At 38.4% G+C, this 72089-nt stretch overlaps 1 protein-coding gene across 1 annotated transcript; it reads left to right on the top strand.

Annotated features, from left to right (window-relative positions):
• The first annotated feature begins 26943 nt into the window (after window positions 1–26943).
• On the top strand, window positions 26944–68765 carry PKP2 (plakophilin 2). Its single transcript, XM_052669400.1, is given in 14 exon segments — window positions 26944–27228; window positions 27230–27644; window positions 34511–34623; window positions 36726–37420; window positions 41401–41539; window positions 44133–44340; window positions 50126–50303; window positions 57644–57761; window positions 59474–59635; window positions 61137–61310; window positions 61900–62053; window positions 64254–64443; window positions 65416–65503; window positions 67884–68765. Coding segments are annotated over 14 exon segments (2958 nt in total). The 5' UTR covers window positions 26944–26973; the 3' UTR covers window positions 67953–68765.
• The last annotated feature ends 3324 nt before the right edge of the window (window positions 68766–72089 follow it).

Here is a 72089-nt window from a genome sequence, read left to right as displayed (position 1 = left end):
CAATTAATTTCAGTTGAAGCCAGAACATAATGAGACTGCTTCAGAAACTCATTTTCCGTCACTGTAAAAGCATAATGCTTCAGTTTTCCTAAAAAGGTGTTAAAAACGATAGTAAATTTGTTTAGTTTTGAGGTGTAAATTGGATCCTTCAGCGTTTTTCTTTCAAGCAGACTGTCTTTCCGTTTGCAATAAATCTCCTTCAGGAGCATGATTGGTTCTTTGCTTTATTCTTATAAACTCATTTAAAGGTCTCTCCTAAAGTTACCATAACATCATGAATGTTATAAAACAAGCTAGGGGATTATGTATGGCAAAAACTGATAATAGCGGATACAATACTATGAAACTCTGTCCCATTCAAATTTTCAGTTTGCAACAACAACAACAACAAAAAGAGTTCAGACAACAACAGATATATATGGAAAAGGATTGCTTAATTTATCGGTCAGGAAGTGTGGAAGGTTATTTCACAGTAACACTAAAGAAGTAAAGATAGGAGAACAGGAGTAGTTGATAATATTAAATCAGGGTACAATAAGATGCCACTTAATCAAGATATTTTTATCCTGCAAAACTGTGACTTAGTTCTTCCCCTGAAATACAACCTGCTGTTTTGTCATATATCTCACTATTACTTTCAGCCCAGGAAATTAGTAGAACTTGGCTAAACCAAGTTTCATCTCATTTTTTAAGTATTTCTTTATATCTGAATATCAATAATTTCCAAAACCTCTCTTTTAGGGAGACAGTCTCTCGATTCTGTATCTATTCATCATAAAGGTTGCATGTGAAAATAAAGAGTAAATGAGGAGCAAATAGCTTGATCTGGCTTTTTGAAGGTTTACTTGAAGTTCTGTTACTTTGTAACATTTACTTCCTCCTCCCCTTTGCATGTGTGTCAGAAACAAATTTTGCTTTAACTTTTATATTATTCTATTATTAAATTTATCATAGATTTAGAATAAAAATTTAACTTTCCAAACTTCACTTCAACTTTCTGAAAGAATATCTTTATGATCAGTATGAGAACCAGTTGGATCAGAGGTTTCAAAATGGACTTCCACATAAAGGTCTAACTATTCCTATAACAGTGGTCTTCCACACAAAGATCTAATTTTTCCAATAAGATTTTAGAGCTAGAAATCTCCTACAGAAATTGATTTAGGGCTCTCTCTACAAGTTCCCTCTTTCTTGAACTAGGGAGCCCAGAACTGGACACAGCACTTTAGATGTGACCTCAGCAGGGCAGAGCAGAGGGGTACGACCACTTCCCTCAACCTACTGTCCACACTCTTTTTAGTGCATCCCAGATCATAAAGCTAAATGCAGCATCTGAAGAATAAAATAAAGCATATCTATTTGCAGTAGTTTTTGAAGCTGCCTTCCTCGTTCTTCATGCAGGTGATATTTCAAAGCAGAGCTGGCAAATAACGATGTATAATTACACCTCTGTTATTACAGCATAGGTTAAACACTTCCTTAAAGCACTGAGAAAAAAGAGAAGAGAAGAGAAGAGAAGAGAAGAGAAGAGAAGAGAAGAGAAGAGAAGAGAAGAGAAGAGAAGAGAAGAGAAGAGAAGAGAAGAGAAGAGAAGAGAAGAGAAGAGAAGAGAAGAGAAGAGAAGAGAAGAAAAAAGAAAAGAAAAGAAAAGAAAAGAAAAGAAAAGAAAAGAAAAGAAAAGAAAAGAAAAGAAAAGAAAAGAAAAGAAAAGAAAAGAAAAGAAAAGAAAAGAAAAGAAAAGAAAAGAAAAGAAAAGAAAAGAAAAGAAAAGAAAAGAAAAGAAAAGAAAAGAAAAGAAAAGAAAAGAAAAGAAAAGAAAAGAAAAGAGAATGTAAATCTGACTCTGAATTAAAGCTTTTAAGACATAAATAACATTTCCGCCTTTGCTGGAAAGGAACTGTATTCTACAAAGGCCAGAAGCCCAGGAGAGCAGTTCACAGCTCATATCCTCCAAACAAGTGTAGTCCATCTGAGCTATTAGGAATAATAAAAGTTGATCCACCTTACACTGACAATCAACTGTCTGTCTGTACTTCCATTGTTCAAATAAAGATCTGTGCCTACTTTCTGTTAAAAGTATTCTAAATATTGCTTTACAACATTTATTTTGGGAAAATACTTTCATCCATAGCACTCATTTTCTTTATAATGCATCCAATTGTTTCCTGGCTTCTTTACATCTCAGTATTTTATGGCTAATGTTCCAGCATTTCTTTCTAATAATTCTTACAAATTGACATTTGGGTCAGAAGGCTAACCAGAGCTAAAAAGGGAACATACGTATCATTTAGTTCCCTTTAGACTCTCATGATCAGATGTTAATAGGATTAAGTATAGAAAAATCGTGTTTAATTCTGAGTAAATTAAATAAAATTGAGATTCCACTGCAGTAAGAGAGACAATACTGAGTAAAGTCAGAACAATTCTGAAGTGGACAAGACCAAGTACAGCCAACCTCAAATCACTACTGTGGCTGTGATACCATGATGCTAAGAATAAGTATAATGATTTTCTCCTATTTCAAAAAAAAAACAACAAAAAGATTCTTCAAGGATTCCAAGTATTCTTCACTGAACCAGAGCATTTCCTATTTATTTTTATTTTAACTTAGGCTATGTGCCAACAACATACCTTCACAAAATGGGCCACTAAACTATTTTTTTATGTAGCTTGCATAAAACAATATTTAACACAAAATACATATTTTTGTTGTTTTAAGAATGAAAAGGAAATAATAGAAAGGAAAAGTAACATGCCCTATTGTGTTCTTGGATATTGTTGCCTAATGTATATGCTCTAAAGCATCTGCTGTTCAATTTCTGAGTGGGTTTAACATATAAAAATGTAAGGAATTAAATCCGTCTTCTACACACAGCCCTCCTGGGAAATTTCCCATGAGAAATAAATAGCATTTGATTGCTGTCTGCTTCCTATGTTATACAGTCTTCTCCGCATTATTAAATGGATCCTGACTCTAAGATTGCCATAAAACAATTATTGTGTCAGTGGTTCTAAGAAAAAAAGAAGACGAAATAGCATTTAAAAATTTTATTGTTGAAGCTGAAAAACATCTCATAAAATACGCATGTAGTAGCATCTGTTTCACTTTCAATATTTAGATGGCTTCTGAAAGATCATATTAAATCTTCAGAAGACTTGTGAGATAGTGGTTTAGGCTGAAATCGCTTAAAGGAATGTGCACTCTTGTCCACATTTCAGCTGTTTCGTCATCTCTGTCATAGCACTTAACCTCTTTGAACATTTTCCCCTCATCTGTGAGGCAAAGAAAAAGACATATGTTAAATTCCAGACGGGAAAGGATATCAAAGTTTTTTTCTAGACTGTTCTTTGTTAAGGTGAAGATTCTCTTCACTACTGGGGAAATCTGAGTGCTCTGGACACAAAAGCAATTTGTTATTCCGTAGAGAATGCAGGAAAGCAGCTCTGGGTTCCACAGCAGCTCACAGGTTCTTATACTACACTTCTTTGGCTCTAATCCACAGCACAGATTTTTGTAAAAGGATCCAACCACATCAGAGGGAGACACAAGCTGCTATGGTGCTCTTTTTCATTTGTTCCCTTGATGTCCAACCTATCCAAACCGGATGCTATCTCATTGAGTCTATTAACATAGCACTAATGAGTAAATGGTCCTTAGCCAAAGAGTGTTGCTCAGTACTGGTGATTCTAAGTATTACTCCAATTTTTTCCTTGTGACGGTTTCCCTCTTTTGTCACAGCTTCCATTTTGGGGTGTTGTGTACTGACACCAGATCAGGCTCTCCAGAACACATCCAGTCAAAACATTTGGAACAATTAAGATTATTTCGGATCTGATCTGCATTTACTGGTTTATCTTAAATGGTTTATGTATACCAAACCTTACTGGGACTCAAAAAAATAAAGCAGGAGTAAAAGAAAAGGGAAAATTGCCCACACAAATAATGTGACATTTCTCTTATCATTTATCAGATATTAGGTCTTCTCCCTTAGGGATTTCTTCTTCAGTCAAGCATTTTAAGTAATCCCTTTGAAGATAGCCTGTGTTAGTGCATTTCAGCTGGGAAGGAGCTGTTATCCCATTAAAATCTACAGATATCTGTAAGATTTATAAAGTTTCCAGAGTATCATACTTCTATAAATGTGTCTGTGTGCATAATTTAGACAATTTTAATCTGCAAATGGAAATATCACTTCAAAATCTTTCTTTCAACCTGTTCGTAAACTTCTGAGAGACACTTCCTTTTCAATTTAGTTTTTAATAGTAAATTTTCTTACAAAGTAAGCATTAAATAAGTATTTTCCAGTCTTATTTTTGTTTTTGATGTTACCACAATAATAAATGTTAGTATTCTTTCTTCACTGGAGCTGAGCCTACTTTCTGTGTCTGCCTCAGCCTATGATTCATGCCTGTTTCTGGTTAAAAAGCATGTTACACATGGTCTGAATGGATCCATTCCCTGACAGCCCTCAGAGTTCCAGAATGACTCAGCAAGCTGTGATGATCCCAACTACCTTTGAAGTACTAATATCAAGTCAATCCCTAAAGGTATGCCATTTTGCAGTTAGCTCAGCATCACACTACAGTACCATGACATGCTAGAAAGAGAGTGTGCAGCTAGGTCACACAGTAATCCAGGATTATTCTGGTAAAAGGTGAGTCAGGGAAAGAGGTACCTCCCAAAGCTTGGATTAGCCTAATGCTTCTGATGTTCCTGTCAGGTGGAGAAAAAATGCTGTTTGTTGACCCTGTTCATACTGTTGGAGAAGATATGGGCTCATCAACTATTGTTTGTGAATCATTCAGTCAGAGATTGCTTGTTCTTTCATACGTAACTTCTTAGACCCATTCAGGTGGGAATCAGGAGAGGATACAAAACCTATTTATCATGCTGTGTGGATAGTTGTGCTGAGATTACCTGCATGCAAACAGCAGGTCCTGGGATATGCAATATCAAAAACAGAAAGGGAGAAACAGCCGAGGACAACAGTTTTGACAATCTACTCTTAAACACCTATAACAAATGTTTCAGATTCCTGAAGCACCCACAAGAGGTAGTCCAGATAATCCAGAATAACTGTGTGCTGCATTTAAACCTCTCTAGGGGTGTGTTGGTGATGGACATGCAACACACAGATATGTTTGAAAAAATATCCCTATACAAGAAATGAAATGCCAAAGTTGGAGTTTCTGGAATTAGATATTTAAATTCCAATGTCATGTCCTGTGTCTGTGAGGGGAACTGCTGCTACCCACCCTAATTAAGATTTAATTTTATCTTCTCCTTGTTTACACACACAGACAACACACACACACACACACACACATCACACTTCTTGAAGTTTATTTTCTTACTTCAGAACAGTCTGCAGGACAGGAAGACCATTTAGTTTCATCCTTCCAAATGCACATGAGGTTTTCAGGATTACTACAGTGTGCCAATTTATAATAAGCATGTACTGTGTTCTTGCTTATCACTTCACTCAGATAGTAATATTTTAACCTTTACAGCTACAAATCTGCTCTTTCTGGCAAGGCTGGTTAATGTAGGAAAAAACTATTCTGTAATTGCCACGCATGAAGAATTTCAAAGTTCCTTCCATTTTGCAGTTACAGAAGAGCTTCTTCCTTCAGAACAAGTATATTTTAAACCTATTTCTTCATTATCAAACTATCAGTTTATCAAATAAAAGTTCTCAGTACAAAATTGATGGGGAAAAATTTTTGATGCTCATTTTGAAAATTGCTTCTGTATTCTGTTATAGACACTTCACTGGCTGAAGAAATTTAAATTCCAAAGACTTCTTTATTATTAAAAAGAAGGAAGGGGATGTTTTTGTTTGCTTATTATTTGCTTGTTTTATGTAAGTTACTTCAGTGGGCTTTAGCATTCTGTACAGGGCAGGTCTTTTGTAACAATTTCATAAGAGAAGATCCAGTACTGCAGTCTTTCTCCTCTAAGCTCAGTGGGAGAGAGGCTCCCTCCTGTGGAATGTGAGGTGTCTGTAACTTTTCACAGACGTACTAAAAAGCAAAAGCTGCAGAAGGAAAATATCTTTTATTTAGTCACAGATTAGTAGCTTTTTTCCTTTTTTCTTTTTTTTCTTTTTTTTTTTTTTTTGAGGTAATCAGGAAAGTAGGATAGTTAGGTAAAAGGACATTATTTTCAATGTCTTTGAGATTAGAGAATCTGGACACTAAACTCCAGTGAAATCTCAGCAGAATAGGTTATTAAACCTATTTCTATACAACATTTTTATTTGAAAAAAAAAAATGGGTACAGAAATCTTACTGAAAAGTGTGGTTTTCAAATTTTCTAATAGAAAGTGAAATAGATTTGAAGACACTCACAAAACAGCAGTCTGAAGCAGGCATTTCCAATTCACAATATTTCCCTTTGAAGATGGTACCGTTCAGCAACTGTGAAACCAAATAACTCAGGAAGAAAATTGTCAGCAAGCTCCTCTGATAGCATCTTGTCTTTGTTCCACCTTCTTATTAAAAATAAATAAATAAAAAGTTTTGCACATCTCCACAGATGAGCAAAAAATGTTTCATATCATTAAAAAGAAATTAGTTGAATTTTTTTCCTGGTTTTTTTCAGGGAAAAAGATATGAACCATTTAGTTAAAAGTCGTAGTTCACAGGTATATATCTAAAGCATTATATTAAATATTGTTTAACTTATTATCAAAATTCCATAGATCAAAGAGCAAATTCAGTGTACCATCAGGATTTTCTCCAGTTATGTCCACGAGCTTTAGAAATGCTTGAAGCATTCTTATTCTTATTTAAGTAGGCTATTCATCAAAGAAAAGAAAATGATGTTGATCTAATACCATTTTAAAAATGTTAACCACTTCTGTGTTTTTAATTACTTTTTGCTTCTAGGTCCTTTTTAATGAATGGTATATATGTAATATCGCTGCTCCATTTCCAATGCTCCATTTCTTGCTGTGCATTCCATTTTTCAGAGCCTGGTGTGTTCTGGTTGTATAAGATAATCAGAAAATTCAATCAAGGAGAAATATTTGTCTGAGTTTTTGATTAGTCTCTTGTTAGATTATTTTAACTTGCATTGCAACATTACCTAGAGATTAAAATATACAAATCCAAACAAACAAACAACATGTTGCATCCATTATATTGTTTCATTTTTTAATGACCTATTTCATCTTACATGAGCAAATTGCTGTGCAATTTACTCCTATATCCTAGAGATGTAAGAGCTATTGCAAGGATGAGAAGCAAAACAGTCCTTTATTTTTGCACGCATATTTATTAGACTTGAAGGAATATATTTTATAAATAATTATAGACAATGGGTATTTCAGTTGCAGAGCTCTCATAAAGTACTAGTTTACCAATTTGAAATTAACATACTATGCTGGATTTTGCTTTTGAAACTTGAACATTTGCTTCCATTCTCTGGCCAAATACAGTCACTGAATATGTTGGTTTTATTCATTTATCATTGGTTTATAACACTATTGCAGATAACAAAGATTCATTTCTGGTATCAGTGGCTTATGTCCCACTAATTTCATTGCTGGTGTACAGTAGTCAAAGGACAATTCGTTCTTTAAATTATTATATTATCTCTTAACTAAGTATTCATACTCTATATTCTGCCTATTAACTGGAGTCAGTGGAAAATATACAAAGAGAGACTGGCAGCCTGAATTCTGCTCTTCCCCTGAGTGTTTCTGTGCTGCGAGACCCTGACAAATGCCCTGTTTCTCAAATAAACAGATATTTCTATGTGTATCCAGCATAAGCCAATGGTGCACACATAAGTCTATACCACTTAATACTATTCAGAGGAAGGACATTAACATGGACATTAACATGGGCTGTGTGTACATTTACAAGGCAGCTAGCTCCTCAGCTTAAATTTCATCTTGCCATGATAAAGTGACAAATAATCTCCCTCCTGACCAAAATGGCTCTCAGAAGTCTCACTGATTATACACAACACTAGTAATTTCATTTTTGAAACTACCTAAGAAGGAGTATGAGCATCCACATATTAAAATGCAATATGACAAAATCAGATGCAGATATAAAATTAGTGCTCAAGTAAATACCTGTTAAGAGCAAATCTTATTGCAAGTATAATTACTCCTCTTGTAGTTAATTTTAATTAGGTAGGAAGCAAATAGGTAGATCAGTTTAGTAAACAAATGTTAATAAAGTTAATAAAGAATGACCTTGTTCCCTAATTATGTTAACACTTTCTTTTCTGTTATTAGGTACTTACTTTCATCTATTTTATCTTAAAATGCATATATTTAATTAAGTCTTGCAAGAATAAGAGTGTTTGTGACATATAATTTGTGCTGCAGACATAACTTTTTTCTATTTTAATTACTATATGCATTTGTCCATGTCTTGAACAGGTGGGTCAGAAAATAAATTGCAGGCAAATTAGATCTCAAGATTAGACAATATTACTTCAGTTACAATTTTCAGTTTGATTTAATCATTCAGATACCTGGACTATCAGAATAACAGACTCAGAATCACTACCATTCATCCAACACCCAGCTCAGAGCAAGATCACCTACAGCAGGCTACTCAGGCCCATATCCTGTTGCGTTTTGCCTGTCTCCAAGGAGCGGAGATCAGCAACCACACTGAGCTACTTATTCCAGTTCTTGGTCAATCTCAAAGCATTCCTTCACTAGACCTGACTAACAGCCTAGCTGCCTTCTTTACTCACTCCATCAAGCATTCACACTCATAATCAAGATGACTTCCCGGAGCCTTCTTTTTTCTAAAATTAATAATTCCAACTTTCTTAGGCTTCTCATGTGCTTCAGATCCACAGCCACCTTTGTAGTCCTTAACTCCACTTTCCCACATCCCTCTTGTACCAGAGGATCCAAAACTGCATACAGTCACTATCTCACCACTGCTGAACAGAGGTGAAGGATCACTTCCCTCAATCTGTTGGCAATGCTATTCCTACAGCATTCCAGAAGGCAATTGGCTTTTGCACCTAGAAGACATTGCTGCATCATGATCAATTTGCTCACCAGAGCCTTGAGGTCTTTTGCTGCAAATTTGTTTTCCAGTAGCTCAGCCCCAGACTGTACTGGGGCATGGAGATTTTCCTACCCAGGAGCAGGACTTTGTACTTACTTTTGTTGAATCTTGTTAGATGCCCATTTGCCCATTTCTCCAGCATGTCAATGTTCACTTGAATGACAATACAATCACCTAATATATCCGGAAGCGTACCAATTTTGGATCATCTGCAAATTTCTTGAGAGTGAACTGTGCTTCATTCTTAAGATCTCTAAAGACTGTGTCAAGCAGCTTTGGTCCCACTATTGGCAGATGGAATACATAACTTTGGACTGACTTCAAGATGGTCTCTGTTCTGATGATCAGCTCCTTTAGTTCAACAGCTCAATCAGTTTTGATTTTGCTTCCATGTCCACTTGTCTGGTCTGTGTTTCATCAGTTTGTCTATGAGCATGTTATGGAACAAAGTGCAGAAATACTTGTTAAAGCCAAAATAAATAATACCCAATGTTCTCTCCTTCTCCCCCAGGTTTTATCGTACAAGGATATTAGGTTGATCAGGCATCATTTTCCCTTCATAAACCATGCTGACTACTCTCTGTACAGCTTCTTGTCCTCTATATGTTTGGAAACTATTTCTAGGAGGATTTGCTCCATCAAATTCCCAGGGACTGAGGTGAGGCTGACCATCTTGTAGTGCTCTCGATCCTCCTTCTTGTCCTTCATGAAGGGTGACATTTTCCTTCTATAGAATCTCCTTTGATCACAATAATCTTTTGAAGATTTACTTTTGAAAGTAGAGAGGAATCTTGTGATTACATCAGTTATTTCTCCCAGCACTCATGGGTGCACACAAAGTCCCATGGATTTGCAAATTTTCAGTCTGTTTAAATGGTCATTAACTTGATCTTCCTCTACAGACCATACATCTTCCTTTCACTAACCCTTCCCACTATTCTCTAGAACTTTCAGTATCTGAAGGTAAATACCCACAGTATTTTTCAATGCATGTTTTGAAGTAAAATAGATAGAAAAAAAACACATGTGCTCAACACGTGGTAGATGCCAAACTGGCATTTTTTACTCCTTGCTACCCAGCTGCAAACGACATCAAAATTAAGTCCATTCTAGTTCCACTTGGCAAAATTCATGGTGCTAATGGATTCTGCCCATCGTGGTCACTTCCTGGTGCCACAGGATAGAGATTACATGATCTCAACTTTGTTACTTAAGCAAAGTGTGCACTACCTTGCTACATTTCTGTCTCATTTGAGCCCTGGCACTGATGTAAAACCACCTCAGTTCTGGGCACACCTGGATGGTCACACATGCATGTGGCATGTCCCCTCCAATGCCTGTACTTACAAACACCCATGAAAGTGGAAGTCTTCTAGACTTATTGTTCTGTGAGCATCTTCCATAGTAGGATGAACTCATCTGTGGGTTTTCTTTCTGTTGAGGATAGAAAAAGTTATTTTTCTAAGTTATTTTATGCACATCACAAACCAACAAATATGTGTATGGTAAGGACACCCTACTTTCAAAATTCTGTGCTGGAGGAGTGTGGTGCAATGGTGATCAACCCTGGAATCCTTTCTTCCTTACTCACTGCTTTATATTCATCCACATCTGTTTGAGGGAGTGGATTATTACCAGTTCTCTAGCAGCTGGTTACTCTTGGATAATAAAATCTGAAGTGAAATGAGAAGTAATAAATAGTTCAGAAATATGTCAAAAGAGTATATTAATTATTACTTGACATTAAACAAAGTAAGATCTGATGAAATGAAGGTAAAAACATTTGATCTGTTCCTCCTTTGCTTACAAAGTTGTGCTGGGCCTCTTTGCAAGAAGTACTTCTCATCTCTAGGAAAGTATGTTTATCTCTTTTCTTACTCAGTGTTGGATGAGGATGCCTTTGGTAAAATGTATCACTTCCGGTCTTGCCTAATATTTTAAGGAATCACAAAGTTGGATTCGTTTTATCATTGAAGTTTTATATTTTGCAGTTTTCTAACTACTCATCACAGTGATACAACTAGTTGCTTTTAAGATCAGTACCCCTGTTTTTATCGCAGAAATTGTGTGTCAGACAGAACTGAAGTATGAGATAGTCCATCACTACAGCTTCATCATCTGCTTTGACCAAGGTTTGGAAATTTTGGTTCCAAAGCAAAGAATATGAATAAAACTACAATGGTCCACTGCCTTATATATATATATATATATATATATATATATATATATAATTTCTGTTGAGGCTGAAAATAAAGGTCATTTACAATGATTTGTGAAAATTACCCTGATCTGTTAAAAACCGGACTGATGGCCTCGTCTTATCTCACACAGACAGCCTAATACAACAGAAAAATAAATTCTTGTTTCTGTGAGGTCAGAACTGGGATTTGAACATGTATTATAAATTCCTCAAATTGGCAGCTCTAGACAGTTTTGATTTCCCTTTTCTCTTGCTCCTTGAAAATCACCACAGCTTGAGGACACGTTAATGAATAGCTCTCCATTTCTCAGCATCTGTAAAAAACATGAAATGCCTTTCCTCAGCCTTGGCCATCATTTTGATTTGCCTGACATAAGATGTAGTTTCTGCAGTATCCTTTTCTGGAAGCCTATGATAGAGGAGCTGTGACTGACTTTTGAACATTAACACCTCTATCCTCTTTTACAACTATCTTTTCCCAGCATACTTTGAAAAGTGCATGGAAATATTTAACAGAGGCCCCCAGACCTTTCATCAAAAAAGAATGAAAAATGGTTGTAAAGAGACATCACTACTCACGACCGTATGTCACTTCTTCCAGAACATTTTTGTGCTGTTTTCATTATACACACAAGTACTCACCTGAGAAGCTTGGCTTTACTTTGAAATGTTTTCTTTTTTCCTTCTATATGACAGATGTTGAATTATGGTTTTGACATAAAGATTTGCAAGTTTAATGGCATCAGTGTTCCACCTAGCAATCTTAGCAATCCATCATATCTCTCTCCCAGCAGGTTCCTCCAGGATCCTTCATTGAGATCCATTTAATTTCCATTATTTACTTTTTAGCTACGGTTTTGCTGATGATCATAGCAGTACAAGACAAAGTTACAGGCAATTGAGATTTTCCATTAGCATGATTTTTGATTGCATGCTTCACTTTTTGTCCTTGATTATTAATGACATAATTCTCAATGCAATTCAAAGTTATAACTAGTCAATATATGAATTTATATAGCTTGCACATCCCACATAATACTTGTACAATGCCTTGCTATTTGATTTATGCTATTTATATTCAGATTTTTCTTTGGTCAAGCTAAGACTGTACAAACACCATGTATGTCTTACATGACTTTCTTGACTCAGAATCTTTGAATTTGTAACTTTGTTCTTTCCACATTCTCTTTTCAATTTAATTTATGAGCTCTGATTTACCTTCAGTGTCAGTGACTTTTATGCCCAATACTAATCCCTAAAGGACCTTTCAGTGACCTTAACAATCTCAGGTCCTCTTTTCCCTGACAGAGAAGTGTTACGGAAATGAGGAGGGCTGAAATACAGTGAGCAGTGCCACCAGTTCTGGCACTGTGCACTCTTGCCACGTTTCAGCTATTAGTCTTCATAAGAGTTAGAAAAAAAAACACCTGATGCTGATAAGCATGTGTATTCACTCAACCAAGCCATCTCCTCCTTCTGTCCCTCTGCAATTCCATCCAAATCAACTCTTTCCTTTTCAGCAGAGCCATCTATTCCAGCCATAGCACTTTTCTTGTGCCTTTTCCACTCAGCATGACCAATCCTCTGTTACTTCTTTTCCTTCAGCAGATGACAAATGCACAGTTAATTAACACTAACATATGTGCCCAACAAGCCATTCCTCCCAGTCTCAGTCATTTTCCTGCTCCCACTGGAGTTGCAATTTCTGCCAGGCTTCCTCATAAAATCTCCAAAATCTCTGCATCCCATCCTTGTGATTTAATACACACCTGCACTATAAAGATTCTTGTGATCCATATTGTACACACAAGGCAGATAATTAGATGCTGAACAGCCTGCAAGAACTTGCTTTTATTGATTGCTTTTTGGGGAAATTCAGGGGAATACCATCCTGTGGTAGAATCTGTACAGACTGGAGAGGAATACAATCTGATATAGACTAGCAAGCCAACCACTCCCAGAAAAATTCCACGCTTCATCAAAACCCAAGAGTGAGGAAAATCACCTTACACAGGCACAGTGAGGTGATACAGGAAGAACAGAGAGCAGCAGAACAAAAGGCCAAATCACAGTAGAAAGAACTGAGTGCACAACAGTTAATATAAATTTGAATCCTCTGTACAGTAGCTTAGCCTGGCTCTCCTTAAATGTACTTGACAATAATGAAGCAGTTCCTCTGATTTCATGGGCTATGACTCCATTTTGACTTCAGTGACTCCTAATCTAAAGTGATTTAAAGAATGAAGGAAGGTTGACCCTCTCAAGCATTCTCAAGCTTACTTTAGCCTCCCTTCAACATCTTATACAAGCAGTTACTTGATAATAATAATGTTGATGCATACCCTTGATCCTCTTTAGTGTCTAGAGCTTGCAAGCAATAGAATACTTTTTGTACAATTATTCAAATTGGGTTTTGCCATATTTTGAAGCAAAAAACCTTTCCTCTTAGTCAAAGTTAAAGTTCACACTTTCCAATGCATCATTTTGTTTAACATGCAAGAAATATCTTCATTTAAGCTATTCCTTATCCCTGCTACTTCAATTTAAAGCAATAACAACAACAACAAAAGAGTTGACATTGCTGCTGAAAATCATGCAAAAATCTTCTCACCTTCAGTAACACTTAGATCACACTACGCAGTCATTACCTAAAACCCATCATTTTTTATCCTTGCTTCTCCTGAACAACTGTGCTTGTGTAAAAATCCCTTTCTAGATCTGTAAGCTCTTGAATCATAATAACTCAGTATAACTGCGTAGGTTTTTTTCACTTCCATGTCATACTGATAGGATATTGCAATCTTCTTTTCTCTTCGGGCCTCAACTTGTAAGTGTATCAAGAGGTGAATCTTCAATTCCTTATGAAAATCGTGCACATTTGAGTTGACTCTCATGATGACAGAAGACTCCACAGTACAGCCTTCTGCTTCTGGGAACATATCATATAGTGGATATGAAAGAGGAAACTGCATTAGTACTCCAATTGCCTCTCCAGAACATAGTGTGATAGCTTCAACCTACCCTTTATTCTTTCTTGCATAAAATAATTTTTTAAAAGTTTTACAGGCTTGTGTGACCAAGTGGAACATATCATTTTTCTTTATTCTCTGTCTCACTCAAAAAAAAACCATAAAGATTGATATATGAAAATAAAATATCCCGAATTCTAATTGGACATTTTATGATATATCAACACATTTATGCTTTCAGAAACTTATTTTAAATTTTCAGATTTATGTGTATTACAACAGTTTAGTATATTTGTAGTCTTACTAGTATGCTTATCATAACATATAATTTGTTTGTATTTGCAATTTTTTTTTTTTTTTTTTCAATAAAGAGACACTAAAAATATGGGAACACAATTCAAAGTACGTTAGAGTTTGGAGTAGATTGACTCGACGACAAGTTCAAATATTTCATGAACTGTTCTTGCTATTTTTATATGGAAGGTAAAGTATCCATTTTCAGTGTGATTGAAAGTTCACACCCTCTTCCCATCTCTTTACACTGTTCTTTCTTCCACCTTCTTTCCTACATTCTTTCCTCTTGAAAAGAACAGAATATGTCACTCTTTCTCATCTATAAGCTAGAAACAGATTCCACCTTCCTCAGAATAAGCCATGGTTCCTCTTCTTACTTCTCAGTCTTTACTCCTGGCTAACACCGACTGTTTGAAGTCAAGGAGCTGACATGCTCAGCTTAAAAAAAAAAAAAAAAAGACATAACTGTTAAACTGTTCCCTTACAGAATACAATTGCAAAATGTCTTGAACATCAAACATCACTAACAGTGTTGGTGCTACTTTATTGCTTTTCTTCTCCCAAGACTACATCAACAGGTCTTGTTTTAGTTTTCAGTAGGCAACCCCTAAAATATCCCTAAATAAACATAGACTCTTTATTCCTATCAGCTATTTCTATGTTAATTTCCTCTAGCAATTTGAAAACTAACCCATGCACTGTGCCTCTTCCTTTTACTCTGGCACTCCTGTAGCAGGTCTTGCGTTTACTTCAGATGGACTTCTGTTGTCACAAAATGTGCTCCTCAAAATTAATAATATTCCATTGACCTATCTTTTGTTGATGACTTTTAATCCTCAGTTGTGCTCTTCTCAGTCTCATGGTTTTCTATCTCATCAAGAGCATGGCAGCTGCAGTCGATAGAAAGAATAGGCAATGCCAAAGACAAGTTAGTTGTTCTCTTTCTGCCATATCTGACAATCATTTCTGCTAGCATTTTTACAGAAGGACTGTACTTCATATTCAAAGTAAATTTCACTAGATGTTTCTACTCACATTTTGACACTGTTTCTTCTGACAACAGTACTGTAGCACCAAGCTCATTCCACCTGAGCAGAGTTATATAAGATTCAGGAGAATTCAGGAGAATTGGTCTCTAATCTGCATATAAGAAAATATGATGAGTTTTAAAGAGTGTAGTCAGTCTCACAGAACTCAGTTGCAGTACTTTTGTGTGATTTTGAATTTGGCTATTATACAAACATCTACATTACTCCATCAAAATTGTCATTAGCCATATTTGTAATCCTTTTATTTTATTTTATTTTTTGTAAGAGGAAAATATACAACATTTAAAGCAACTGTAGTTTCAATCAAAAATTCAATTCAGAGAATACATCTCAGTGTTGTTAATCTAATTCTCAGTGGGCTACAGGGCTGTATTGTATAAGGAATATAACTGTATAAAAAGTAGTTGGCAAAAGCAATCACACTTTTCTGATGCATTCAGTAATAATTAAGAAATAAAGTCAGTAATTATAAACCAGTTTTGGAGAAAGAACATATACAAGACTGTTTGAAAACTGGAATTGAATTTAAGCAAAATATTCTGTCTTAGATGCATAGTCTATTTCTTTTCGTTAATCACATTTATCTCACACTGAAACCTGTAATAATATATACACTTATCCTTACAAATTAGAAGATACTTATCTGAAGATATCTTAAGTATTTCTCCTCTATAATAGCCCAAAATGAGAACAGAAGGTTTTCTTTCCCAGCTGAACATCATGATTGCTACAGGAAGTCTTTTGATGACTAAAGAGGAATGGCAAAAAGAGGAAATACAGATTTGCAGTGAAAAAATTGTCTGCAGAAGTCCTGGACTCAAGCTCAGGATTCAAGTTCTGTGTGATTTCAGGCAAAGAGAGGTAGGAGATCTCCTGGTGGAGCATGGGAGGGAGGGTTATCTTCTCTGTATTCTACCTGGCAAGCTGGGAGTTGTCATACAACTGTTTTCTGATCTGTCTGCTGGACAGACTTACTGTGGCTATTTCTGGACTGACAGAATCTGGAGCGTTTCTAGGGTGGACACAGAGAGTGCTGTAGACAAATTCAGCCTATACAAGCTTTAGCCCCAATTTTTTCCTTCCCCTTCCTCACACCTTGCCTTTCAGAGAAAGGAAATATGGCCACAAAATATAAATGTGCAGCACTGTTATTCTGTGGCTGAATGATCAGGGCGCCAGGCAGCAAAACCAAGACATTTTTGTCCCCTGCCCTCAGTGTAAATAGCAGTCTACTAGGAGGGATAACAATGAGCACAATACATCTGCACTTGTGGGAATAGGTTAATAACAAAGTATTAATGATAAATTATTAATTCTTTAGTCCTTTGTTTGTGCAAGATAACAACAGAATAAAAGAAGTGTTTGCAGCCTTTTCCATAACTGAGGGTTTCTTCCTCCACAGTGAACTCACCTTGGTGGAAGAATGAGATCATTGGTCTGTGCATGTCTGTGCATACCTGTGTGTGTGCTCACACATCAAAAAGAAGAGTCACACCACCTATTGCTAACATAGAGCAACAGCTCAAAGCAGAACGTAGCGTAGCACTGAACACTAGTTCAAAAAGCTCAGAACAGCTTGCACAATGGGTTAGGATGGAAAAAAAAATAATCCTAGAAATCTGCTACAGCACCACAAATCTACATAAAGTTTACATAACGTTCTTCAACAGTTTAGATACTGTGAAGACATTTTCTCCAATGTCTCCCTGTGATGGAGAGAGAAGGGGCTAAATGATTCAGAGCAGGAGGAAATAAGCAAGTTGTTGGGGATAGATGCCAGTGGTGAGAGGAAAGCTAACAGAAAGTAATCATGCATGTTTTCCAGTTGTCTGCAGCTTCCATGAGGATTTTCATTTTTTAGGCAACTTCACGTACATATTCTACACAAATGTAGGCCTGTGTAATTATTTCACAAAACTAAATTCACTTCCAAAAGTGTTCATTCTGCTATGTACAACAGCTCACAAGAAAGAAAAATCTGCCCCTTATAGCCTACTGCAATTGGGTAATACTAAACTCTTATTGGAGAAAATAAGAGTTTCCTTTTTCCTCAAAAGTCAAGGAAAATCTCAAGGGAACCATCTGGGTCACAGATGCAAACCAGACAGAAGGCACTGAGAAAACAGCATGAAGCAGTGACAGACTGACAAACTCCTAAGATGAGTAAAGAGCAACCTGCAAGAAGGAACAAACCCACAGTTAAACTTCGGAGAACTGTTTCAATTTGCTCCATCAGCTGCTGATGACACAGAAAACAAACCCAGGAAAAGAAAACCATTATATTTCATCTGTTTAAACTACAACATCTTAAATGACTGTCATGTCCTCATTTGTTATTTTATATTCTAGGAAAGCCTTGGTTTAGCAACCAGGAGACTTTGGTGTCTTTTCTATGTTATAAAGCAAAGCAGAAGAAGAAATTTTAATTCCTGACTGCAGTTGATTCCAGGTCTAGCAAAGAAAACTTTCAGCAGGAATATTAGAGGGGCTGTCAGGAAGCCCATCAGTAAGAGAAAACACCCTAAGTGATCTCTCCAGTATAATTACTGGCCACTATATATCAAGGAACTGGCACACTGTTTAACTTCATGCAGTCCCTTCTTTGAGCTCTGATCCAGACAGTAAATGTCCTTGTCTGCTTAGCCTGTTCTTCAGCTGAGTAAATAGCCCAGTTTAAATTGCCTGTTGAGATAGAGCTTCCTGCAGCAGCAGTAAATAATTATTAGCAGTAATTCTGGGGATCAATTAAGATTAGTTGATATTTTTTAAAAAAAGCCAAGTTTGACTAAGAATTCCCAGTCTCGATTCACATTATGGAGACTCTCATTTTAAACATTTTCATAAACTTTCCACCAAAACAAAATGCAACAGATACAGTGGGCACCAAACAAATATTTATTCTTGTTGTATCTCCATTATTACCAGTGGCCTCACATCAGGGATATATTTGGATGGATTTCTTCAGCCTTTCAGGAAGTGCTTTACAAAGCTCCCAGATCCCATCTGTAGTTACTGTCTAGTACTGACAGAGATATGAAATTCAGTGGTTGCTGGCACAGCATGTTCAGAGTTATCTAAATCATATGAGAGAAATATATTCCTGTAGTTACAGTTCATTAAACTGAAAATGAAACAGGATACTACAGAAAGCAAAAAGGGAGTAGATACACTTCTATAATTTATCTAAAATATTCCACAAACTGGCAAAGGAGGCAACAGCTTCCCACTCTCCTGATCATGTTAAAATGATATTGAACTTCAGAAACATAGCACATAGCAAGGAAGAGTCCACTGGTATAAAGGATGTCCACTGTTTAGACCTAGCACCTGGACTAACAAATGGCAAATACTGTGATACTGATAAATAATGTGCATTTATTATCCAGTGAAGGAACAAAGAGGAGGGAGGACATTAAAGTGCATTAGTAAATTGATTAAGCCACAGCTAGAACATGCTTATAGAATAATACCCCCACATTTCGTTTGGTTTTACAGATGACCTTAGGGAGGGAACTAGTTGCCAAATAATCTGGCTGTGGTGACGCTGTCAAGTTTAGTTCATGAATGTTTGTAAAACATCTGGAACAATGACAATGTAAGCAAACAATTCGACTATTGTTATTAGAAGAGAATGAAATGAGTTCTGATTTTCTAGTAGATGTTTTCATCCCAGACACTATAAACTAATAAAATATATAGACTAGGTTTATGCTGAGGAAATTTTACATTATCAGTGTATACTAAGATAGAAACTGCTAGAAGTTTGAGAACACTTGAGACAGACTGGTGTGACTTGGATTTCTTCCAAAATTTGGTCTCTGCAGGTAAGGATTGTTTTTCTTTAATATTTTCCTCTTGTTCCTTTTGACTCATGGTTCTTTTTTACTAGTAAAAACTCCATGTTTGTGTGCATTTGCACACTTGATCTTTCTAATTAAAGCTGATACATATTCTACAGCATCATGGACACCTTCTGAGCTCACCAGCCTGCCAGCACTAGAAACACAAAAACAGCAAAATGTAATTACTTTTATGTAGTTTAAAATGTCACAGTATTTTTATATGCTGTGCACGGCTGTTTCACAGAGAAGCCTGTCGGGGAACACAAAGGCAGAAACCAAGTTTGAACCATCAGTGTTGTATTTTGTTTTTTTTCTTTGTCCTCTCTTGCAGTATTACCATGAAGGATTTACTCTGTAAGACTAATTGAAATGAGTTGCACCCACCAACCTTGCTAGAAGCATAAAGGCCAGGCAAATAGTGCAATAGTGTTTAACAAAAACAAGAGCTTAGGGACACGGCTGGTGAGGAAAAAAAAAAAAAAAAGAAAAAGAAAAGAAAAGCAGAAACAAGAAAGCAGGATTTAATCAATGTAGAACTACAGAAACTCAAGGTGACTTTGCATCTTAAATACTGCATGCAGTTTTGCTGTCCCACCTTAGAAATGATAAAGCTGAAGTAGAAGAGGGTGATAAAGATGTTCTAAAATCTGAAGTTATTTTCATGCATAGAATGATTAAACGGTTAGTACTGGAAAACTAATTGCAGAGAAACAGAATAGAGAACTGTTAACTTCTGGAGCATGGAGAGAGTGAATAACTTATTCCTTTCTTTTTTTTTCATAATGCCAAAAACAGATGACATCAAGTGAAATTATCATCGAGGGTACTCAAAAACTCAAAGGGAAATACGTCTACTCAGATCCTATAATTAAGCCATAAAATTCATTACAAAAGGGCAATATTGATACCAAAGTTGACACAGATGCAAAAACACGCTACTCAAATTCATGAGGGAAAATCATTAAAGACAATTAAACACAAAGGTACTGCCTCTGACTAAATATATTCTTGATCTGCACATTGCTAGAAGCTACAGAAGTGTATAAAAGAAAGTGAAGCACTGGAACAGATTGCACAGAGAGGTGGTGGATGCCCCATCCCTGGAGGTGCTCAAGGTCAGGCTGGAGGACTCAGAGCACCCTGATCTACCTGTGGGTGTCCCTGTTCATTGCAGGGAGGGTTGCTCTAGATGACCTTTAAAGGTGCCTTCCAACTCAAACGATTCTATGATTCGGTAATATTCTATCTTTTTGTTCGTTACTCAGCACACACTGTTGGCCATTATGCAACACAGCAGGCTACGAGCAGCAGATACTTTCCTGTTCTCATGTCATTCCCTAAACTGCACTGAAAATTCCTAGAATAAATATTTTCATTGTAAAATTCTGTCCTTGTTAACAGTAAAACAGAGAGAAAGAGAGAAATTAATGGAAACTGAGAAAAAGAGGAAATAAGACAGTCTTATATTGCATAACTGAACGCATTTATTTGAAGCAGGGACCAGTCCAGACTGTACTTCTGACCTCTTTCAAACATGACAAATTACTACAAACCTGCATCCGTAAAATGTCTGACTGCTAACAGACAAAAATAATGAGAGAAAGAGAGAGAGGAAAAGAAAGAGAGGAAGGAAGGAAAGAAGAATGAGAAAGAGACAGCAGAAGAAAGGAAAAAGAAAAAGAAAAAAAAGGAAATGAAGGATGAAAGAAAGGAAGAAAGGATGAGAAAGAAGAAGAAAGAGAGGAAGAAAGGAAAAGAGTGAGAGAAGGAAGGGAGGAAATGAGTAAGAGAGGAAGGGAGTGAGGGAGTGAGGGAGTGAGGGAGTGAGGGAGTGAGGGAGTGAGGGAGTGAGGGAGTGAGGGAGTGAGGGAGTGAGGGAGTGAGGGAGTGAGGGAGTGAGGGAGTGAGGGAGTGAGGGAGTGAGGGAGTGAGGGAGTGAGGGAGTGAGGAGTGAGGAAGGAAGGAAGGAAGGAAGGAAGGAAGGAAGGAAGGAAGGAAGGAAGGAAGGAAGGAAGGAAGGAAGGAAGGAAGGAAGGAAGGAAGGAAGGAAGGAAGGAAGGAAGGAAGGAAGGAAGGAAGGAAGGAAGGAAGGAAGGAAGGAAGGAAGGAAGGAAGAATCCATCAGGAAATCGCTGTTTTCATAGAGAGCTCTCAACAGCATTTCTCGCTGGCCAGCTGGACCTGCTCATTTACACACAAATCAATTATAAACTATTCTGGCAGCTGGAGCCTATCTGAGACTTTCTTTTCCCAAAGAAACAGAGTAGGAAGGTTTGTGACTGCTTTCTGCACGAAGCTGCTGAAGAAGAGTTAAGAATCCAGCCCAAAATGAATATGCATGTGCACACTGGATTTCTTCCAACTTAATCTCCAGCATGTTTCAGTCCTTTCTGTTATGTTCTTATGGTAACTGATTCGGATGCAGCACTGTGGTATTATGCAGATGAGTGTCTAGTATAACAGATCTTTCACGTGTGCATCCTCAGGCTGTCGAAAAGCAGTATCACACAGAAATAGTATCCCGTTGTGCTTTAAAAAACATATTAAAAGCAGATTAGGTATTCGTTATGTCATATAGGCAGTTAATCCTACTTTACAAGAGATAAGTAGATGTTTTCTAAGTCTCTCAATTTCACTATACTGGAAAAAGATATGTGGATAGTTTAATGACACTAATAATTTGATCCAAAGAATTTCCACAAAATTTTAGTTTTAGCTCAATAGATGCCTTGGAGCAGAAAATATGATCAGTAAAAACCTTTATAATAAAATTAGGAAAAAATATTATTTTTAAATACTGCTTTATCATGTACTGGATATCCAAATTTCAAACAATTCTAAATCAGCCGCAGAACAATAAAAAGTTTTTAAATGTCTGGTTTTCAGCATTTCTCAGGAATAGCATTTAACTCCTCAATTTCTGACATGTATGCGATGGCACATTAGTCATTTGGATATATGAAGAAAAAACCCTTTCATTACATGCACAACCCAGCAAAAGGACCCTGATAAACTCAGAGTCTCTCAGTGATACTGCATGCAGTAAGGACTTCAGTAAGCGCTGGTGGTGTGCTCCTGTGTCAACACCTTAAAAGTATTTGTACAAGCATATACTTTTACTGCAGTGACCAAAATGCTAATGTGTGAAAGAACAACTACCACTTGAGACAACTGTTACTCACAGTATTGACTGCAGCTTACTGAAATTAGCTCTGCTTCATTCCTTTCATTCCAAACCTTGCAAACAAGTCACATCATACATCTGCTCCTTTTAGGGCAGCATCTGATAAGATTATTTGATTATGCCTTCCTGCATCTTTTCTAGCTGCTTCCCCAGTGCCCAGATCACTTAAGAACTGACAGATGCAGAGCACAGCTTTTGTTCTGGTAAATGGTTGTGTGTGGCTCTGGGCCTAGAACGAAAGTGAAAAAAAATCACACTTTTAAATTATTACATTTGATTACTTTAAGAAAGAAGAAAGAAGAAAAAAGAAGAAAGAAGAAGAAGAAGAAGAGAGGAATGAAAGGATAAAACTGAGAGAACAGAGTGACGTAAAACAAAAAGAAATGAGCACAAATGCTGGGCACAGGCACAAAACAGTCCCATGCAGGGACAAGTCGTGCCCTTACTTTGTCAGTCCTTCAATGCAATATCATCAGCACTGCCTGCTTCTGGTAAGCTTCAAGCCAGCTCTGATGAATCACAGAAGAGAGCAATCAATAGAATGTTACACACTAGACATTCACAGGACGGGAAAAAATGGGCTTTACCACATTCTTTTAAAACTTTCTTCCTCCTCACTCCAAGCCACAGTGTGCAGATGATGTTGCTTCTAACCCTGGAATAACTCTACCTCCTCTCCTGCCCACTGAATGTCTGTCTCTTCCCAGTAGGGAACAGGAGACCTAAGCATTATCAGTCACAGGAGAAAAAGAACAAAGAAAAAGACAGGAATGCTGAAATGAACATGGCTTTGCCCCCCAGGTCATAATACATATTAGGCCCTAGTGAATTATCAAAAAGCCACCTGAGGGGCCACTGTTATCTACAGTTCCAGGACCACCCCAAATTCTTGCCACCTTAAGACATAAAACAGAGTTCATGGCCGTTTAGCAGTTCTACCCAACCTTTCAAAAGTCAGGAAGATCAACCAGTTCTCGGCTGCGGGCTGTATTTCCAGCACCAGCACTTGCACATGAATCTCAGCGAAGTGCAGAGCAAGGGAAAGTTTGTGATGTGCAAGGAACTGCAGATCATCATCATCTTGTATGTGCGTGAGTGGGCACTTTCCTTCTTCAGGAAGACTTCCACTCCCCTGAACGGTGTCAGCTCAGAAAGAGTACCCATCAAAACTTTATGCAGCCCTTTCAACTTGGGATGTTCAGTAATTACAAATTAATGTTTTCAGATTGTTCCATGGTAAGTTTAGGTTGGATATTAGGAAACACTTCTTTACAGAAAGGGTTGTTAAACACTGGAATAGGCTCCCCAGGGAGGTGGTTGAGTCACCATCCCTGGATGTGTTTAAAAACCGTTTGGATGTGATGCTCAGGGACATGATTTAGAGGAGGGTTGTTAGTTAGGGTAGTATGTTTTAGGTCACGGTTGGACTCGATGATCTTTAAGGTCTTTTCCAACCTGAGTGATTCTATGATTTTATGATTCTGTGACAAATTTCAGTGCTTTTGCTGTCGTCTGTCAGGCAGAGAACTGTTATCACACTCATTTTAGTAATGAAGGAGTAACACTTCTCCCCTTTGTGTCTCAGGTAAAACAAACAAACAAAACCTTAACTTATCTTCCAGGACAAAAAATATGTGATATTCCATTCCTCTACTTTCAAAAGATACATGAAGATTAAAGAAATGTTTCCATAAAAGCATAGGTTACGTGTGTCTACTGCAAAAGACAGTTGGATTTCACTTCAGCTTTAACCCTTCTGACAAATATAAATGCAATAAAACACCGATCGCAGGTCTCTAAGCACGGGCTTAACCCCAGCCCGCTACACACCCTCTCGGTAGGCGGTAACCCGCGGAGGGAAAGCAGCAGGGCGCAGGGTCGTGCTGTTCCAGGCAGGAAACGCGCGGTGGCAGTGCGGCCGCTTCATCCTCGCTGGGGTTTTGCTGACAGGCAGGAACGGGTTCGCTTTCTCTCGGCAGGGTTATTCAAGCGAACAGGCCAGCTGTAGAAACAACCCAGCTATTCCTGACTAGCCTGCACTTGCATGCGACACCTCCAACCATGGTATCCAAAGCTCTGCATAAATAACAAAGACAAAAAAGTGCTGGGCGAATGACATTTCATTCTCCAGGTGATCCTAGAGATTTACATAGGAATTTTGTTTGTCTTTAAAATTAAGACTGTGTTGTTCAGCACTTTCAAAGCTAAACAGAACACATCAATATTCATAATTAAACCAGTTTCCTCCAAGTTTTCTGAATTAATCTGTTTTCAGTGTGCCCTCAAAACCAGTTTGCTCTGTCAGTCATATTGCAGGGAGAGTGAGGAAGGAAGAGAAAGAAGTGTGAAAAGACCAACTACCACAGCTCTAACGTAAATGTTCTTTCTGGGGTACTGTTGTATGTGGTACTTTCCCCTGTAGCCACTGCATGCATCATAATTAAATCTCTTTTTCAAAAAACTTAAGACCAAGCATCCCTCACATGTTGCCTCACATTCAATGACAACACCAGCTACAGTGCTCTGATTCTACTAATGGCACTGATAAATTCTTCCGCTCTCAAAAAACAAAAGTCAGCTTCAAAGAAGTGGTATTGGTGGAGCAGTTGGTTACATGGAATCTCATTATTTTCCTTGAGTAGGAAGTGCCTTAATTCATCTTTATTTCAGTTCTTGCCTAAGCATTTTTTCGAATGGCTAGGAAAGAAAATGTAGTGCCCCCTCAAAAGCAAATAAGCAAAAAGCACACCACAAAAACCTTTCCATTTAGCATTTCAGAGGAAACCTGTCTCCAAAATCTCACTGAATATTCAGCAGCATTTGAAGTCACACTTTAGGGGATTGTTTTCTAAATCCTGAACCTATTTGAAGTGTATTTTATGTGTGAAACCAAATTAGTGTCAACTATAAAAACTGTGTTTGTCCTGAAACTCAGGAAAGGAGAAGTGGGCAAGAAAAAGGAGGAGGAAAGGAAATGTTTCACATTTTTAAACCTGTTTTTTAATCTCCTCAGCAGTTCTCTCTCATCTGTGCCTGTCTGTTCTAAACAACCAACCAGAACACAGTATCTATTATTTACTGGAGATGCCTTTGTGACTGTGTTGTGCTAAGAGGGTCTAACAGTTTCGAGCATAGTTTACATTCCTTCTGAGGTGTGATGTGTCCTCCCCATTGTTTTTCCTGCCTTGTCCTTCCCATTCTTCCATTTTTTTATCCTTCCAGTTCTCTGTTACATTTTTAGACTTGCCCATCACAGTTCAGCCACATACCTTCAGCTTCTTCCTCTGCACGAATTGCTGTTTTCCTTTCCCAGCAGGTACCCCACAGCTTATCTCCAGCCTCTCTGCTTCTGTACGTTACCTTAACAAGGAATGTGTCACTACAGCTCTCTTAACTAGTGAAACTATTTTTGTATATCCTGCAAAAATCCTGTGATACACTACATGAGAGCAAAGGGGATGACATTAACCAGACCAGTGACAGGCCAGGACAGAGCCCCCTCCTCTTCTTAAAGAAAAATGGGAGAGAGACAAAAAGTAAATCAAAGGCAAAAGGATTTTGCTGCTGCAAGTGGGACTTCTATGCATGGGGTCAATACTTCCCCCAGCCTGATTTTTCTGGAAGTGAAAAGGGGCAGTTCCTTGCATTATTCTTAAGCAGGGATCATCACAGTGCCAGTTTCCCTCCAGCCTCTCTGTGCCCTCACCACTGTACAACCATGCTGATTCATTTGGAGTCTCAATGGCTCTCTGAAACAGCAACAAGTGATGTTAAAAGCTATATTCATCTTTCATTTTCTTTTAGGAAAAACTTAAGCTTTTACATTTAGCTTCTTGGTGGTGTTTTGGTTTGGTTTGTTTTCAATTTGTTTATTTGTTTTTAAATCAAACAACTCTGGCCCTTCTATCTTGTTTTCTAACTGCAGTGTGACATCCTGTGCTTTCCTGTTCGCAAGGCTTTGCCTCCTCCTTTCAGATCCACGCAGTCACAGAGCTTGTTAAGCCAGCAGCTCCACGTCATGTCCCAAGGTAGAGGAACAACTGAGGCCTCTGTGCTGCTCCTATTCCTCAAGCTCTGTTTCTGCTGCACGAAACCACTCCGGATGGTAAACACAGGCAGGTTTGCCTGTTGGGTTTTCTCCAGCCTTTAATTGCGGAATTCCCTCAGCACCCCTTTACAAAGAAACAGCAGAGTGCTTCCATTCAGCTCCCTGGGAAGTCTCAAGACAGCCTGGTGACCCCGCAGCAGGGAAACCTCCCTACACACACACTAACACCATCCCACCCAAAAGATTTTGCCTCACATCCGGAGACTGTGAAGCAGTTTCGCATCTTACGTGTCCAAATTGGAACAGACGCGTATGCAAAATGCGTGTTGTCTGTAAGCTATGTGTAAACCACAGAAGTACTTAAATGCTAGTGTAAGATGTGTGAACGTACACGCGTTTAGAACATGTTCCCGTCTGTCAGCTTCTCCTCGGCTGTACGGCCTCGGGGCCGCTGTCGGCTGCCAAATTCACGGCCGGAGCCGTGGGCGGCTGGCTGACACCGCTCCGCGCTGCCTAAAGCTGGGCCGGGCCGCCACGCAGCGTCCCTCACCCCGGCGAGGGGAGGGGACGAGAGGAGCGGAGACCGTGCAGGAGGCAGGAGGCAGGCGGGAGGCGGAGGGACGCGGCCGTGCCCGGCACCTGCGCGGCGGGCGGGGCAGGGCCTGGGGCCGCACTGAGCGCGGGGCGCGTCCCGCTCCGGCCCCTCCCGTCCTTCAGCAGCAGTCCGAGCTCCGGCGGTGGAGCGGCGGCGCAACAGGTCTCCGTGAGGCGCGGCCCCGGCCCCGTGCCGCCACCGCGCGCACCCATGGCCGGCCGCGGCCCCGGCGGCGACCAGGGCTACATCCGCACCGTGCTGGGCCAGCAGATACTGGGCGAGCTGGACAGCTCCAGCCTGGCGCTGCCCTCCGAGGCCGGCCTCAAGCTGTCGGGCGGGGAGGAGAAGGCGCTTCGGATCCACCGGCAAGTCCAGCAGACGCTGGCCAGGAAGAGTCGAGGCTCGCTGCACAACGGTGAGTGCCCGCCTGCGCCGTGCGTGGCTCTGGGCGTCCCGAGTCGCTGGGGCAGCCCCGGTGCGAGCCCCGGCTGCGGGGTTGTAGCAGCGCTGCTCTCTCACAGTGCCCGTCTCCGTAGAGGGAAGTTTCTCCCTCCCAGCTACTGCAACTTGTGAGACGCGGGAGTTGCTCGGGATTTACTGCTGCCGGAGAGATGGAGGGTGCCAGAGTTCTCCTCTGGTTGTGCTTGTTCCAGCAGCCTGGCCTTGTTTGCAGAATGAGCTGGGGAGTAGAGTCGGAAATGGCTTTCCTGGTTTCACCTCTAAGAAAAAGCAAATGTGCAAAAAGGAGGTTTGGCAAAGTACCTTTGAGAAAGGCGTGGATGGCAAACATTGAGCCCCACGGCACTCTGCAGAACCAGGCCCAAAATAAGTGACGAAAACTTTTAATCCTTCTAATCCTGTTTTCACTCAGATATTCCTGAGTTTAGACTGGAAAAGAGGAGACTCAGGAGAGACCTTATTGCTCTCTACAGCTATCTGAATGGAGGGGAGCCTCTTCTCCCAGGTAACAGCAGCGGGACAAGAGTGCCTTCAGTAGCACCAGAGGGTGTTCAGGTTGGATATTAGGAAACATTTCTTCTCAGCAAGAGTGGTGCTGCAGTGGCACAGGCTGCCCAGGGAGGTGGTGGAGTCACCGACCCTGGAGGTGTTCAGTAACTGTGTGGATGTGGCACTGAGGGATGTGGTCAGGGGGCACGGTGTGGATGGGTTGGTGGTTGGACTAGATGATCTCAGAGATAATTTCCAACCATAATGATTCTATAATTCTATGATATGATATGATGGATTTACAGGTTTTCTTACACTTCTGACTTCCATCTGAAAAAGGCCTCATTGCTAAAAGAATCCAATGCAGATGCAGATATACTCTGACAAACGAGGCACACAAAGTCACATAAACAGGTACCCACAGCTGCGCAGTATGCAGCTATCTATACCTGTAAGTCCCTAGCCTGGCAGCACTCCTCAGTAAGGTTTCTAAACAGTTTTTAGAGTAATTTCATTTCTTTTTTTCTCAATAGAGAGGCACAACGTGGAGAGGGCATTTTAAAGCGTTGACTAACAAACGAAATGGTTTTGTGAATCTAACATCGTATATCTAAACAGTGATAAAACTATGAAGACAGAGTTCTCATCTTTCCAGCTCATCTTAACTTCTCTGAATGATTTAGGATAATTTTCTTTGTCTGCTTTGTTTTTATAAAGATCAAGTGTTTGAATACTTTGCATTTCTGAGGCTCCAAAACTAAGCTTCAAGATCAGACATGGCAAATATCGTTTTGTTAGATGGATTGTTTGTGCATGAAATGAACTTCTCTTCTTTCAAACATATTCTGGTGCCCAGCTCACCATGCAAATTTTGTTCCTATGCAAAGCTCAAAAAAAAAAAAAAAAATGGAATCAGAATACACTTCATGTACTATATAAAAAATACTTAGAATGCATATCAAATGCCTATAATACATTTAAAATGTCTTACCTGAAAAATATGTGTGTATGTCCCATTGTGATTTTTTCGTAGAAGACTTGCACAACATTTTACTATGCTTTGAAAGACATTTTTGAATGGAAACTACTTCTGAATATATGCACTATTTAACATGCAAAAAAGTACCCGCTTCACTGAACAGTACAGTTTTCAAGATGTATTAAGTATCTCATATTGTTTGGAGTTTCAAGGAAGAGAATAGTTTTAAAACCATCAGATGAAGTTCCCTGTGATATAACTGTCCTATCTATATTTCAGACTCTGTTCAGCAAGGTACTTACCACATACCTAACCAGAGCATTCACATACATGCCTAAAATTAGCCAGGGACAGAACAAAGGGGTATGAAAAATGAGTGGCAGTAAAGGTCTTAGCAAGTGTCATCCATGCGTGCTGATTTTCCACTTACTATACTAGAATCTTAGAAGCCTCAAGAAGTACACTGTCAGGCAACATAATTTCTCCTTGAAGTTTCAGATTAAAGATTTGGCCTTCAAAGTTATCTTCAAGTGGAAAAACATATTTTTGCCTTCTACCTCCATATTGCTTGCTGCTTTATGCCCTTACCTGCATACCCTATTAAGGATATCTTTACTGTTTTTTTATTTTATAATAGAAATTCAGATCATCACCAGATCTGAGAATTCCTCCTGCTGCAAAATTGTTGAAACTATGAACCGTCTCAACTCTTTTTAAAACATTCTCAAACATTGCTAGTGGCTTTCCAAGCAGTAGTTCAACAACAGCTGTAATTTTCCAGTTTGCTGCACCTTTGCAAATTAAAGATTATGTTGCACTGAAAAGCAGCCATGTGAAATTTCCTAATGTTTAAAAATGGAAATGTTACGGTAGAGAGTTCAGCCTTATTAAAAAAAAAAAAGGCCCTTTATGTTAATGACTGGTGTTTGTTATTGTATTGACTATACCTTATGTATTTCTGTTTATGATTCTACCTTCCTGTGATCTTGTTCAATTTGGACTTTGATTGGCTTTTTAAATTCATCAGTGGTATTTCTGTTTCTCTAGTGTAGTCTCTGGACCAAAGTCCTCCATCCTTTACATCCTTGCCAGTTTTGCTGTAACAGAGGACCACAGAATTTAGTAGTATGCCACACAAGATCAGATGGCTCAGTGATCTATGTAAAGATGCATCCTCTAACACATAGTTTTATAACTATGGAATGTTTATTTGAAAAGAGGGTTTAAACTTATATGATTTCTAAACCAACAGTGTTAGATAATTACAATCAGAACCCTATTTTTTCCTTACATTTCTTCACTTCTAAAATTCTTAATAGTAATTTTCTTTACCTTGCTTTAGGGATTTGTAGTTTTCTGAGCATGCATAGTGATTTTCTTTTTGTATCTTCTTGGAAAAGGGAAATAGAGAAAAATTTTCCTGTTGGTGACTTACACTTCTTATTGCCTTCCTTATTCCTCACTGCTAATTTCTGAGCCAGAAGGAAAAAAGTAAGTCTTACATTTGAGCATTTACGTGAATGTAATGACCAGTGCAGAGTAAAAAATGTTGGAATGTCACTTGGGACCAGGCATGCCCTGGCACTATGATGAAAGGGAATAATCAAAAAGGTTCTTTCTTCTCTATGTGAGGTGGTTCAGAGAAGTTTTTGATGTGCTTTTCCTAAATGCCACTAGCTCAGTCCATTGTGAGTGGTGAAGTACAAAAAAGGATTAAAAGATGACAAACCAGGAATGCTACAAGTATCTGTCAAGGATATAATCTCCCTCCCACCCGAGAATTGGTGGACAAGAGATATTCAGCAGGTGGACACTTAGTCTGTGTGAAAATACCACAGTCCTCAATAGACTTGTTTGCACAGGATATGGATTCGTTATGTCCGGCAGTAGAGAGCTTAAAGCCAAAATCTGGCTTTCACAGTAATCATTCAAGTACAAAGTGCTGAAAAAGACTCGCCACTGAGAGGTAACAATGCAGATGATTCAAAAGGAATCCTACACCTAATTCCTTAACAGGTAATCATCTTTTTTGAACGTCATGTGTCTTCGAGACGTATCTTGTTCTTTTCCAAGGCCAGACACATAGGAGATTGATTTCTCTGCAGCTATAGCCAGCAATTAATGGGGAGGAACTTTCCAGGCCTTTAGAATTGTTGAACCAAACCATGAGAGGGGGCTTCAAAAGAGCCACCATGAAGATGAATAGGACTATTTTCTCAGTTAACTATTCAGTCTTCTTCCTGATAGTGTGATTATTTTGCCAGATCTCAAAATTTTATCATAGCTGTTATGAAATTAGATTATTTCTGTACAGTTTTCATTCTGTGTGTGGAAGAGAGTGAAGAGCTTGAGTGTTCCTCCTCCACTGGCCACATCCATCGCGCCAGTGTTCTTGAGCTTCTTTAGTTCAGACTGAATGAAGAAAGGGGAGGCCCTCACAAAAGGTTCCATTCAATTACCTACACATGACTGCTCTTTGAGATGCCTGAGTTTTCTAATAAATTCACATTGGCTGACAGATGGGACATAGGGCCTGTAGGAAAGCCATCCATTCCTTGACTGCTGGAAATCACATGCAGTCAAGCATCCTGATTTCATATTTTCTGAAGAGAGAGTTTCTATGAGGCTTAAAGCACTGATTCTCATAGTTAGAACATGTAAATTCCACGAATCCATAATATTTAAAAAAAAAAGAAGCATCCTTTGTGTCTTTTTCTAATGGAAAGGCACAGCATTTTAGTTTCCACTTTTTCTTTTAGCACACTTAGCTTCTGACACAAATAGACAGCCCATCTCACAATCTACATTTTATGTCTCCCTAATAAATCTTCGGGTAAAATGCTGACAGAATAGTTTATTGGTATGGTAAGAGCAAACAAACAAGAGGTACAAAAATGCAAAGCGAAATTCCTCAAGTTAACATTTACTATGTTTATCTCTGACTGAGAAAAATGTTTTGTTTACTGGTGGATGGTTTCACAGGGAGACTGAAGGTTAAAAAACAGAGGACTGCTTGAAGCCACTTAAAGCCGGAGATAACTGAGTGTTGCAATTCGTGGTTGAATGTGTTTTTGCTTTTACAAAGAGGGTAGCTGTTTATCCTATGCTGGTTCACGGACAGATTTATTGTTCTTATTTTATCAAGATTATTTTCTTTGTTTAATAAAGACGGAGAATTCAGAGTTAACTAAAACATGCCAAAATGACTCACTCAGGGGATGTTTATGTTTGAAGAAGATAAATAACAATAATTGTTCATTAAGGAGACTAGACAAAAAATACTAACTGTAAAGAAACAGTCCTGTGAGTATCTATTTAAAGGCTGATTATATGACAGTACTTTAATAGGTAGCAATGAATAAAGGTAATCTTTAAAAGGCAAACGTGGGCAGTATGGTAAGACATGATCTTACCAGGCACCTGAAATTGTATGTTAATTATATCATAAAAATGAGAGATTTATGTGAATTGTCAGATTTTGTATGTCAGTGTAAATTGGCAGGAAATTTATGCAGTATGAAAATAACAGTCTCCTGATAACTGCTTTGTCATGTAGTTGGGTAACCCTTGGGCTGTGACAGCCTTATATGTCATGAAGGAGTTAGTACAGTCCAAATGATGAGTTTGACTGGGATGCATGACTCCACTCTCATTGATGCAAAGTTAGCATGAATATGTCTTAACAAATCACCTAGTACATGTTCAAATCTGTTGTGTATAGCCAAAGCACAATAATTGGAAAGTATGAGTAAATAGCTGGAAAATACCTCAATGAAACCTCAAATGATTGCATTAACTTACATATTATACACAAATTTGGATTTATCCAGGTAGATACATGCTAAAAAGAATCATTCACAAGTTGTTCCTGTTACATGAGTGTCTTGTTTCTTTTCACCAAGTTCTTACTGACTACATGCAGTAATGATGAAAGATACAGTCATACTGAGGTTCCTGGGGATGCCCACATGCACCTAATTCATCCATGGGACTAATGGCACAAATCAAAAGCCTCAGCAGTTTGACACAGGTACACAAGCTGCTTTCACAAATCTAGGCAGTCACTTGCCTGCTTGTTTTTGGTATCTGAATTTCTTTGTGCATACGGCTCCTTTTAAGAAGCAGAGACTTCCATCAGTTTGGCTAAGTTAAAGATTTTCTTCTGCAGATTTATTTCCTTTAGTATCTCAGACAATATCTGCTATATTGAAAATTCATGGCCAGTTTCTTTATTAGTCATTGTCATCTTTTCAGCCTAAACTTCTGCAACCCACACTGACTCCATTTATGACAGATTTGAGGTATATCTTGCCTTTAGCTTTCAGCTTCTGTTTCACCTCTTTACACCTGTGTTTGTTATATTCCTGTACACAGATTCTCATAGTAGCGCTGCAATCTCATGAACAATTACTTCACCTGTATCTATTACAAAGCCTAAGGTAGTGAAGGAAATAATCACAGTGCACTGTTCCATTTTCAAAGCTGAGCTGTGGAAAGAATCTATTGAAGCAGATATACTGTGGGTCTTCTACATTATTTGTTGGATAAGTGAACCTTACAGGTACAGTTTTAAAGCATCATTAAAATCCCCTTCTGTTTCAGCACCGTACACCACGTACCTCCATAAGCCACACAATGTGTTTGTGGACTCTTCATGTTCTTTGGGTGAAATACTAAGATTAGTGAAGCACTGCTTGTTTCAGTATATTATCATTAAACCAGTGCCTGAGGGAGAACAGACATCAGCAGACAGCTATGATGTAAATAGTCCATATTCAGTTATTGTACTTCTTTAGCAATCGTGAAAACTATGTCTCTAGGGCATTCAGGAACAAAGGTATACACATAGTATAAACCCAGTATTCTCAGTTGTAATCTACAGCTGCAATATTTTAGTTTCAGTCATGCGTGCTGTGTTTGTTAGAGCGGGACTATCAGGTAAGACATGCATATTTAAAGTGGTTACAATGAAATAAACATTCTCAGTAGCTGTAAGGTGATACACTTTCGCAGTACTTAATCATTTGTCATTATCTAGGATATTAAAAATATCACCTTGCTGTGATAAAATGTTTTTTGTGGAGCAAATGAATAACAGTAAGACTTCTAAAAGATGACAAATATGTCTTAAGTAAAATAAAAGGGAAACTGAAAATATGAACCATGACCTCAGAACAATGTTTTGAATGTGCTACACTGAATGCAAACATCTTTCCATCTTATCCGTGCCTGATTTTCAGCTAATAAGTATTATTGACAACATAGAATGAGTCACTTCCCTATTACTGGAAATAGTCCTTTATAGTAATTCTGGATGTTGTTAAAATCTTACTAACACTAGTCTTTGTTTACAGGCAGTTTACACCGTGCTTCCAGTGTCCCAGAACGTGTCTATAACATGGGGATTGTTGAAAATGATTTTTCACCAAGATCTCAGTATGGTTTCTCATATTATCAGTCAAACCAGGTGAGGAAAACACAACAAACAGGAAACAAATGTATTTTATTAGCACAAATAATAGCATGTAGATGGTATTTCAAGGTTTGCATGCTTGCTTCTTCACGTTTTAAAGCCTGATTTCTAGAAAAGGAGGTTTTTGTAACTCAGTTAATGTTTTTTTTTCTCTTGTGACTTCTGAGCTCAGTGACTAAACTCAGCTCAGTATGATAAGCAGGCTTTCTGCAACCATCTTGGATTTATGAGAAATGGCATAAGATTAGGAAATAAATTCATATTAGCACACCATTAATACAAAGGTTGTTACAAGTCAGACCTTTATCTCTCTCACCATGCTGCCAGTCAGTCAGCACATGCATAGCCCAAAGTGGCCAGAAGCCACAATGCCATGCACCCAGCAAAACAGTTACAAGTTGCTGGAGGGAGTTCCATGATTCTGCAGCACAAAGAGTGACATGAATAGGAGCTGGGAATGTGGTGAAAGATGTTAGAGAATTAAGCATCCAAAACCACAGCAAAACAGATTACGTTAGTTTCACAGTGACACATAGAGTATTCCTTATCATTTTAAGCAGTCCTGCTGTAACCTGTTCTAGTATTATAAGAATTTCAGCAGTCCTCATAATACAATAATATTTCTAAGCTGTCTAATTACAGCTTCACTTCTTATTTTGACTTTCTTTGCTTGGGTTTGTGGCCTAAACGCTAAGGGAAGTAGTTGATTTTCTTCAAGGTTTTTGACTCTGCTCATAACCAGTTATTATATGGGAGCACTTATTATGTGGTTGTTCCCACAACAGTTTTCATGGCAGAAAGGGGAAAAAAAAATGGAAATAGGACAATTTGTTCTGCCATGCAGCCATGCAAGCCAGAAAAATCCACAAGGTCTAGTATTTCATAAAGCATTCATTTCCTCACCTCAGTGAAGACATAAAAATATACTTGCATAATTCCTGCAGAATAAACAGATGTATCCAATGATCCTAGCCTTGGCCTATAAGATTCAGCTATCATTTGTCCTTCAATTATCACCTCCAGTAACAACTCAACAATGAAGGAAAGGGGTTTCAATCAGTATCTGTTAAGCTCTAGCCCTTCAATTAATAACTTCTGTGTAACTTCACTTTTACCTTAAAAATACCTGTGATAATATAGTACTTAAATACAACATGAAAATAAAATGTATGGGGCTTTGGTTTACAGCTGGATGCCGCTACACTGGCTGATGAAAACAAAATGAAAAATTAAAATATTGACCATCACTCCTCTGTGTCAAGCAGATGGTCTACCAAGTTGATCTAGTTCTGGAAAGTCTTGAATAGTCCAATTAGACCATAACAGTTTAACAAAAAGGCAGAAAAAATGGGGAGAACCCATACATCATCTGAACAGTAAAGAGTTTGAAGACACATCCTACAAACAGCAGTTGAAGGAATTGAGTTTATTGAGTTAAGAGAAAACTGGAAAACAAGAGGATGACAAATTATCATTCTCATGCATCAAAATTAAAACAATCATTTTTTGCTTCCTTGCAATGTTATGGGATCTTCTTCATTTTTAAGAAGAGGCTAGACAAACAGTGAAGGAAATCTCTATTTTTTTTTAGTAGGTGCTACCACAAAGTGAACAGGAGAGCTAAATAACTTCTCAGTTTTCTTTCTAGCTGTACATTGTAACAATATACAAGCATTTTAGTATATTATTTTAGTATCTGACTGATAAATTATCTTCTATCAGACAGCCTTGAATTTCATTTCAGTAGCTGATGTGAATGTTAATCCTCAAGGAGTTTGAAACTGAAACTAAAATCTCCATTAACAAGCAGACTTTTCTCTACCAAGTGTAACTGATTCCTCTTTTGAGTCAGTGAGGGCAGATTAGACTCGTCTCCTAATATTTACATCATACTTGTTCCTATGTTTGTAATGCAGATATGAAGAAGCGTTGCAGAATCTCATTTAATATCCAGTTTTAGTAATGTTCAGATTTTGTTTTCTTATTCTTATAGCAGACCTTAACATTTTTATCTTTTCTGGTTTGGTTTCTTTGCTGTTAATCCTAAATGCGATGCTCTTACCATGATTGCTTTTCTCTTATGCACTCTTGGACAGGTTGCGTCGCCATCCTCTTATACAAATGGCTGGGGGACAAGAACTGCTTACAGGGCGATGGAAGAAAGAGCTCAAAGACAACCTCTGAGGAGATTAGAGGTTTCACCCCAGCGTGGTCCCAAAAGATTGGCATATGTGTCCAATGATTTTCACTATGACAGAGTGTTTTCAACTGGATTGTCCCCACGGCATGGAAATTACAGGAGATCCAATGGGACTGTCCCACCAAGATATGCTCGGTCTGAGATTGTTGGTTACACAATTCGTGATACAGTGAGCAAGGGAAACTCTCTTAAAAGACACTCCCATTTGGGGGCTATTAATGACACCATCCCTGATAGTGTCCCTCTTAGCCCCCCTGTACAGAGGTACCATCAAGCAGGCAACAGTCGCAGTATGACCAACCTTTTAGAAAAAGAAAACTACCTGACTTCAGGCAGTGCAATGGGACAAGTGAGATCACCAACCGCTTCCCATTTTGGATCTCAGAACAGGCAATCTTTAAGGTCCAGCTGGCACCAAACTACTCTCAGAAGCACGCAGACCAGGAGGGAAGCTTCCCAGCCAGCTTCAGTAATCACTGTTGCTGCAGAACCAGATGGTAAGAGGATGACACTGACAGCTGCTATGGCAGCAGCGGGGAGAAACAGTTTCCTGCAGAGTGAACAAGCCACCATCAATGGATCTCAGCTAGGGTAAGCCCAACAAAGAATTCTTGCCTCAATGTCATAACTAAAAAGAACAGATTTATTTGAGAAAGGAAGGTAAACTGACAGCTAACACGATGTAAAAATCCACTTCTAGTGCAACAGAGAAAAGGGAGGAAAAAAGTGTGTGTTTATATATACTACAGGGTCCACACTGCTTGCTCAGGCTTGGGACCATCTTTTGCTAAGAGGTAATCATACATCTAAGGAGACATGGAGTAGATGCTGAGAAGTATACAATCTAAATAACAATACAGTGTAATGTATTGGCAAATATTGGGCTCCTAAGAAACCAGGTAACTTCATCACAGACAGCTATTTTGATATTCAGTCTTTTGTACAAGCAGTCTTAGTTGTTCTTTTGTAGGTACAGACATTGGAATCTAGTTGTCTGCTTGCAGAAATGTCAGCCAAAATTTTTTGTGCCTTCAGATGTAAACATTTATCTTCAGTCATGATTTGCTTGGGACCACGCTGAACTCCATGTGGTAGATTCGCGACCTAATGGAAACCTATTTGACAGTGTAGTTGCTTAAGTGCCAATTTTTCAGTTTAACTTCTGCTGGAAGCTACAGATGAAAATGATTTGAAGTGCTTTTGAAAGTTTCTGAAGTCCCTTTTGCAAATCTTTACAGATTTCATTTATTTCAATACTTTTATTTCATTTACTCGTGTGTAATTTATTTAATTTTCAAATAAACTAGTTTTACTTTGGATTCAGAGCTAGTTTTTGCGGAGAATGTGGGGGCTTTTTAGTTTACTTACAGTTTAATAAGGCTTCTGTAAAATATAACAACAGCTTATCTTAATGAGAGGCTGGTGAATATCAGTGTGCAAGATAATTCCCCAGGAGAACTGGATCACTAGACTCTTACAAGGGATAAAACTATAGTCATTTTACTGACCAAGGCTGATATTTATTATCTTATGCAATGACATGTAATAATGTATGTGGATATCATACACTTTCCAGATGTCTAAAATACGTGTTTAATAGGATGCACTGCAATTCTCATTGCTGCACAGGCTTAACACTGAAGTCTTGCATTGGTTATAGTACATTTTAGTTCATCCACTTCCAGGTACTGTACAATTTAATGCAGAAGTATTTAAAACATAACAGACCAAATTTTGCGTTGGAGTATACGCTGCTGTCAAATCAGAGATATTTCACCTGAGTTCATCATTCCACCAGAAGTACAGTTCTTCCATCAAGACTTCTCAATCTAAAATGTTATTAATGACTTTCGCATTTCTTGTCATTTCCCATTCTTTTTGATTTTAAGGTTGCATTATGTGATGTATTGCTCTCTTATCTGTTGCTCCTTTAATAATGGAATGGACAAGAAAAGATTAGCTCATTTTCAAAGCAATTTGATTTTTCCATAAATTCACACTTTTCAATGCAAATCACAATGTAGGACTTTCCAAGGGTAAGGCTTAATAATTAAGAGGATGTAAAATAGTTTTGGAAGATCAAGAAGAAGCCTTAGACTACCTCTGTACAGAATTTAAAATTACATATATAATACAGAAAGGCATTTGCAGACTTTCCTTAGAAGAATAGCTCGTGCTGTGAAGTCAAAGTAGAAGAAACAGAATATAGAGATGCTATCTCTGCATCTTCTGGTAGAGACGAACAGTTAAAAACTTTCTAATATCCTCATAATTAAGATGAGGCCACAACTTGTCAAATCATTGTTCTGTTTAACAACCATTGCTTGAACGTCCTTCCATTTGTCATCAGCTAATTAGCCATGTGGCTTTTAGGTTTGCCTGTAACTGTTTTGAGGATAGGATAGAATAATTTCATCAAATTCTATTTTGACAAAAGTTGGGGTGCTGCAATTTGTAGAATACTTTTGAGAGTGAAAGATTATGTTATTGTCAGATAAAACCAGTGAATGCAAAGGTTATTTTCATCCAATGGAAAGCAATCCTACTCTGGCAGCGTGCAACAAGAGAGAGATTCTGGCTACTGCTTTTGGAGGAGCATTACCCTCTTGTAGGAGTCAAAGGGCTGTAAAGTTATTACAGTGACTAACATGCAGGTAAGCTTTCTTGCCTGTGCATAACATATGGCCATGAAAACCTTGTTAGTTTAAGAAGACTGGCTAAAACCCATGATTGAAAAGCCTGTTTTTTCTGTTCCTCTTTGAAGAGACTAAGAACAAGAAACATGATCTACCTTTTTTCCACTACTCACTGGTGGTGATTTTTAAGTAGGTTTCTGAACAGTGTATCCAACTTGTAATGAGAAGTAATTTAATAGCTACTTTATTTTAAGTAAGAGCTGAAGTAAGTGAAAATCTGGAAGATGTAAGCATTATCAGAGTAGAGCCCAGAACACTAACTGCATTCTGATTTAACCTCTCCATTGACATTGTCAACAAGCTGTCCCCTTCATTTCATATTTATCTTGCACAAGCTTATGTCAGCATCTGTATAGGTAGCATATTTGCTCAAAGCACCAACAGAGAGGAGGGTGAAAATAACATGATTTATACTAAATGGAAATGTAAAGGCAAGTGGAAACCTCAAGGTACTGGAATACAATTTCATCTGGAACAGGTGCATCAGAATTGTTCTTCATCTCTTTATTGTTCTTGCAGCCATACTAATTGTGTTCTGCCCTGTGATTTATAAGGTAGATGGAGGAAACAAAAATCAAACACAATTCTTTTTTTTCTTTTTTTGTCTCAGAGCTCAGAATTTTGTCATAAATATCTTGGTCTGATTGAATGCATTTGTGGAAAGATCATCTGTGAGAGTTCTTCCTGATTTCTGCATACCTGATTTCTGCTTCCCTACCTAACCCCTCCACCACTTGTTCAGGGCAAGCCTATGCTTCCAAGTTTTCACTCCTGCTAGTCTGTCACTGAGATAGAGATGAACAAAGATGAAGAGCCCAGTGACTCCTGGTGCAGTCCACAGACATATGCTATAGTAGTGTTTCTTTTCTTTATGTTAAAACGTTTCTAATCTGAGCATGATTTATTATTCAACATCTCCTCTTAGTCAAGTTGATTTTATTTTCCAAACACTTGTTTTACCAAAGAAATTAATTGTATCACAGTTTCTAATTTTAAATGTACTTACTTAAATGATTATCATGAAATGTACTCCCTTCACCATGGTTCACAAAATGCCTATTTGGCCCTGTTTGTACAGTCCCTGATCTGGTTCTATAAACTTTTTTTTGTTAAAAAAAATACTTTTATTTCCTTCTGAGTGGGGTGTTTGAAACCAGTACATCCTGCCTATCCTAGGACTAATGCACCTGATAGTACCATGAATTGTTTTGTTTCTTTTACTAGGAAGGAATGGGAGTGATGACCTATTTCCAATTTTGGTATGGTTCTCTAACATAATAGTTACTGAAGCTAACATATTGGCAATTAAGAAGAAAATGGACACGTATATTTTTATTCCTACCAGATGTGATGTGCTTACTTAATTTAATGAGTGGTTTTATTTCCTTTTGCTTGAAAAAATCTTTGGCCATCTGTTTTAAGCTAAAGCAATTTCTGCACGTTTAAAGAAAATGAGGGACTGTACTCTGCATTTATATAGACTGAGATGTGAAAATCTGAAGAAAGGCATGAAAACAAACAAAAAAATTATAATCACATTTCTGAGAAGAACATCAAGATATCTTCATAAAAGTTACAATGTAACTCGGCTTTGGCCCTCCTTGATTAATCCTTCCACCTGCTGATGATTGTCTTTATAATTTCAAGCATGACTTGTTTTGTCCAGAATGTCTCCTTGCTGCAATAATTCAATTTATGATTTGCTTGTTCCCCACAGTATCAGTATCTCCTAAAACATTTACAGTATTGGTAAGGAAACAGATTTCTAAGAAAAGCTAATTAAAAAATGAATAGCCTGCTGTTATAACGTAGTTCACAGGCTGAACGATTTTTCTAGTCTCTCTTCACTGTATTTTCTCTAATTGTACTTTTAAGGAGCCCAGAAGTAGAGATGACTCTAGAGCGTGCAGTGAGCATCTTGAAGAGTGAAAATACACAGTCAACACCTAGGATACTTGCTGCAGTGACTTTCATACAGCACGAATGCTTCCAGAAAGCAGAAGCCAGAAGAAAAGTAAGTGATTGCTTTTATACAAGTTTTAGTCAGAACAAATAACTGTACTGTACCAACACGAGAAAGAGCATTCCAAGAAACACTGCAGGATACTGATTTTGAATATTTTCCCTTAAATATGCTGATGCTTTTTGCATCAGGTTCTTTAAATCAGTAATCAATAGAGTAACACTGGTCAGTGCTACCAAAAGTTTGGTCTTCAGCATTTTGTGATAGGAAACATGGAAATGTAGAGTAAGAAGAGACATCAACCATTTGCAATTGCAGGTGTTTCTGATCAACTTTTTAAAAAAGGACACCACAAGCTCCCAAGGACAATCAAGAAGATTTACTGTATCCATGCCAGTTATTTGTAAAGTATAATTAAATCTCCCTTTGCAAACTAAGTTCATTAGTTTCTATCTTATCTTGATGGATATGGAGAAAATTTTCTATTCTTCTGTCCCTTTTATAATGATTTTTTTGTATAATTTAAGGCTGCTAAACTGCTTTTTTCAGAGTAAAATGAAAATAATTCTTTCAGCCTTTATTCTGCACTGTGTGATGGTTGTTTATTTTATTTTAAACATTTTAAATCATTTGTTTTAAATTTCTTTGTTCCGTAATTTGCCCAGTATTACTTATATGTAATCTCTGTTTTAGCTCAGTATTCATGTATATGCAGTCCAGTTCAGCCAAACATCCCTCAGCCCTTTAGTAAATATGACTTGCTTCACAGTGGGTCAGACTGTTTCAGGAAAAAAAACACCTGTGTAATTAGCAGCTTTAACTTCAGTTTTAGGATGGAGCTTCAGAACTGAATGTTTGAAGGTGATTTATCATTCAGAACTCTCCAAAGCAGCTTCCCTGAAAATCAACTGGATGAGCTTAAAAAGTTCAAATTGTATCAGTCAGCCTGAAGCCCTGTTTGGGTTTGCTGTCTGTATCACATAGTCTAGCTGAGCTTTGTATTTGGTGCCCATCAGACCTTTTCTTGTTCTCTTGTTTGCACGTTCAGCATGAGTTCTTTTTCTCCTAATGCTTTGTTTCCTGTTACCTGATAGTTTGTAACTCTAGTGGGTCTAGTGGCTTTTTTTTTTTTTGCTTTTAAACGTGTGGTCTTACAGTATTTTGTTGGATTTTGTTTACCAGAGAGTAAGACAGGTGTTAATCAATAACTTTTGTAAATTCTTCTCTGCACATGAGGTCCAAATAACACTACTTACCTTGTAACAGCTGTAACTGTTCAACTTCAAACTACCAACAGAAAGTCTGCATAAATCTTTACAATAAAAAACAAACAAGCAAACAAAACCCTATCTGTGTATCTGTGTCAAACTGACTTATCTACTGAAATAAAATGGTCAGATGTGCCTTCAAAGTGTTTTAGTCTCCATTTACCTTTAGATACAGATTTCTGTATTTATTTCCATTAGAACATAGATGATTGTTGGGTGAAAGCAAAATAGATTGTCAACAATGCCATAGCAAGAAACTGTGCCTTTTGTGTAACAGAATCAGGGAAAGGTGGACATTCAGTGTAGTTTGTCAGGGCATGAAGAACAAAAGGCTTTGTTGTAGTTCACTTTTTCCAGTTCCCAAAACCTGTCAGTCATATTGAATTCCTCTTATCGTTAAGCTCTGGACTGCTCAGAACAGTTGTATTAGGTTTCTGAGTCTTTCACATGCTGTCGGTTCTACACAAGTATGTGTTTGTCCACAAAATCACATGGCATTTTCAGATGCTGGAGGAAGCAGTCCTTAATGTTACATGAAAGTAAGGTATTTTCTATAGTAAACTCATTCCTAAATGAGCCAAGGCTTGCTTATACCACATCACAGCTCGTGCTGAATTTATCATTTGCTACAACATGTAGAACTTGGAAACTATTTGTTTCCTCCTTATTTCCTGCTGTAAAATAACATCTTAATTCTTCATTCATTTGGGGCCAAAACCCCATTTTCTGAAAATTAGGCACTGAAGAGTAGTCTTTGTTACATGTGGGCTTCAGTGGTTGACTAGCTTACGTTTAATTGTTTACATTTTGAAGTTAGCTATTCTTTTCTCAGTATGCCACAGATAAGTACTGAGTAAAATGCATTTTTACTTAATATGCATTCACCACATGTACAGAAGTTGACAGGGAAAAATATTATTTTCCCACCAGTCTGGCTTCTGAGAAAGAAAAAAACAATTTGGCACATCAGGAACGCATTACATCCAGAAATCTCAAAGCAGTTTATGAATGTTCCAGAGTTAAATCTCAAATATCCATCTGACCAACATAGAAGCTAAAATACAGAGCAATTGAATGTCTTGTCAGAAAGTCAAATCTGTGGCAGAGCTGGAAGTGATTTAGTTTCATTCTCTTGCATTAATTACTAAAATATGATGCCTCCCTTAGTTATGGATTTAACTATGAGTCATACAAAAGCCCCGAGGTTAGCATCATGCCCAAGTGATTAATGCTCTATGCTTTAAGTGTTTCAAATGAGAAAATGAAAAAAAAAAAAGACCCTACAACAATGCTTAAACTTTTGTCAAGGGAGAAGTGGAGTGGAATTTGTCATTATCATTATCTAACCATTCTCTGCTGTTTTCTTTTCTTCACAGGTTTTCTCCCTTGGTGGTATCCCCAAACTTATACAGCTTCTTGATGTTCAGAACGAGGATATTCAGCGAGCAGTGTGTGGTGCTTTGAGAAATTTGGTGTTTGAAGACAATGACAACAAATTGGAAGTGTCAGAGCAGAAAGGGATCCCTGTCTTGCTCCATTTACTCCAACATACCAAGGATGTAGAAACTAAAAAGCAAATAACAGGTAGTGTTTTCTGTTCATTCTGTTCATTCGTTCATGAAGTGCTTTAAGTAATACATTAGTGCCCAATTCCTTAGTTAGGCAAGTGTTTGGTGACTAATACAAGAGCACTGTCACCTATTCTAAATTCTTCTCTTAAGGTAAGATTATTCATTACTCAAGACCAACAGCAAGAACAGACGAGGAACTGCAACTTTCCCTCTCAAAGATTCTTCAGAAAAGACGTGTCTGCGTGTTTGTGGAATGAATTTTCTTAACATTCTAGAAAAGAATAGCAAATTCTGTCAAACCATATTGATGAACATTGCTCTCAGCAGTCCCATAGTTGCCTGGAACCATACTTTCTGCCCTCAACAGCAGCTTAGCCCTTTCTGTGGTTCTGGGAGTTCCCTTCTGGAGTCTGTGTTGGATCTGTCCCCCAGAACCGTCAAGCATTGGGTAAAGAGTGCAGTTGCACTGCTTCCTTATTTAAATTCACTCACTTGTAGCTGTTTGTACCCCAGAATCTATCTTCTCAGATGAGTGACAAGAAAACACTACCACAGGCACATCATGCTTCGTGTGCAAGAGAGAGAATTGCTTTACAACCATTTGATTGTAAAGATAATAGGACAGAATCAGTCAAGGACCTACATTTATAAATCAGTTTTTGTGAGGGTTATATCCTCATCCTTTTGGTTCCATCTTCCTTGAGGAACTCTTAAAAATGAGTATGGCCCATTGAGATTTTGGAGGAAGAGCCCTTTGGAAGAGAAACCCCATATTACATCTCTTGTGCATCACTGTAGCATTAGGAATGCTGGGGGGAAATGGTTACCACTTCTCACAAGAAAACTGTGATTACTGCCCTGTTAGCTTTGCAGCAACTAGTTAAGAAATGCCTACTCCTTCATCCCTGCCCTCCTGTTTGGAGGAAATCAGCTACTTGTGACCCACATTCATTTTAGTATGCAAGGGAAGAGCTGGTATATTATATAACTGTAAGAAAATATTATGAATGAATGAATGGGGATATACTTTAAGTGTTCTTTAAAGGCAACAGGAACAGAAGCTATTAAAATAACAGAGCTTAAAAAGATACAGGTGTCAAGCAGCCCTGCCTTGAAGCAAATGCATGTTGAGACCTTCTGTAATTCTGCATTCTTCAAAGTATTTGAACTCTACTCCCTAAGCTGTAGAACAAAGTTTTGTATTGTTGGCTCTTTTGGCAGTGTTCTATTGCTATGCATCTTTCAAATGTCTTAGAGTTTCTCACATTCATCACATACAGAATTGGGTCATTAAGTAGTTTATTGCATAGTGCATTGCCTCTTTGTGCATTTACACACCAGAGAGGGGAGCAGTGATAAAGACAACACAGTGAACAGGAAGCTTTGCTTATTTCTTGCTTGCCATTTCATCATTTCTTATAGGACCTCTGACTGTTCTTGCAGGAGGACTTGTATGGATACAGGCACTTTGAATGTTATTGTCTTTCCCTTCATCCATGGAAATGGATGGAGAGGTACCTTTTTTTCTGCAATTACTGCTGTCATTGAGCACGACCTTTATGTATGAAGCACTCAAGACACCAATAAAATATTTAAATAGTATTGAGCAGGCTGTTTTGGCTATCATAAGCCAAAATATTCTGATGTAATCTCATGACTATGAGATGCAAAGCATGGCTTTAAAAATAAAAGACAGGAAAAAAACTCTACTATGTTCAAGACCAAATGTGCAGTCAGGAAGAAGTACACTGGGTCTCTTGGTGAAAATGGCACTACAGCAGATTTTCTGTCATTACTTGAGAAATTCTTCAGGCTTCCTATGAGGCTGCAAGGGAACCACAGATTGGAGGGCAGCCTTGTTGAATGATTTTCTCTGATGATTTTCTCAATGTTGCTTCCAGCCACATTTCTTTCCCACCTCTTGAAGACAGGCAAAGAGCAGGCTGCAGACAGCATGTAGGCAATCATTGTTAATCATATGCTTACTGAAGTGCATATGCTTCCAGATGCTCTTGGCATGTACAGTGATATTTAAGAAACACTGGAATTACAATCCTCTAAGGGCTGTCAGAAGGCTTTTCCAAGCCAGTGCAAACCTCTGAGTGGGTAAACCCCACTGAACAGCAGTTTCCTTGGATAGTTGGTAACTCACCTGCAAATTTTGTTGCCTTTTTATTGCCTTTGTCTTCTGTTGAGATTAGAAGAATATCCTAGCTATGCATGCAATTGCACAACAGTATGATAACAATATGCTTCAAGGAAAATATTGATGTAGCGTCTTAGAGATTCACTACCTGTCTTTCCACATCATACCTATTAGTTGCCTATAAATTAAAGACTTCCAAAAATATGGTATGATAACTAGCTGAATGTCTTCCCCAGTTGGATCAGTAAAATGATCTTGGTATGTGATAATAACATGCTAAAGTCTCGTGAGAGATTCCTGTCCAAGGATAGAAAGCATGCGATACTCATTAATAAAAAGTATTAATAATGTCTAAGCTCAGAAGATGAAAGCTTTTTGTTTCCACTACTGTGTAGGAAGGCTGGCCTTTAAAAAATAAGCAATATGATCTTATACTTCAGCCTTAGAAGCTTATCTTTAAGGTCAGTGGCTAATTAGTAGCAACAGAGTTGATACCAGTGTACCTCTGCCCAATAGTAAGCTATATCATATTCAGTATACCTCAAAGAATATTTTAAAGACCTGTGTTTTCTTCTGGCCTGGCTTTTCCTCCTGCTCTCTTTTTCACTATAAAGAGAAGATCTCAAGATCAAAAATCTGACTCCTTTGTGTTGGCTCCATCGTATGTATGAACCTGCAGCTTCTCTTCACTGTGTATGCTCCCATGTGAACATCAGAAATGCTGGTGCAAGCAAACTCTTAGGCTGAAGTAAACAGCCTGAGCACAATCATGTAGCATGCCTTGTTTTGTGCTGTGAAAAGACTGAAAGCCTTTTGAATGAAAATACATGGAGGTAAATGCTGATGATAGCAAGTGCTGTGTCTTGCCATAGTCTGTGCATCCCAGGAGAATGCACAAAAAGCACCAAACTAGTATAACCATCGAAGTGCTGTGCTTCTGACAGTCTGAACACTGCCATGGACTAGTTTACCTAATGCCTATGTGCAGAAAAGAAATTTGCATGTTTCTCCATGCAATTTCTGTACTTTATTCTTAGGGAGAACAAATCTTCCACAAGATTGAGTTGACTGGGTTTGCTAGTTTCTTAAAGTCATTGATGCAACTAAAGTAAAGGAGCTACAGGCTTTGTCCTTTGTTTGATATACAAACTTCTTGCATATCTTTTACAAAAGGAATGAGGTTACTCCTGAGCAGTGAGAGATGTCACTTTGAGACAGAGCAGGAGCCAAGAGAGGAATGCCACTTTTTAGAATTTAGTGAGCACACTGAGGATCAGAAAGGAAAATGGTTGAGGCATGAACAAAAAAAGATCAACTTTTGAAGGTAAGCCAGATGAGCCTCTAGGGAGTACCTAACCTCTTGATCTTGTTATCATGCAGTGCAAGTCTAAGAATTGAAAAAAAATTCTTTCTGCAGGGAAGATTACTGCACAAACAGATCTGTCATAAAAAGAAAAATGAATTTCAAAGTGTACCCCACCCATTTTCCCAAATAACCATCCAAAGGAAAAATATGCCACTATAAATACATTACAGCAGATGGCTGCAAGAAAAGAGCCCACTTTTAAAGATATTTTTAGAAGTGAACAAATTTGTTCAAAACCAGAATGCCACTGAGAGAATCCTCCTGACCTCAGTGAGACAGTGCCTGCGGGCAAAGGCAGGATTTGTCAGAAAATTTACAATGTAAGCAATATTCAGATTCTGTTCTGACAATTCTGACTTCTATTCTAGGTATCCATCTATAATTCAGAATGCACTTGTTTCTTCTAATATGATATTCTGTCCTTGTGCCTACACATTTGTGCTGTTCTGTCTTAACATGCTTCCCTCACCAATGCCCTTTGGACTGCATGTCTGATTTCCTGTAAGCCTTACTTATCCCTCAGGAAAGTACATTCTTCTTTTTATCCCCTAATTCAGAGGTTAGAGAGCTGATCCCAGAAGAAGGAATGGCTGCTTCTGGCTGGGTTTTGTTTTGATTTTACTATTGCTCACAATAGCTGTAATTAAATTCAAAGTGTAAGGAGAGACAAAAGAAACATTTTTTGTTGTGAGCTGATGAAAGGAACGTTCACTAATACCCTGCCAGTGTTTGGAGGAGGAGGTATGTGAAACTTAGAGCGGCAAGTGGGGGAAACAATGAATGCCTTTGTAAGCGAAAAGCAGAAATACATGTCTAGGGGAAAACTACTTTAAAAAGATTTTTCATCTGTTGGAATAGAAGAGAAGCAGAGCTAATCGATTTTACAATATTGGTTATTTGTTTCAGTGTTTGTACATTGTAAGTAAACAAAGTGTGCATTGTTATTTAACTGTTTGTTTTAGTGACAAATATGTGGACAGTAACAGCCAACCAGTGATCAAGCTTAATTTTTCCCTTCTATGAGGAATTTTGCTATCAAGCATTCGAGAAACATGGTAATGGGCATTTCCCATCTTCCAGTAGATTCCCAAAGGCGTATAAACTCACTGTTTGTACCTCACATTTACTCCTCTTTTAAGTTTATTATCCAGCATTTTGATGGTACTTGAAAGTGCAGCCAGTCTGCCAGGCATCTAATAGGGATGGATTCCTATATGTAAATTTATATGTATATTCCTATATGTAAATGATCATAGGCATTGGAGGTTCTTATAAGTTTCATTTGTGTTACTTTGGTGATTAAGATAGCTGCAAATTGGCAGTGATGTGCAGAGCAGTGGAAAGCTGTTCTTTTCAGTCAGACATTAGACTAAACAGAGCTCTGCCTCTAATACAGACATGAGTACATCCCTTTTCAGTGCCACTTTCTCTTGGATCAAAGTCCTGTCACTCAGGAAAAGTTCACTCCCAGAGTTGCAGTACATTGCTGTGAATGTACCTACATGTTTTCCTGTGTCAGACACTATCTGCATCCTCCGTGAGGGGAGCTTTATGTTAGGAACTGCTCTCTTTGTGAACCTCATACAGCTGCGGGACATGGTCAAAATTAATAAGTGATGCAATAGTGAACCTTCAGAGCTTTATCTTTTTTAATTATTTATCTTTTCAGTGTGAAGTAAAGCTTATGCTGCACTTTCTAGTCATGAAAGTATGTGACAGTATGTCCAAAAGCTCTGTCACTTACCTGCTCAATGGAAGGACATAGGAAATCAAATTCCTTGTACATTAATTAATTTTTTCCTGTTTTTTCCATATCTCCAGAGAGAAGACATGAATCTATAGGCACCCATTTCACACTTCAGCAATGCTAAATTTAAGCACTTTAGACTCCACAGTGTAGTTGAGATTCTTTTTTTGACACTGTAGAGCTTCTTAGACGTACTTACTATGGCTAATTGCAGCAGCTCAGGCTAAAGGAAGAGCACATTAATTTAGTCCACATATGACTGAATGCCATTATACTTATCTCATGGGAGGAAATAAAAATGCTTCCACATTCTCACTGGAGACTCTGAAGACTGAGCAGTGTGCAATCACATCTGGGAGGGTGTTGTGCAGTGTTGTGTCATGGTGGCTGGTGAACTCTGATCAAGTCCTTCTGCTCCTCTTGAGGATGTCAAGAGCCAGATGAGCTCTTTTACTGATTAACTTCAAGAACTTTGAGATTAGGTCTTTCAAACTGTGGGGGAATCCTTTGCCACTCTGATTTTATTTTGGATATTGCAGGTTTGTTGTGGAATTTGTCTTCCAATGACCAGCTGAAGCACCTGTTGGTTAAAGAAGCCCTACATATCCTGACAGAAGCTGTTCTCATCCCTTGCTCTGGCTGGCCAGATCGAGATTACCCCAAGTCAAGTGTTTTACCTGACCCTGATATCTTCTACAATGCCACAGGATGCCTGAGGTGAGCACTCAGTTCAAAAGTACCTAAAATAAAGTGATGTTAAAACAGGCCTGCACACATGCGTTTTCTTGCTTACTCTGAACTGAGATGGCACCAAGAGAAGAGTTTGCATACAGGTTGGTAAATAACTAAATTAGGAAAAAAGTCATTTTTGAATCAAAATTATCCACATCCAACTTTTTGCACAAGTTCAGATCTATCAAGGCCAGGCTGCAGCCATGGGGTTGACAAATAGAATTACATTTGTGCATCTACTACTGCAGTCAGCCTCATGAACACGGTAGTGATTAGAACAGAGAAGCATAGTACAAAAGACTACTAAGGTAGACCCACCCCTAAATGACAGAAGTATAAAAGTCATGTCTTTAAAACGGGATACACCTTTAAAAATAACAACCTATTAAAGTGTGGCCCTTTGTATCTCTTGTGAGTTCAAAGTCATTGCACTTCAAATAAAAGCAATTATTGTATCAGAAATATGTCTTTTGTTTACATGAAAGAACAAAGTTTGAAAAAAGTAACGAGTAATGGTACAAGTGACAAGGCATGGACTAAGTTAAACTCCTTTAGTAAAGTAAAATTAACTTTTATCTTTCTTTAATAGCTCAAAAACAAATACAGAGAAACATTAACTACCCATAATAAAATCACTCTGGCTAGTGGTGTTGTCTGTGAAATGAAGTAGATCATTTTTTTTTCATATGAATTTGCTCAAGCTGTTTTGTACATAAACTAGTCTGGTTGGATATGCCACTTTATACCTGCTCCTGCTTTGGACTCCAGAGCCATCTCTTCTGAACAAACTAGCATATAGGGTCACAGAATTATTCTTAGTTTTTATGTGGTATTACTCTTTCTGAGGTTCTTGTAGCAATTTGACACCACTTGGTATATGACAAATAATGAGTAACAGTAGCTGGGTTATTTTAAATCAAAGAAAAGTAGATTCTGAATATACCTAACTCTGTAAAGAAAGTGAGTAGGGCTGTTCTAAAGCTGCAAATGGTTCTATAGCCTTAATGAAAGTCTCTCAAACTGACCTTTGCCCAAAGATACATTGGCTATTTAAAAAAGTATTGTGTCCATGTTCCAGTCCTTGTCATTTTTAAATGATCAAACACTGTGAATTGTAACTGAGAGGAGAGTAAAACCTTGAAAATTCACAGGTAAAGTTGATCTGTAGGATTGTCAGCAGCGAATAGATTTTAATGAGGCTTATATTTGCACAGACCAGAAATCTAGGATTTTTGTATGGAATAATTTGCTTCTCTTTATTCCCAGAATACCACCAGAAGTATTCTTTACTTATGTACTATTTCAAAATAATATATTTGCACAAAATCCATAAGAACAGCATATTAATAAAAAAACAAACAAAAAAACAACTGTGCACAGAGGGAATTATGATTATAATAAAGGTGCTTAAAGAGTAGATTAATGTTCCAGAGTATAAATCTGTAATTAGTCTTCCCTTTTGTAATGCTAACATTTGTTGTGCACGTTGATAAAGTTTATAGCCTGCAGCTTCTATTGCAGAGTAAAAATAGAACTTTGGAGTGCGTACATCATGCATAGTATAGTGCTTAGGTAGAGAAGAATGCCAGAATTTCTTTTCAAAAAGTTGCCTGACAGTCAGCCACAGTCCAACTCTATCACTGTCATCTGACAGGGTGCCACATACTTACCAACCTGTAAATTAAAACTCTCTTTAATAGCATTTCAGGACAGAAAGGGAATCTACATCTAGCAGATAATATTGCAGATGCTGGAATCGGAATGAGTGAACAACCAGAACATTCCTCATTCTACTAACCAGTAACTGCAAGACATACTGTGGAATCCCAAACTTCAGCTGCATGGGTCTGTACATTCACTTGCTGATAAGGAGCTGGATGGATTTGTTAATCCCATTCTCTAGATCTGCTTTTTGTCCTAAAGCTTTGCTTCTGACAGTTTCACATAAACTGTAGGTCACAAAACTTTAGAGATTCAAAATGAAGCTGCGTACAACACAAAATTTAGCACTGACAGAATAAATGATGGTTTTATTCAGTCCTGAAATATGATAAAAATCACTGTGCCCTGAGCAGGTGGAGTAAAGCAAATTGAAAGACTTCGCTGGATATCTGACAAAAGCCAATTAAGTAAAATTTTTCATAGACAAGATAACTCTTGCTGTTTTTTTGCATAACAGTACTGTCTCCTGTTTCAATAGGAATGGATTGGCTAAGTGGAGATATTTAGCCTCCTCTTCCATATGCTTCCTCCAAGTCTGAAAGTGCAAGATGCCAAGAGTGTGCAGGATATATGGTTTTGAATATTATTATACAAATGTTTGGGATGGCTTTTCCTGTGAATTAAAAGGAAGGCTTAGTAGAAGGCTTTCTATTATACTTTGAATACTGATAGTGATCTTGTCATGTTTTTTCCTTGAAATACCTGTTCCAGAAGTTTTGCAGTGCAAGATATTTCCGTTATTCAGGGACAGAACGTGATCTGCTGAAGCTGATGGGAACATTATCCTCGGTGTAGTCTTAAAGGATTGAACTTTACAGCTTTACAGGTTGCACTTCTTCAAAGTTCTTCAAAGTTGGAGCTAATGATTACAATTGCTGAGTTTCATTGGAGTCCTCCTTTAAAACTGCTCTGTAACTGGACTTTTCTGTGGCCCTGTGTACCTTAATTCTTCAAAACTTCTCAGACAGCCATTTTCAGAAAAGTCAGCTAACCATTGCTCATGGTTCCTCAGGAAGTAAAATAGATACAACGCTTCATTTTTCATCACTGTTGTTCTGTGGTCTGTCCAAGCTCTATTTTACCTTTGACAGTGACTCACAGAGACTGGAAAGCTGTAGACTGAGGAAGTGCTATCACTGTACTTTAGACGAGGAGGCTGCATAACCATCTCGTTTTATTTAATCAGAGATAACTAAGGCCAAAGCTCTTACTATTGGTTGAAATTGTAATGGCAGCTCAAGCTAGTAATGGAAGGTTCTAACTGAAGTTATAAAACAAAGGACTAATGATAACAAGCCTTTGAAGCAAAGCCTTTTGCACAGCATTGCCACTCCTTTAGGTTTATTTCTATCCATTCTTATCTTGTGTCTATTCATTAGTCTGTCTGCTCCCCCAGGTCCTGGAAGGAATTTTGTTATTTCCAGAAAGCAGCTTGCAGCCTGGTGCCTAGCATTACTGTGTAAATCTATAGATTCCTTTCCTTCCTTGTTGCAATTTTAAATTGTGTAAGGCATGAAGGGAATACAATTTCCTGAAGTAATTCAGGAACATCACGAAGCAGTTCAGGAGATTGTTGTCACATAATTGAATTAAATTCAAATTACCAGTTTTGGCAGAATGAGTCCCAGGAACAAAAGACACCTTCTTATCAGTAGTGTGGATCACTCACAGCAATGCAAAAGCCTCTTCTGATGTCTGCCAGTAGTGCTGGCTTAAAGGGAAAATCCCTTTCATTTGGTTCAATTTGCAACGTAATTGAACGTGCTGTCATTCTGTTTCTGTGAAAATCATGTTTGATTTTACTATGTTAAAATTCTTTATACTTACCTCACCTGGATCATAAAATATTTCCCAGTAGGGTACTAGCTGATCCTCCATAAAAGACACTGAAACATGGGAAGATGGCTGTGTCAGTCAGATACGGTTACACCGTGCATGGTGTGAGATGAATGAGGACTGCAGATACTTACATGCATGCACTTTAGTATGCAGTACAGTTCGGGCATGTCACCAGGATTGGCATATTTAAGCATGTCAGAAGTCAGAGATGCTTAATGGCTAAATTATATCAAAACTTAAGTTCTCAGTCACTCAAAGGAGAGCATTCCTACAAGCAGCAGCTCTCTCTCTCATGTTGCACGTTCCTAACTATTCAGTACTGATGCGAGGCAGAGGTGTTAGGAATTGTGTAGCACAAGAGGTTTTCTACAACAATATGTCTGATCTTGACTCCAATTCTTTTTTTCCACAGATGTATTTGTTTCAGTATACTCTGATGAAGCTCAGGGAAAACAAACTTGCATAGCAAACTTTAAGATTCGTAGGTAGCCCTGGGATCTCAGCATGAGATTGCCAAGAGCTGCAGTTCTGAGCCAGCCCAGCCCGAAATGGCAATTGCCCATTCGCTCAAGTGGTGGATATTTCAAGGCCTCCAGGAGCTCCACAGGGAGAGAGTTAAACTCCTGAGCTCAGAGGAAGGTGCTACATTTGTCAGGAGACTCAAATCTTGGGAAGGCAAGATTAAGTCAATTTTGAACTTTTCTAAGGAAAATATTGCCATTGTTTCAAAATGATTTTTTTTTTAATATGAATTTACTCCTATATGATGCTACCCAATCCTGAAAATAAAATCTGACCCCATTCAAAGTGGTTGCAACTGTAATTGGACAATCTGGAAAGTAGGTGCTCTTCCCAGTTCACATTGTGGTAATAAGGGGAAAGAGGGAAGAGGAGCACAGCACGGCCATGCAGACACACATAGCGGTGTCTCTGTCTGGATAAACAGTTGAGTGTCAGCAACTCAAGGAAAGCAGTTCAGTGATTCATTTCCTTTGCAGAACAGGGCAGTGCCTCAACTTCATGTTCTGCTTCCTGAGCTATAAAGCTGTTTGCCAACCCATAGTCATGCTAGATGGCAAGTACGAGTGATGGTTTTTCCTTGCACAACCATTCAGAATGATGATAGTTGTCTAAAGTTCAGTGATTTTTGTGCTGTGACAAGATGAAGTGCCATATCAGCTGAAGGTCTTCAGTGGGGGAAATTCCACACTTATCTTTTAATGGTATTTTTAGTCTGTGCACCTCAGAAACTATTTGTGCTATGCACTAGAAGAGCTGTAGCACGTACATGTCTGTCAGCATAGCCATAAACTGTTGAAAGGACGACATGACTCAAATGTGACTTATGTAGGTAAAATTGAATTCCAAAGTGTTGCCATATTGAGGAATCTGAATATTAATTCTGTGATATATAATTCCACAAGAGCATGAATGAACTCATAAATAGGAACCTTATTAACAGTGTGACCTAAAGTAAAGCTGTAATTACAATGCGTTAATATTTAAACTAAATATGTGCTTCCCAGGAGGAGGGGATAAAACTGCATTGGCACTGTGTAGAAAATATCACGTGTATTTTATTATCATAAGCCACGGGAAAGTTTAAAGCTGTGCCTTTCAGGCTCTGTCACCAATAACATTTTAAACTGTTGTGTTTTCCAGTGGGTAAATAAGAGGGTAAAGTAAACTCCCTGAAATTATTTAAAGAACATGACCTTCTTTGTGGTGGATACTAACACTGAGCTGGATTTAATGTTATTTCAAACAAAGCAGGAATGTGATACTGTAGTCAGCCTTTCGGCCAATGGAGCAGCAGGAGGCCAGAATAATGAGGTCGAGATTTATAACTCCAGCATTCCATAATTCAGAGGCCATTCAGTTATAAAAATAATTATACCTCAAAATGAAGTGTTGTTACTTCCCTGATAATCAGTAGCTTATTTTGAGCCAAACTTCAAGCAGGAAGCATGTCCTTAGCTTTTCAAGGGTTTTCAAATGGCTTTCATAATTCATTTTCAAGTTGCACTCAGGTTACCACAAAGCACAGAAATGTGAGCAGAAAGTAGAACATTTAGTGTCTTCTTTTGAGTCTGGAGGAGGCAGACAGCATATGCAGCAGTGCCTGAGCCATTGTAGAACAGCAGAAAGCATCAGCAGAGAGCATCTGGCATTTCCCTCTCTTGGACTGAGCAGTTTCTAGTGGCTTCAGCTTTGTCTTCCTAGGTGCCAGCAGCCAGAAGAATGCTCTCAGAAGCAGCAGAGTGCAGTATGTTTCTTCTTTGTCCCTTCACATCTCCTCTGCTGAACACTGCAGGAGCAACAGGAGGCACATGGGTAGCAGAGGCACTGCACTGAGACTGTGTTTTTAGCTGTGTGGGGAAACTATTCACTGCTAGGAGAACCCAAGTATCTCCACATGTGCATGAGAAAACATTTGACAGAGAATTAGAAAGATTGGATAGAACTCTTCAGAAGACATGCTCTTTCCCACCCTTTCTACATGTTTTCTTCTGCAGGTAACAGAAAACAAATATCAGTAGTAACAGGTCTACTGTCCTCATGAGAATGTGAGACAGAATTGCAAAAGAGCAAACTGAGGAAGGGTGCTCAGCCACTATGTGGACCCTCTGAGAAATGAAGGAAAGCAGAAAAGAGAAGCGCCTTTCCTATGAAGAGGGGAATTCGTTCAGCCTGGGGAAACTTCTGGGGAGATCTCACTGAGATCTTCCAGTACGTTAAAGGGAGCTTATAAACAAGATCAGAGAATGACTTCATACGTGGACTGACAGTGATAGGACAAGGGGGAGTGGTTTTAAACTAAAAGAGGGGTTAGATGTTAGGAAGAAATTCCTTACCCAGAGGGTGATGAGGCCCTGCCACAGGCTGCCCCATCCGTGAAGGTGTTCAAGGCCAGTCTGAATGTGGCCTTGGGCAGCTGATCCCTTACAGCCCAAACCATTCTGTGACTCTAAGAGCTCCCCACTGGCAGTAGAAGATTCAGTATTCTCACACTGCTCAGCTGGCAGTGACTACAGTCACTGGACACCTTGCGCTGCATTACTTGTCTGCTCGCCTTGAGCTCAATCTGCAGGCTCAGCTTTCTTTCCCTTCCTTCTAGCAGCCCATGGGGTGTCTGGCGAATTTGGTCCCGTGGCTGAAATCAATCATCTTCAAGTTGAGAAAGTTGGGTTTACTCTGCGGTTAGTTTACAAGCACAAAAATGAACGTAGGCAATAAAGAAACAGCTGTTCCCTGTTTTCCAGAAATGTTATAGTTTGTGTGTAGATGTTGCTAAAACTCTTAGAACTTATGTCTGTTGGTGGGTGATCAAGATTGACTTGGTTTAGGTAAATGTTAAAAGAAGACTTTTTTTGAAAGGAAGTTTTCACAAGTACTTTTCGTCTGGTAGTTTGACATAGCCAATGTCACAGATATTAAAAACACAGCTTAAAGTGGAATATTTGGGGGAAGAAAACGTTCAGTTTGTTTGTTTAGAGATTACATCGAGATGAAGACTGGAATGGAGGCATGCCTTATCCATCTAAACACAACAGCTTGTTTTAATTTGTTATTTATTATTGTCTGGGAATGCACTAAAATTGAAGTTTTATTTAACAGTCTCATATTATTGTACAGCCCCACGGAAAAGAAGCAGTCATCCTTAACTTCGCTATTTTAAGGTTTATCTGGAAAAGTTTGTCAGAGAGGCACTAGAAAATATCTTCAAGTAAATTTCTTCTTACCAGTGTATTTCTTCCTCACAGAAACATGAGCTCTGCTGGCCCAGAAGGAAGGAAAAAGATGAGAGAGTGTGACGGTCTGATTGATTCTCTTGTGTATTATATTCAAGGAGCTATTGCAGACCACGAGCCTAATGACAAGGTATTCTTCAAGACACTTTTCCTATGGGAAATCACTGAGAGCAAGTTTTTGTTTTAAAACCAGTGTTCAGAAAGAGTTGTGATGTAGCTGCCAAATTTATACTTATTTCCAATGCTTTTAGAACTGCTACCAAATGTGAACGTTCAAAAAGAAGCTTTTGAAAGTGTTTTTTATCCTGCTGTCTAAAATAACAACATACCTTGGCTTTAGGAAAACAGTCTTAAGGATCTCTCACCACAGAGAACTAGAAGCTTTTAAAGGTTCAGATATTACTTTTTTTGCTTGTCTAAGGGAGCTAGCTAGCTAGAATCATAGAATCATAGAATCATAGAATCACCAAGGTTGGAAAAGACCTAAAAGATCATCCAGTCCAACCGTTTGCCTATTACCAATAGCTCCCACTAAACCATGTCCCTCAACACAACATCCAGCAAGTTTTAAAGAATCAATATCTGAGTACTTTCCTAAATAGGAAATGCTATATGTCTCTTAAGAAATGCGGAACCTAAATCTGCCTGGCAAAGTAATTAGAAGTTTACATCACTTAGAATAGAATTAATTTTCCTACATTTTTTTGTACATTAAGCATTCAGCCTATGCCAGTAACTGCAAGGATGTGGACAATTCCAAAAGACAGGTTTTCTCCTTCTCTTCGTCCCAGTGCTGACTGCAGATGAACATTGCTTAGACTAGATGTTTGTCTTTTAGCTGGGTGAAGTTAGGTGAGAAGACCAGCAGCCACTTACGAGGTTAACCATAGCTTGTGAGGCACTTCTGATGTGCCTGCTATAACTTGTGCTGTGTAGTGGTAATTACTGTGTATTTGTAGCTCTTTCCTGGGATTAGTTACTTGATCTTCTCCACCTCCTTGCATTCAGAGCCAGTAGCTCCAGGGAGAATCCAGCACACAACACTTGTGTCAAGAGCTCCCTGCTGCATTTTGTCCTAAAACCATTCATCCCCTTTTTTACTTTCAAAAAGTGAAGAACTGGTAATGAAACTATTTGCCGCTGAACTCATCATTCAGAAATTGTCAACCTGACCTCAGTCATGCTTAGTATCACAGAATCGTAGAATCGTAGAACCGTAGAATCATAGAATCATAGAATCATAGAATGGCCTGTGTTGAAAAGGACCTCAAAGATCGCCTAGTTTCAACCACTAAGCCATGCACAGGGTCACCAACCACTAGACCAGACTGCCCCAAGCCACCTCCAGAAAGGCACATCTAATTTTTTTCTTTTTTTTTTCAATGGCATTCTACCACAGACACAAAAAATGTGCTGTATCCTTTGGAAAGATACAAAGCTTTCCTTTTGCTGACACTGACTAGGTGTATATGTGTTCATCACTGCTCTTAAGCTTCTGTGCATTCCTTGGCACGCTTCTGGTCTGTACCAAACAGCACGTGCCCAAACAAATCCCAGGTACATTCAGGAATTATAATGTCCCAGGATCATTTCCAACAGATATGGACCATGCTCTGAATGCAAGCCTTGTGTGCCAGTTGGCCTGAGTGCTTAGGAACATCTCAGGACATGTTTAATTTCTCAGTGTAAAAGCAGGCTTGTGGCATGAAAACTGGCTCTTCTTTAAACCATTATAAACTCTGCAGTTAATTGTTTAAGATCCAAAAATGAAGTTCCTTGTCTATACATGTCCCTTCAACACATGCCATTGCTTCCAAATTCTCTATTCTTTTGTTATTTTAGGCCACAGAAAACTGTGTGTGCATTCTTCACAATCTTTCCTACCAACTAGAGGTAGAACTTCCTGAAAACTATGCCCAGAGCATCTATGTACAAAGAAGAAATATTTCTACCAATGATAGAACACCAGGCTGTTTTGGAACACGGAGCAGAAAAGTGAAAGAGGTAAAGCACATGCTTTGTTACATCTCATTTTCTTAATCAGTTGTAGCAACTTCTGGAGAATATAAGGCTGTGATCTAATTAGGTTGCTTCTCTGTTGGTGACGCATCTGGTAATGTGACACTCACCCTCAAAATGTGAAGTTATCCATAGCCTTTTCTGACATCCATTATCTTATTAGATGTCTGATGGAACAAATGACAAAACAATTCAGTTTCATTAGTTGAGAAATAGTGCCTCTCAGCTTCATTACCTGATGGACCTAACTGGTGTCTGCACCACGTTCAGCAATTGTGCAAGTGTCCTACCGATGACTGGATATTGTGGCAGTTTCACAAATGGAATTAGCACACGGGGATTTGCCTCCTCTGTGGCTTGCTGGCTTTCAGACTTCTTATTTTGATGCTGTGTGGTTCAGATCCAAATATTCTGGCAAATGGAATTGCTAAAGAGAAAAACAGGTACCAGGGATGGGGAAAGGGAAATAAAAGGATTTGTGCTTCTCCCCCATCCATGATTTTTCCTGGAGTCTGTTCTTTCTCCTGTTCCATCCAGAGTGCAGCTTTAGCATACTATTTCTCCTTCAGCTCAGCCCCCAATGTCAATAGCTAAAGATGGAAGGCATCTTCCCCTTCACCTATCTCCCATTTTCAGATTGAATGGTCAGTACAGTTAAATACTGGAATTTTACAGGTTGCCATTACTGTTCACAACTTGATACTTGCTGAGGAGCTTAAAACTGAAAGGAGTGTGAACATGGATCTTGTAGTCATCAGTAGCATAATTTCAATTCATGCAATAAAATCAGACCTGTTCTTAGACTATGAATGTTAGGAAAAATGTAATTATTGCAAATTAAACATACTTTAATCAGTCATCAAACAGATCCATATTCCTATGATAAGAAGACTGTAGTGCTGTGAATGTGAGTGCTCTTGGCTATGTGTTATCAAATACCAGGATCATCTCTCCTAGAGAATACATCCCTATTTCTCCACATCAGATTACTTCAGATTCATTCCCCGAATCATCAAAGATAAGAAATGTTCTCACACATGAGCCGATTGGTAAAAATTCTTGTTCCATCATAACCTTCCAATTGCCATGCTTCAACTCGTGATTGATAATAGATCTTGGGATACTATGTACAAGTACTTTTTAACCAAAATCCTAACATATGATAGTAAAAATGAAAGTGTTCTTTACTTTCAAATGCAGTCCTTGATCTAGCTAACAAAAATGGTAATGAAAACAAGGAAATAAATATTTATCTTAGAAAAAGAACTTGAATCAGCTTTTAATTTATTTAATTTGATTATTAAAATATCAGCGATAATAAAACAATAAATGTCTGTCTTAAAATAACATTCACTTTCATTCTCATGAAAATTCTCTGTAGTGAGCTATGCAGAATCATCTGTCATAGAGTTACAAAATTGCTTGTTTAGACTGTGATGCATTATGTCATTACTGATTGTAACAGCTGATCTGTTCACATGTTTAGAAGCAGCAGGACACCCCGCTACCCGAGGAAAAGAGCAATCCCAGAGGTGTGGAATCACTCTGGCATTCCACACTGATTAGAATATATCTCTCCTTGATAGCAAAGAGTACCAGAAACTATACCCAGGAAGCATCCCTGGGAGCTCTTCAAAACCTCACAGCTGGTACTGGACCAGTAAGTCAGCTTTTTTCTTTTTCTTAAATAGTTCTTGATGTAAATGCATAGAATTTAGGGCTGCAGTTGCAACATGCTCACAGCATGGAGCTGATAACTACAGGCAAATCACTGGCTTCCAGACACAATCAATGAAATCAAAGAACTTTGAGGAGAATGTCATAACCAGCACCGCAGATATTTCCTGCTTGGCAGATAGGAGGATCACTTCTTTTTACTTTGTGTCCACATCTGGAATTTGCTAATTCGTTGCACAGTGAGGATAAGTTGATGCTAAAAGAGTGGGGAAAAAAAGTGGATTTGTGGAACAAAATCAGTCCCATGGAGAGAGGAATTCTCTGGCACTGTTACACATCCCTTTCATGGTTTAGAAATTGATGACCTATATTATGTTCTGAATGAGGAACTGCCCAAACAGCATGTGGGAAATAGTAGGCTTGAATTTCTTTTATATCACCTTCCTCTTCTGTTTCACCTCCTACCTAGCTCCAGATCTAAACTGCCTTAAATGCAAAGAGCCTACTGCTGTTGTGTCTGAGGCTATATATTCATGGTAACAACACATTCTTGCCAAATGCTTTTATAACAGATGCCGTTTTCAGTGGCCCAGACTGTTGTTCGGAAGGCAAATGGCCTTCCAAGTATTCGAACTATGCTGCATGTAAGCCACCCAGCAGTAAAGAAGACAGCAGTCTCGCTGCTCAGGAACTTGTCTCGCAACACCTCCCTGCAAAATGACATAGGTGAGCAAAGACTACTGTTATCTCCTGGGCTTTCTTTCTCGGCTTTCCTTACTTCAACCTTTCCTTCTTTAAAAAAAAAAAAAAATTACAAAAAAACTGGTACGTGAATTTTATCAGTAATTTAGGTTGATTGATTTATTGTATGGGATTGAAAATAAAGGTTTTGTCTAAAAATGACTCTAACCTCAAGGTTTTTCAACACTGTGTATTCCTCATCAGATACTTCCAGTGATGTTACATTCAAAGTAGTAAAATATGCATAGATTTGAACAAAGGTTTTCTTCCACTTTAAATAGGGTAAAGGTAAGAAAATGCAGAGTTCTGTGCTGCCACAACTATGTAATAGAACATCTCAGGTCATTCTAGCAAAGATCTTCTTGTAGACATTCTTCTTTCTTCTTGTAGACATAAAACTTTGCAAGCTACTGCTTCCACAGTTTCTCTGCATAACTTTTTTGAGAAGTTAGAAGATTCTACAGAGAAAACAACCAATTATTTCTGGAGGGTATTATTTATAAAATGTTATAATTATTTTCACATCAGAAGCCATTTCTGTTCCAAGTATTTTCATTTTACTTAATTTATATTTGAATATTCTTCCTACTGATAGGATAAAGTGAATTCACATCATTCATTGCCCTTTTCTGTATTCCTGCTGAAGAGAGAAGAGGAAACGACAGGCATAGAGCTGATTTATGGAATGAATTAGCATCCAGAATTCTGCAGAACAGTCTTCTGGTCACTGATTAATCCTTAGAGAGCGTTCCTTATTAATGAAAATATAACAATATGTTGTTAGACTGATTTCAAGAGGATAATGCATAGGGTGTTAAAAATTACAAGTGTTGAATCCTCCAGAAACATAGGAATTAGCCTGAGAGGAAGAGGTCAGGTTTTTCTTAGGGAAAAACAATCTATGAAAGAACGTGGAAAAGGCAGAATAGCATGAAGCTCTGGAGAAAGGTGCTTAAACTTCACTGTTGTTTATTGCTTTACCCACAGTAATGAAAATGGGGGGAATTTCAGATGAACCTTTCCTCAGTGAAAAGGAGTTCTTTTTGACTGATGTGTGGATTCAAGTCAAACTCTCCAATCATTTTGGCCAAAGGAAAGGAAGGACATAATTTTCCTAGATAAAAGCGATTCTTTTCAGCAAGCAAAATTAATGTTTGATTTCAAATTGAGATAAGTTTCATATAAAACATATCTGGAAATAAAATGATTTTCAGACTTCCTGAAAACCTCCTTACTTGATTTACCAACAGAAAAAAAAAAGGACTATCATGTTGGACATAATTGCTTTGTCTGATATTTATCATAGCAGGTGGCTTATTCAGTTTTAAAGAACTCTTTATCTTAAATGTATGTAATTTAATCTCACTGTAAACTAACTTTGTCACAACCTAGTGGAAAGAACAGAAGTCAGAGTGAGGAAAACATTCTCAGTACAAGAGGCATGCTGAGTGTAGAGGGCCAGTATGGCCTCACACTGAATAATTCCTTCCCCAAATGCTTGCAGCTAATTCCCAGTGCTGCTTCTTACATCAGAAGCAGCTGCCTGCAGCCTGTTGCTGACTGCTGTAGTCTTTTCCATCAACTCTGAACATGGACCACTCCATATGGCATAGTCCTCCACATTGTCCCAGTCCTCACAATATGCATACAACATACACAATATATATGGCTGGTAGAGTCATCTACAGTGTGGTCAAAATAGTGAAGTGTTCTTTGAGTAGGAGGAGACCTCCAAGTATGACATTCTTCTTAAATATAAATAACTTAGGTTCAATGTGTGCATCCTCCTATAGCCTACAATTGTCAAATGCAACATTAAAATCAATGCCTTTCTCAGTTTGTGATGTACTACTAAATCCATGTTTACCTACAGACACGCACATTTCCTCAGGAGGTGGTAGCCTCCTGCTTTCACACACCTAAGGACTTCATTGCAGTACACTAAGTATTAATGTATTGTGCATAAGAAGCAAAACATACACTGTACAATTTCATGTGGATGCAGTTACCTAACTGGGGGAATATAATGCAGCTATGAAATCATTACTCTTTTCGGGGAGCACACAGCACTGTGATAGATAGTAATGGGAGGACTAATGTCTCATAGGAGTCCTAGGTAAGTAGTAATGTAGTAATGTTACTAACAGACAGTAAGTAACGGAGTTTTCTGTCTTCCAACTTCTAGCTAGAGAAGTTTTGCCAGATTTGGTCTCGATACTTCCCGACTACGTCCCAGGGTCTGATATTGCTTGTGAAACCACAGCTTCAATCTGCTACACCTTATACAATTTGACACAGAGCAGTTCTCACAATGCACGGCTTCTCCTAAATTCTGGTGGCCTGCCAAAGATCATTGCCATCAGCATGAACGACAGGTAAGATGGTTGAGAAGCCTTCCCCTCTCCTCCCTCCTTTCCTTCAGGAAAAAAAAAAAAAAAAAAGAAAGAAAGAAAGAAAATGCAACCTTTTCCACTTGGGAGAAAAATACTGCATCTTAAGGTACAGGATAGATTGAAAGTGATGGCAGTATGAACAGAATTACATATATTAGAAAACAAAGAAAAATATCTTGTAAAATCTGTTCCATCCACAAAGGAATGTGCTGTGTTCCAGTTCTTTAAATACCATCTCCAAAGATGAAGGCACGTTATCTATATTCTCATATATATAGTGCCAGGCTATCAGATTGTATCTGTCCCCAAAACAGTTTGTTTATTTCCTGTCCTTTGTAACACAGCTCGGATAACTTTTAAACTTTAGCACAGGAGTACATTTTGTAGAAAAGATAGAGCTGTATGTAAAAATTATGTATAGAGTTTCATTACAGGTATAAGACCTGAATTTTCTTTAATAATTCTTTAATATTTAATCACATGCAACCAACATTTAATCAAAATAGAATAATGATTTATGAATAGGAGTAATTATTCTGTTTGCCTTCTTCTCTTTTTACATAAAGAAAGAAGAAATTCATCTCAGTAAAGGAGGCCTAATTTTGTGTAACTAATGAGACATTTTAACTGCTGGGAAGATCATTCAGAATTATTCTGAGGTGCAATTTCTCAACTGAATTTGGATACTATGACATGTGCTGCAAGTTTAAGTCTATAGAGTACTTAATTTCTCTCTAATTTTGATGAATAAATGAAATGGAAATGTATGTTTCATTATCTTTAGTAATCAGGACAGCGTGAGATTGCTAGAATACCTAAAGAACAAGAAAGCATCATTTGGAAGGACAGAGACAGAAAAATCTATGAGGTTATAATATCTTAAGTCTCTACATACACTGTGTTTAAGAAGTGGGAATTTAACTGTATTTTATCATTCTTTTTACAAAATTTCAGTAACATGTTCAGCAAAGCTAGTAAGGCTGCTTCAGTCCTCCTCTACTTCTTGTGGTCACATACTGATCTCCACAATGCTTACAAAAAGGTAAGACCTGTCTTATAGCAAAGACATTTAATTTGTCATTTCAGTTGTAGATCCCTCTCATTTGTTCCCTGTGGCCCTTAGCACTTCTGTAGTGTTTCCTGATAAGATTTCAAGGGGTGATTGAATTTGGCACTTCTCTCACTTGTGTGTAGCAGGGCCAGCAGGTCAGGGGAGATATTTCTCCCTTTCTACTCTGCTTTGAAGGGACCCCACCTGCAATACTGCATTCAGTTCTGGGGCCCTCAGCCTACAAGGGACGTGGACCCATTGAATCAGGCCCAGAAATGAACAACAAGGATGATGAGAGTCTTGGAGAACCTCTCCTATGAATATGTGCTGAGAGAGTAGGGGTTGTTCAGCTTGAGAAGAGATCGCATTGCAGCCTTCCAGTACCTAAAGGGAGCCTACAGGGAATCTGGAAGAGACGCTGTTGGGAAGAGTAGTAATTGTACAAGGGATAATACTTTTAAATTAAAAGAGGATATATTTAGATTAGATATTAGGGAGAAGTTCTTCACTCAGAGGGTGGTGAGGCACTGGAATGTGTTGCCAGAGAACACGCTCATCCCTGGAGGTGTTCAAGGCCAGGTTGGATGGGGCCCTGGGTAACCTGATCTAACAGTAGGTATCCCTTGCCTATGGCAGGGGTTGGGAGTTGGATGATCTTTAAGATCTCTTCCAACCCAAACCATTCTATGATTCTGTGATAGTGCTGCACAAGCAATGAATGCTCTTCAATTTGCTTACCAGTGTTTGTATTCTCTCCCTTTCTGGTTTTGTATGCACTAGCAAACTTTATCAATAGTGTTGCTAGAGCAGTCAGATAGTGAGAAATGATGCTTAGTAGATACATACCCACCACTGACCAAACCAGTCTGACACAGAGGGCATAAGTTGCCAGAAAAAGCAAAGGAAGGGCAGAACAGCTTCTTATTTTAAACCCAGTCTTATTCTCCTTGTTCTCTGTGCCGTCTGTAAGCCCACGTGTCAGTTACATTCAAACAGAAAGGTACAGCCAGGGGAAGGTGTGGCAAACATATACTGTCATAGTCAAAATCAAACAAAACATGACCAGCGTGAGTCAGCCAAAACCAACAGAACAGCTTGTTTCTTTCCTTTTGAGGCTCTGTACCTCCTTTTTCCAAGCACAGCTGGGTTGACTTCAACTTGTCTCCAGCCTGTATTTCAAACTGTTTTCATTCCTTATTTACCTGCAGCACAGGGTATCTGTCACCTAGAATTCCCAATAACCTAAAACTATGCTATTTTCAGGCTCTTGCTTTTAGCATATGTATGTTAGCCAGTTCGCTTCTTAACAGAGGAACAATGAAACTGGAGTCTCCTGGATTCAAAAAAAAGAATAAGAAAAAAAGCACAACAGTAAGAACTGTAGATTTTTTGTTTGAAATTTGATCAAGAAAATTACTTCGCTTATTATCTCTTTACAGTCTTTCATCATACTCAGCAGTATGTTGCCTTACAAACAAGAAGACTGTATTCAAGAATAAGGGTGCTTGAATCATGCAGTAATTCATGATGGCAGGAATTTTCTGAAGCCTTTGTTATTCTGGATGTAGATAAAAGATATATTTGTCCAATCTTATTTTTATAAAATGCTGATTACTTGCTGTTTCCCTGTAAATCAGTACCCAAAGAGATACCAAGTGTAGCACTGAAAGCTGCAAGCCACCTAATGTCTAGATGTTTTTGAAAAGTCAATCTAATAAGCAACAGAAATTACTTGATCAAGTGAGATTGATACAATTATGAGGCATTATGGCATTGTCCTATACTCTTCATTTGTATAGGGTTAATCTCAACTGACATTAGTCATCTAAGAGTTATGAGTCTGTAGAGCTGGAGCCAGAGGAATAGGCAGCAGAAAGAGTTAAGAAACTCCTGGCAGTGATTCATACTATCATAGGGCTATTCCAGATTGTAGGAGACTTAAAAAGATCACTGAGTATAACTCCTGCCTCCACAAGGACCACCGAAAATCCAAACCCTATGTCTGATAGTGTTGTCCAAATGCTTCCTGAATTCTGGCAGCCTGTTCCATGCCCACTGACCTCTGGTGCAGAACCTTTTCCTAATCCCCAATCTGACCCTCCCCTGACACAGCTCCATGCCATTCCCTCAGCTCCTGCCACTGTCACCAGAAAGAAGAGATCAGTGTTTGCCCCTCCACTCCTCTCACAAGGAATCTGTAGAATTCTTAGACTGAACTGAGTTACTCTTGGGAGATATCTCTTCAGTCTCTGGTGACTGCAGAAGACTCTACCTCGACCCTTGCTATGGCTCAAGACCTATCTTTTAGGCAGGTGAACCCTTGCAGTGTCGACACCGAAGATAATGAATTATTCTTTCTTTTATTCCAAAGGCTGATTTTAAGAAGACAGATTTTGTCAATACCCGGACCACAAAAGCCTATAACTCACTTAGAGATTGAATCAGATCATAACATCACAGAAGACATCTATTGATTAGTGTAACTGTTCTCATGCGGCTGGTATTCCTGTGAATCGAGAAGTATCTTGGAAAAAAGAGGCTGATTTGTAGACTTGAATGACTTGTGATAGCTGTCCTGTGTTTTTAATTTTCACCACATTGTTGTCACCATAGATCAGTATATGAATAACCAAAAATGGATTCCTCGGGACATTTGAGGTGACATTTCATCTAGGTTTACCACTACTTGGAGTTTCAGAAGACTGCCTTTAGTCTAGAAGACATTTATACACAGAGGTTTAAAATGCTGATTGGCAGCAAATACTTTTCAGAATGTTTTATACAGGTTGTTTTCAACAGAGGGTAAGCATCAATTGCACTGCTCAGGACATAGTAATTTTTCACCCTTTTGTTTTTTCACATATGCTAAACAAGAATCTCCAGACCCTGTGAGTATGCACAAGAAGCTGTTTCACTACCTGCATTATAAAAGCACTAAGGGAGTTAAAATGAGTATTTTTATATTACTTGTATTCATGTGCTCACTGGTTCTTAAGCCTCTTTCTTTCGAGATCTCATTAGCAACAGCAATAAAATTGATTTTACATAGATCTGGTTATGCCTGGCTCTCATCATGCTCCTTTATATGGCTGTTGGAATTGATAACTGTGTCCAAAAAGGGTTTTATCTAGATACGGTATGTCAGACACTCTGGGCTGATCCGTCACTCTTTGCTAATTGCTGGTGATTCAGTGATTATTTCAAGAAAATCACATTTTCAAAACAATCCTGTTGATTAAATGTTGTAAAAGGAGTGGAGTCTTGTCTTTATTTTTGAAGAGAAAAATACATGAAATTAGGAACACTGCTGCTTAAGGAATGCATCTGATCCTGCTTCATACTCTCCTTGTTAAAATCATCATCCTCCCTACAGCAAATACCTGCAGTGTGATAACAGAAGGATTATGTCTGCACATGTGGGAATAGGTAACAAGAGACAAATTCCTAAGCACATGAAGACTGTTCCTATGATATGATCGTAGGAGATGAAAAGGAAGCATTAAAACTCTTTTCTATACAATATTCATCTCAACAAACCAGCATTTAGATTGTCCAGATAAACCAATTGGAAATAAACACATAAATACATACAGCCGTGTGGTTTGGATTCCGAGTTGACATGATCTGCCATTATTCTACAAACCAGAGGAGCTAAGCTATGTTGATGGCACCCACAACTGGCATATGCATTCGCAAGCCCTCCTGCAAGAATGGAGCCTGTGTGGTGTCCCCCACCACAAACTGCTGGCGCAGGAGCTTTTGCAGCTGTTCCAACCCAGAAAGGGATGTGCAATCCTTTAAGACCTCACAGAGGAGAGGTCCACTCATTTCAACACTTCTGCTCAAAGGTTTAATCCCTACCAGAAACTTAGAACCAGCAGACTGTGACGTTGCATTGTGTCCAAATATATTTCTGGATATTGGAGCTAAATTATGCTTGGAGATGCACACAGTTCTTGCAGAGTTGCCAGGAAGTCACACACATGCATTTAGAACAAAACAGCCTGGAAGTTAAACAACCAACCCTGTTTTTCCAGCAGAGGTCATTTTCACAGGTCTGTTGGTCCTTCACGTTTGCTTTGAGTAACTCAAATCAAATGCGTTCCTGTAGGAGGTTTTAAAAATACTATTGTCTTTTAAGAGATCATTTCCAAAATACTCCAAAAGTCCAAAAACAACACAGAGGAAGGGAACTTACAGCACATCATGTGGGGGACAATGTTTTTATAAGTTTTTTAAATATGACAGAAAATGGGCAATTAAAGTCTAACTTTTTCTTTCAACTTGTTAACCCAAGTAATGCTGCATGTACCATGAATGAATAAACACCTGGAAGACTGGATAAATCTACTTTCACTGCCCCAAAAGTAGCGGTAGTGAAAACTGATACACAAAGAGCAAACATGAAGACAGAGTGGCACTGAAATGAAGAACTGCAGTCTGAAAATCAGGGAGGAGACTTCTAGAAATAATCAAGAACTGGTTTTATTCTGTGAAAGTCACACAATAATAAAACAACAATGCTGTGCATTTGCAGAAGTTCTGCTTAGACTAACTTTTAGTGGGAGGTAATTAAGAACGAGGGTAATTACAAACTTCTGGGACTGTTTCTGTTGATAGTGTCTCTTTAAAATCACAGCAGCATTCAGAAGTCACAAAGAGGAATGTGAGGCCTGGCAGCAGCTGAAAGCTGTGAACAGGGATGAGGAACAGTGACACACCTTATGACAATTGATCTCCTGCTTGTAGACAATCAAAAACATTTCAGCAGGATGCCAGAGAAGGCAATGAATGTAAGGGAAATAATAAAGTGTACACTAACAGAAATATCTGTCGTTGGTCTTCATTGTTACTAGTGAAACAAATTGCTGGAATGCAGCATCCTCTTACCTTTTTTCTGATGTCATAATTTCTAAATATCAGGGCCTTCTCCCTCACTGGCCAAGTAGAACTGGTCAATGTAAAATACTGTAGTACACTGTGCATGAACATAGCATTATATTACTTGCTGGTTTTTATGTTTTTTCTTTTGTGCAAGCACATGCCACATATTAGGAAAGCTAACTCTCCCTTCTGGGCCATGCAGATAAGATAAACTGGCACCATTATGAGCCATGATAAAAGAATCCCGGGCTCTTAAAGCTGAGGAATTGTAACTCAGGCTTCCAGTTTGCTTGTTTGGGCTTAAGCTGGCCTTAAATTTTCCTGTCTTTAGCATTCAGGACCAAAACACCCAACATTATCACTCTATAGCTCTCTTTGGAAGGGTTCTTGAGATAAGTAAATGAGCAGACACCATGAGAAATCACACAAAAGCTATGGAAGTTTCAACTCCAGCAGCTGTCCTTCCATTCTTTTTTACTGTTACTGCTGCTAATTAAGATCTCTGTTGACATCCTTGATGCAGTTCAACCCCAGATGCAGTTCATGGGTAAGATATCAACCTTAAGGCCTGCTATAAGCAAAACATCTGGAAGTCATGCCAGAAATCAGACATGCAGAAAAGGCAAGTTTGTACTCAGCATCACAGTGCATCAAGGACTCGAAGAATCACATTCATGTATAATCATGAGCATAAAGTTTAGATCTATATGTAGACCAGAGGTGTGCCATTCTCTGCAATCATACTTCAGATATTTTAGCAGATTTTCTTATGATAAGCAAATAAATCCATTTTATCTTAACTCACAAATTCTGAGCTAAATATATTTTATCATTCACAAGCAGAGGTATCATCAGCTCAGGATCAGAAGTCAGAGTTGGGTTATACCCTTTCTTCAGCTGCATGTCTGAGTGATGGCAACTGTAAACAATTCACATTTAGGAACTTAACATTTGCTAAAAAAAAAAACCTATTCACCCTAAACTTACGTTCCTCTCTTTGCATTCTATTATTTTTACTAATTTCCCTCTCCTCCAGACCAGTTTAAATATCCACATACATGAAAAAGAGATGCTTTAAACATCCTTATCATCCATAGTAAACAGCTGATACTGCAAATCCCCACAAGGTCTCAGGGCCTTCTGAACAAGCATGTGCTTCTGCTCACAATGCAGGCAGCACTGTGTCTGTGCAAGGGAATAGGGACATCAGAACCAGCTGTCAAATATAGTGCTGTTCATTAGGTTGTGCTGACCATAAATTCTTCTGAAATTGCATGAGGTTCTCTCTTACGCCTCTATTTTTTGATCTGCAAGCTGTACTCAGATGTAGGGCTATGGGTGGAACTGCCCACAACAAAACCTTGAAAGGTGTTGTCCTCAGTAGGCTCCAGGCTGCCCTTGCTTCCTGGGGCTCAGAAGTAAACCGCTATGACCTCAAATGTAGCCAGACATCTGGGAGTGTCTACAACTTAAATATGATTTCAGGCCTCCCTCCATCTTTCGTGAGATTCAAGTGCATTGTGTGTGACCCTCAGAAATCCATTACTGTTTGTTTTGCCTGTGAAGCGCATAGCTCAGAGAGGAGGAACCAAGAGTTCCTACTCCACCACTGGCAGCCCCAAAGGGAGTGCTTTACTCCTAGAGGTTTTCAGGGTGCTGTAAAGAAAAGATCACCTCAACAAGAGACATGAGG

The sequence above is a fragment of the Tympanuchus pallidicinctus genome, unplaced genomic scaffold (assembly GCF_026119805.1).
Source record: "Tympanuchus pallidicinctus isolate F22 unplaced genomic scaffold, pur_lepc_1.0 scaffold8, whole genome shotgun sequence".
In the NCBI taxonomy this organism is placed as follows: Eukaryota; Metazoa; Chordata; class Aves; order Galliformes; family Phasianidae; genus Tympanuchus; species Tympanuchus pallidicinctus.
Note: the sequence above shows the minus strand (reverse complement) of the source record. Positions and strands in the feature narration are given on the sequence as shown.